A 72,089-nucleotide genomic window follows, 5' to 3' on the forward strand; every position below is an offset into this window, starting at 1 on the left:
ATGTAGATAATGAAAAAAGCTAATAATGGAAAAAGCATTATATTACTACCTGAATCTAACCCTCTCTGGATTCTGCAATCATGTGCTGGAAAGTGGAACTAAAGGTCAGCCAAATCAGTGAAAGCTGACACAGGTCATCAAACATCAAAACAAATGTTTTCCCAGTTTAGGAAGCTGTTTGTGTCTAGTTAGCTGTTATCCCCTTTCTCCTATTGTTAACACTTGTGTCACAAGCCTATAGGCAGCACATACTGGTTCAGCTGTTGAATATTTACTTGCCACATTGCTATGGCACAGGGGCTTAGCCATAGGAGATAACAATCAAAAGTCATTTGTCACAGTTCTTTGGCTTCAGTATAAATTAGCTCTGCATAACAGCATATGCCATTTTAGGAAATGTGTTTCCATGCTAATTCCCAAACCAATTAACAGTAGTGTAATGTATTGGGCTTGCCTGTTAACACCACGTGGTAATGGCTGGTAAATTGCTAGAGCCGGGAGCTAGTTAACGGCTCCCAGCATCTCAGACAACCCGTCTCCAGCACTGATATTGGTTGCCCCTAGGGGGCAATAGGTTGCTTCAAACCTATTGGCCACCGCCTAGGGGCCAAGGTATAAATAGTTCAGATCCTGCAAGCAATAAACCATGTTCTTTGCTGAACTCACTCACCTCATCTTCATTCCTGTGCAACGAACCCAGTACACAACACTGGTGATGAAGGTGGGATCCTGCTTCTCTGTCAGAGCTGAAAGTCATTAGGGGAGAGGCAGTGCACGCTTGGTGGGAAAAACAATTCCCCCCCTACAGTCGGCTAGCTAAGCCACGCTAGCAACCACATGCTCAGAGGACCAGTCCCTGAGCAATGGAGAGGCAGGATTCAAAGACGCAGAAGCCAGCTGCCAAGACCAGCAGAATGCCCAAGGTCGGAAGGCTGCGAGAGTTCGACATCAAGAAACCAGAAGGATGGCCCTCGTACCTGTCCCAGGTTGAGAACTACCTTTGGGCAAACCAGGTCGCAGAGGATAGACTAAAGGCCGCCACGCTGCTCTGTGTGTGTAGCCTAGCGACGTTCAATCTGGCCGAAAACCTGTTCGTGCCCACGCCGTTGGAATTCGACTCCTACGCCAAACTGAAGAAGCTCAGAGAACACTTCCAACCAAAGATGTTGGTGATTGCATGGCGCTACGCCTTCAAACAATGAATACAGAGAAACTGCATCTGAATACATCGTGGCCTTGAGGCAGGCCACTTGCCCATGCTGATTTTCAGATGTTGAAGAGCGACTTCGAGACCAGCTCGTCTGTGGCCTCCGCAATCGAGAGCTGCAGCAAAAACTTTTTGCCAGAGAGGTCCTGTCATTCGCAGATGCCCAGAACGAGGTCATGGTGGACAAAGCTGCTGGTGGAGCCATCCGAACGATCCAGCCCGCCAAAAGAAGATGCCAAAGTCGACAAGCTGCACAGACAGCCTGACCCACAGCACCGCAGCAGCAAGCAGCAAGAGACTAATTACAAGGCAGATTCCTTGCCTAGATGTCCAGGTTGTGGTGGCTGCCACCAACACTCAGACTGCAGGGCTGCAAGTGGGCAACGGGTTGTGGGCCAGGAACTATGGGCATGGGAATTTGTGGGTGTTGTGATTCAGGGTCAGCCTATGGGTTCGGCAGTTGGGTCAGACGACTCAGAGGAGGAGGAGGGGGGTGTTGAAGACCTTGCTGAGGGGGTTGAAGATCTTGCTGATGAGAGCCCTCAGCCAGGCCCCTCCCACTTGGTCACCACAGAGACCCAGCTGTGTGAGCCTGACAGCGTGGATGAAGATGACCCACAGCTGGCCCTGTTCAAGGACACCTGACGCAGGAGGCAGTCAATTAGGAGTAAACAGAGGAAGACAATGGGGCTCCTCGGAAGGAGGCAGAGAGAAGCCACGCCCTGAACTCTATATAAGGGGAATGTTTAGGAGGGCTGGTTTGCTGAAGGCAACCGCTTGGATTGTTCCTGTTTCTTTAAGCTCCTGTTTCTTGGTTTGTCTTGTTCCGTTTGTTTTTGTAGTAATAAATTTGGCAGGCGTAATTCCAGCCTCTTGCCTTATTGTAAAAGGGGTTGTCCCTGCCTTTTCTGCAGGGCCGGTAGCAGGCTGGTACAGAACAGTGGGTGCCTGGAAAAATTACTAAAACATCAGGCCCCCTCTCTTACGAAGTGGGGCTGGAGGGCGGGCGAGTTGTCCGGAGCCACACCAATCAGCTTAGGAAGCATTTCCCAGAATGGCCACAAAGCGAGGACTTCGTCACAAGTCCTTACCAAGGTCCACAAACCAGCAGCTAAGCCAGCCCATGCATAGACTATGATGGCTCACACAGCCCAAGCAACGAGGAGTTGACCGTAGAGGAGGGGAGCCCGGACGTGCAACATGGGTCCCCTGATGGAGAAAGCCAACCTGATGGCTACAGCTGCTGTGCTAACTCTGCTGAATAAACTGACTCTGGGGTGGGCCAACCTGGAAAGGCTAGCCAGAGAGCACCAAGCCACTCAGAATTACTTGAACTAAGAGACACTGGTCTACCCAGCTCGGCGGGCAAGCTGGTAGGCCAGGACATGCCTGGGTCCCCCAGGCATTCCACAAGGCCACGCAAACCTCCTGCTTATCTGAAAGATTTTTTTCGGTAATAATAAAGTTATAATGTTGTATGTACCTTGTATTTAATGCTGACCTACAAGATTGTAATAGACAATGGAGCTATAATGTTGTAAGTATTTTATTGTGCTGCTAAGTGGAACCTATTCACACCAGTGTTAAGTCTTTGTAAATGTATTGCTGTAATTATTTTCTATTGTTGCTATAGTGTTGTTCGTTCTAAGGGGGGTGAGGTGTAATGTATTAGGCTTGCTTGTTAACACCACGTGGTTAACGGCTGGTAGGTTGCTACAGCAGGGAGTTAGCTAACGGCTCCCAGCATCTCAGACAACCCGTCTCCAGCGCTGATATTGGTTGCCCCTAGGGCAGCAATATGTTGCTTCAAACCTATTGGCCGCCGCCTAGGGGCCAAGGTATAAATTGCTGCAGCTGCAGCCCTGTTCTCTAGTTCAGATCCTGCAAGCAATAAACCATGTTCTTTGCTGAACTCACTCACCTCGTCTTCATTCCTGCACAATGAACCCAGTACACAACAAGTAGTCCCAAATATTTCAGAATAAAAACAAAGTGAAAACAGGTCTGGTGGGTTTTTTATTTGTTGGAATCAGGATGCAAGGCTGCTCTGGGAACTATTTCTAAGGGACAGAAAGAAATAGCTTCAAGCTATTCCTTCTCCATGTTTTGGACTCCCTTGACCATTGCTAATGGTTGCATGAGCAGTTGGGAGCTATAGCCCAAAGTGTGAAATGACTGTTTTGAAGACATACTCGTGTAGGAAATGTGGCACAGAAACCTAGATATTCCCAATCAGCACAATATTTCTCAGGACCAAGATAGAGAATTTGGTTCTGCATGATGTTTCTTCTTGTCTTCAAAGACCAGTCAGTACTCCCTACTCCCCAAATCCATTTACTGGTGGAGATAAGTCTCAACTATGGTATCCTTCTGGGCTGACTTAGGGAGTTGGGGGTGGGTGGGTGGCACAGTACTGTGTTGGTTCATCTCCTTCCTCTAGGTTTCAATCAGTGTTGATTAGGAATGAGGAGTTGTCTCCTACTTTGTGGGAGTGCCCAGTGCTTGTACACCACCCAAAATCCCTCTGTGAAGGACATAGATGTTTTTGTTTTTAAATTTGACAAATAAATAAAGGAATGGAACAGGGAAGGTGGGGAAAGGGTAAGTGATGCTTCTTCTGGTCTGCAGTGATCCATGACCCACACAACCTGAAGCAATGATTTTGAGCTTAAATTAAAATGTCCCTGAATGAGCAAGTCTGCAAGGAAGGTGCTACAACTGGGGATTATCAGATGGCTATGTTTGCAGTTGCATTATCTCTAATCCATCATTTTTGAGTTTGGTTAGACCTAGCAACAGTTGCCTACTTCTTTGTTATCTGACAACTTCTTGGAAACTATCTGAAAGTTACTGTACATGTGGTACAGAATATGGCTACTAACATATTACATCTATGTTAAAAGCTCTTATCCTGATCATTGCTTTTTGGGAGACAATTTAAAGTGTTGATATTAATGTCCTAAAAGCTCAGCTCCTAGTCAAAACAGTGAGAGAGTTTGTATTAATATAAATTATAACTATCTTACTTAAGAAGTTGCCTGTTATGTATGGGGTGTGAGCAGCTCTGCAGGTTCCACCAGGTGGCGCTGTGCTGTGGCCGGATTGGCTGAAGGGTTTTTGGCAGGAGATACGGATGGATGGATTGGCCAGAATGTCACCTGGCTAGGCATATAAGGGGTCCAGGTAACCCCCTTAGTTCAGTATGCGCCTCCCACTAATAAAGAACTGACATGCGGTACTCATCTACTCATTTATTGCCATGCAGTCCACAACCCACTACACTATAGTGGCGATGAAGGTGGGATGGCTGTTTCACGCAGAGCTGAGTCACTAGCTGAAGTCACTAGCTGAAATCACTGGATTGGAGGAAAAGAATTCTTTTCTCGATTCTTGCCGAAGCAGCATCCTAGGACCGGTCTGGCCATGGCAAAAATAACTCAGATCCATGAGTTCGACATTCACCAGCCCAAGCGATGGGAATCGCACCTGGGCCAGGTCAAAGGCTACCTCCTCATTAATCGAATTACTGAGGATCGCATGAAGGCGGCGGCGCTACTGTACATCAGCGGGTCTGCCATCTATGATGCAGCCGCAGGGTTGTTTGCACCCACGCCTATTGCAACTGTTCCATACCGCAATCTCATAAGCAAGCTGAACGGGCATTTTATGCCAAAGAGGTCTGAGATGTCTTGGAGATTCCAGTTTGTCCAGCGGATCCAGAGGCCGGGCGAGTCAACAACTAATTTCATTGCCGACATGCGACAAGCCACTCATCTTTGCAAGTTTCCTGACTTAGAGGACCGCCTGCGAGATCATATCACTTTCGGGCTGAGCGACAAGCGGCTGCGGCAGAAACTGCTCGCGAAGCTGAAAATGAGCCTGCAAGAGATCTTGGACGAGGTCCAAGCGTATGAGGTGGCCAGCGGCGATGGTCAAACAACCCACCGACCCAGCAGCAGCTCCGGGGGATCAGTGCACCAGGAGAGCACTGCGTATGGCAGAACGGATGACGACAAGGCAGCGGAGATCGACACGGTAGACCGGAGGTCGACTGTCGGGCCTGGCATGCCCGACATTCGGAGGGGCCGCGGAGCGACCTGCCCGGGCCCGAAAACCACCGCCGGCGCCCGCGGAGCGCCCCGCCAGGCTCCGGAGTCAAGCGCCAGCGCCCGCGTCTTCCTAGAAGGCCGGGACAATGCTCGGCCTTCCCCTCGCCTCAGCAACCGCCCGCCCAACGTCCGGAGAAGCCAAAAAGCACCTTACCGGCTTCCAGGGACTCCCGGCGGCCTCTTCCTTGCTCTTCCTCCCTCGGTGGCGCCCGGAACGGAGAGAAGCGACCACGAGGCACCGGCTGCAGCCTCCCAGCCTGGGGCCCGCTTGCCAGCACGTCCCACAGCGCCGCGCCGCTCTTGCCGTCTCCCGGAAGCGACCAGCGAGTTGGGAGGGAGTGCGGTTGGCGTGCAAGGCCATGGAGCGGCCAGCTGACTTTCGGGAGCTGGAGGGGAGGGCGAGAGTGCCGTCGCGGATTAAAAGCCTCCGAGGCCGACCAGAGGGCCAGGGAGCAGCTCAAACGGCAGGACAAGGACGGGTGCCAGGAGGGTTCAAGGGGTGGTGGAGACTGCCGGCGAGTTAGGGAGGGGCTCGGGGCACAGCTCTCGTCGGACTGGAGAGATGGGGGGGAAATGAAATTATGCGGAGCTCTGGGGGAAAGGAGGGTGGTTTGAGCTGGGGGGTGGCTTACCGGCTGCAATGGTGGTGGGGCGGGTGCCAAAGGGTGGATACTGTAGGGGGTGGTAGTTAAGTTAGGTGTGGGCGTGGTGAAATAATTAAGGGTGTGGTGGAGGGTGTTGGCTTTACTGGCTATTTAGCAGCGTTGATTGTGCTGTAGAATCAACGCTGACTTCATTTGTCTTCGAGCAACTGTTTATGGTGCTAATAAACGTGGCTTAGGAGAACCAGCTCCCGTTCCGGTTTCATTCTTTTGGTGACTCGTCGGACGGGCCCTGAAATCGACGCAACAACAACCAACGCAACTGCGGGTAGACCAGGGAGCTCAGCAGAGACCGATGGCGTTGCAGAGAACTACCGGTGGGGCCGGTACTGACACTATTCCAGGAGCCAGAGCGACCAGTCCCAAGTGTGCCGGCTGCGCGGGGAACCACGCAAGAGTGACCTGCAGATTTCGCTTGGCTAAGTGCAGAATCTGTGGGAAAACAGGGCACATCGCTGTGGTCTGCCGGAGATGTCAGAGGAACGAGGACGCATCGTCAAAAGGTACTGGGACACCCCAAAACGTGACTTCCAATGCAGTAGTGAAGCTTAAGGCCGTTTCCCATTTGGGGGTCCATTGGTTACTCACCCCCAAAATTATGCTAGAAGTCCACTTGCAGTGCATACCCTGTAAAATGGAGCTAGACTCCGGAGCCGCTGTCTCGATAATTTCTGAGGAGACTTTTAAACAAGTGTGCAGCTGGAGCAACCGGTGGGCTACCTTAAGATGGACTAACCTAAAACTAACTAACTTCCAGCATGCTCCCGTAAAAATTAAGGGGGAGGCCACACTGTCAGTAGGGTTCAGAGGGTTCCGTGGGGACTTGGATGTGTTGGTGGTTAATGGCCCCAGGACTAGCCTAGTGGGGCTGGACTGGTTCGGGCCACTGGGCAAAGGCATCTCAGGGATCCATAGGGTCCAGGCCACGAGCCTCGAATCCATCTGCAAATGTTTGCAGACATATTCGAGGACAAGCTAGGCACATACACGGGGCCACCCATCAAGTTAAAGTTAAACCCCCACATTATGCCCATTAGAATCAAACCCCAAAGGGTTCCTTTTGCCCTTAAAAGTAAAATAGAGAGGGAGTTGGACAGGCTAGTGGACCAGGGGGTGTTAGAGCACGTGGAAGGGGGTGAATGGGAGACCCCTATAGGTACCCCACTAAAAGCTAACGGGGAGGTGAGGATCTGTGCTGACTACAAATGTACTGTGAACCGGGCCCTCAATTCGCATGCTTACCCGGTCCCGATGATCAGCCACATCCTCGCCTTTCTCCAGGGCGGCACCATCTTTGCAAAGCTAGATTTGGCGCAAGCGTATCAGCAGCTCCTGGTTGCCCCGGAGACTGCTGACACGCAAACCATAGTAACACAGAGAGGAGCTTTCAGAGTTAACCATTTGCAGTTTGGTATCTCTTCAGCACCAGGGATCTTCCAAGAAGTGATGGAGAAAACACTGAAGGGCATTCCAGGAGTATGCCCTTACTTTGATGATGTCCTCATCACTGGAAGCTCTGAGGAGGTATTAGTTGAAAGACTGCAGGCTGTTTTAAACAGATTTCGCTCTGCAGGGCTCAAACTTAAGAAAGACAAGTGCAGCATAGGGGTGACATCTACTGAGTTCCTAGGGTTCAGAATAGATGCCAAGGGGGTGCATCCTGCTGAATCCAAGGTGAGGGCAATAAAAATGGCCCCACTCCAAAGAACAAGGGGGAATTACAAGCATTCCTAGAGCTCCTAAACTTTTACCATTCATTTCTTCCACACAAAGCTGCAATAGCTGAGCCTCTGCTCAGGCTCCTAGACAAGCAAACTGTGTGGAATTGGAATAAGCAGCATGAAAAAAGTTTTAGACAACTGAAAGAACTAGTAACTAGTAACTCCACTGATCACCAAATTGGACAGGCTGCACCCGGACAGAGTGGCTGCTGAGACTGAGCGTCCCAGACCCCCTAGAGAGTTTCTCAAAAATGACTTGGTTTGGGCAAGGAACTATAGGCCGGGGCAATTTTGGATTCCGGGGGTGGTGGTTGACAGAACTGGGCCAGTGTCCTACATTATAGGGGTGGAGGGGAATCGCCAGATCTGGCATCATGTAGACCAAATCAGGAAGTGGGTTCCTGAAGGGACACAGGGGGACCAAGCACAGGAACCACAGGAAAAAACATCTGATCAACATAAGGAAGACCAGGAGCAGGGTCAAACAGAACATTGGGACCTGGGCTCATCAATTACCAATGATGATTTGGAAGACCAGCAAGGGTTGAGATGGTCTATCAGGACTCACAGACCACCGACATATCTTGCAGATTATGAGCAATCCTGAACAGGCCCAGAGCCAGCCACCGCTCGTTGATGTTGTGTTTATAATGTATCATGCGTGACAATTGTTTTTTTTATATATATGTGTCATCTTTAAGGGGGAAGGGGTGTTATGTATGGGATGTGAGGAGCTCTGCAGGTTCCACCAGGTGGCGCTGTGCTGTGGTCGGATTGGCTGAAGGGTTTTGGGTGGGAGATACGGACGGATGGATTGGCCAGAATGTCACCTGGTATATAAGGGGTCCAGGTAACCCCCTTAGTTCAGTACGCGCCTACCACTAATAAAGAGCTGACATGAGGTACTCATCTACTCATTCATTGCCATGCGGTCCACAACCCACTACACTATATTGCCCATTAATTAAAATACTGTATCTGATGGGGGTTATGCCAAGGCATAGAAGAATATGAACTGTGGAAATGAGTAGTCATTTTCCTTTCTTGCAATTGAGGATAGTTCAAATAATCAAAACATACTTACAAGATTTAAGTTCATACAGATATATCAGTACTCAATTCTGCCTCATCTTTGGAAATGGTTTCAAGTGTCCTTAATATAATGAGTTTCAGCTTACTTCAACTTTTGCCTGGAGGACTTTAGATGGCAAAATCCAGTTTGTTATAATAACCACTGGCAACATATCATTTTCTTTACCACATCAGCAATTGTTTTTCTAAATACAGACCTAATGGGTAAGAAAAAAAATTACAGTATGTGACACCAGAAGGGTGAAATTTTATAAAAGTTAACATCTTCATAATCATGATTTAGCAAACTGAAAACAGCTAAACCACAAAGAAAAACACAGCACACACATAGCCACACGTACATAATCATCTTTCCCTTTTTTATCTCACAGATTTCTGTAATAAACTGGTTGCTAAAGAAATCTGATCAAATTGTGACATAGTGTTTTGAAATTCTTCATGGAGTTCATTTGAAACTTCAGCATAACAAGTGGCCTCTTATCTGTGTACTATTCCAAGAAGAAAGGCATGTTATTTCATCATCCCAGCTGAAAAACTAGCTGGTTTTGCACGTAGACCCAGGGAGAAGAGAGAGAGAGTAAACTTGCACATATACTAGTAAACAATGGTAACCAAAACTCTTTCCTTTTCCCCCTACTGCTGTTACTGCTTGCTGGAACTGGAATGCAGGAAGAAGTATTGCCCAAATTCCTAAGAACTCACTTAAAGTCAATGTTTGACTTTTTTATTTGCTTTTGGCTGTAGCTGCAGTTTATTCTGTGGTAGCATTTACTTGTTCTGCCTCTCCCAGCTGAATATGGATGCATCTCTCACCCAGGTCATGCGGCCTTTTTTACACACTGAATTTCCATGGAGAACTTATGTGAGTGATGCTTGCTTGCTCATTCTTCATGCTGAGGCCGACCATTTTCCAAGCAGACAAATATTTCACTGAAGAGGGAAAAGGCAATGCTGCCCTTTTCGAGTTAAAAATAGTCTTGTATAATTTCGGGATATGCAAAATTAGTTGCAGGAGGAGAGGATAGCATGTTGCTTCTTCCTGTATCAGTAGATGGATCAATATTCTAAAGAGCCCAACCTATATAAAGAAAGGTTGGCGTTTTTTTGTTTTTTTAAAGACTATTACGTAGCTATAGTGGTTAGGGTCTAGTACTAAATCATCTTGGGATGTAAGGTTTTGGCTTAGTGCGGTGTGTAAATACTGCTGGTGTGGCAAACCATGTTTTATAGCTTAGTATACCGATTGTGTTGAAAGGAAGCAATTCTGCAGATATTGGGCCTGAAGTCACTGAGAGCATGGGTTCTGTGCTATAAAGATGTTCAAAGGAAGCATGGGATAGATAGATTCAAGTCTCTGTTTCATTATGGAGGCCATAATGTATGACACGGGATCCATCTCAAGGGGGCTATTTTGAGATTAAAATAAGGGGAGACCCTCAATGTATTATCTTGATCCAGAGAAAAGCTCAAGGTTAAAACATAGCAATACACAAATAAGTAAATGATTAGCATCTTCAGCTGGATTAATAAAAAGCAAGAATAAATAAGATCATTGGAATAATTATATTAGTAATGGCCAGAAGAGAAGAGTTAAGTTTGTTTGTTGAATAAACACATCTGACTATTTAGACAAAATGAGTTACACTTGTATAACTATTTCCAAAATTAATCATGTGTAATACTTTGCAATCCAGAAATAAATCATCTATGCCCTTTGCCAAACAAAAAACTCTTTTCTGAACTTTGAAGCTGAACTACATTACCAAAAAGAAAAGGCTTCATTTTTTAAATGTGAGTTTGAAAAGTTTGAGACTTTCATATTTATGTGATGAGAATTATGTCACAAAGTTAATCATTCCCAGGATATAAACATTCAGGCTAATGAAAAACGTCTTGTGCAAGCAGTCATTAGTCAGGAGCATAACATTGCATAATGCTTTCTAAAACATGTGTTATGTGATCAGAGTACAAGGCTACAAAATACAGACAAAGTGTTTATGCCATATGCTGACCTTTCCTAAGACAGAAATGGATCCATGTGACATGCTGTTCTTGCCAACTGGAACTTTAATGCCAATAATTAGACTTGATGATATGAAGGAAGACAAAATTGTCTTCTTTTCAACCTTTAAGAAGCAGCTTTCAAGATCTTACTTTCTGCTGTAATAAATGTAATCATAGCCATGTTGTCCACTGGGAACACCACTTTTTTAAAGCTGGAATCGATAAAGACTTCAAACAGTTCCTGGTATTTGTAGGAGAGAAAACACATGCTCATATAGAAACATGTGCACACACATGCACACTCACACACAATTGCTTTATTTGTCAAAGAAGTATAAAGGTCAGAGGAACAAAGACAGCCAAAAGAATGGATGGCACATCAAATCTCAGCACAGAACAATGGTGTTTGAAGTTCTTGAGCAATAACATTACCAAGAAGCTGTTACTTAATCTCCTACCAGTATTACTTAAAAGAACAATTGGGAAACCATTCAGGCAAGCATGCTATAATTATAATAAAAAGGGTTTTGCAGCATAAGATAATTTTAACTATTTGCATAAATATTTCTGGAGACAGAGCTTAATTAAGAAGCACAAAGGAAGCCATGGCTTGTAAAAGAACCACACCCATTTAAAACTATTATAGATAGCAGATGAACATGAAAACATGAACATAAAAATATCTTTACCAACTACTGGCATCCATTTTGTTCTGTGAAATCTTGAACATGGTTGTTAAATGACTAAATTCCCACTGAAACCAGTCATTTCCCAACTTGTCATATTCCAGATATATCCTAGAAGTTCCAGTTAGTTCTCATAGCGAGAGCGGCAGCTGCAATAAACTCACTAGGAGCAGAAGCAGAATATAGACTTGCATTATAAGGAAACTGCTGAACCAGGTATAGGTAGAAAATAGATTGAATACTGGAAAATCTTTGGATAATTTATAATAAATATTTCGAACTTTATTAATTTAAATTAATTAAAATTAGACTACAGAGATAGGAAAAACGAACCAAAGGCATTTCTTTTGGGAATGATGGACAAACAGTTGAGAAAAAGTTACGGAACTTTTTTTTTTTTTTGCTTTCACACACAAGCACAATTCAAAGCGCACTGAAGATGTCCCCCCCACAAATGGAGACAAAACGTTTGCAGCTAAAACATCAAGCTCAGAGATCAAGATAACAGCCCAACTACCAACCCAAGCTACTAATATTCAAACACATCTCAACTTTGTTTGTGTATACTGTAGGGTAACTGAAGCAAATTATTGTATGCATAATGATGGAAAAATGTGACACTATTCACAATGGAGAATGGATAGTGAGGATGATAGAACCTACTGAGATCTGTATTTTCTTTGATCAAAAAAAATCTGTTTATTGAACTCCCTTATAAAGTTTTTGCATATGATTTATGGTTTTGACAATTAGATAGGGTATATTATAGAAATAAGAGGGTTATGTTTTAACCATAAAGTAAGAGGTAAATTTCTAATCATACTTATCTGTTGTAAAGAAGATAGGAAGATACTCTGCATCCTTTTCTCTTCTCTATATTTCTTTTACATTTCCCCATTTCTTGCACTTTTTAACTTCTTTCCCCCTTTATTTTATATTAGTTTGTATCAGTTCTTTTTAAAATTTTAATAAAATGTATTTTTAAAAAATCTGAAAGAAATGATTAATTAATAAATAACAGTGCATTGGTCTGACAAAATTTTGAGACTAGTTTACTTGTACAGTTGAAAACAAACTTTTGGCTGAGGAGATGCTCACTGTTCTGAATGTATAATCTGTTCTCAATATACTGCTTTGCAGGTGGGTAGACACTGTTCTAGCAAAATAATGTAGACCTCACAAGCTATTTATTATTTATTTATTTATTTATTTATTTATTTATTTATTTATTTATGGGACTTCATCAATTTGCCTATTCTGCACAAAGCCAGACTTTATTACTCATATTATTCTCATTGTGTAAATGGAATAATAGGACTCCCACCCATCCTCTGCACTTTCTCCAAATTTTTAGACTGTTCCAACTGAAATTTGTAATTAGCTGAAGAAATTGATGGTCCAAATTTGCATTTTCTCCTAACAAAATAAAGCTTAATTTTCAGAGTGTATCTGTAGTTTTCTCTACATATAGCCATTTTATAATTTGTGAACTTGCGATTAATGCAGGCAAAACCAGCCAGGTTTCTTTCTGCCAGAGGCTTGCTGGAGTTAATAGAAAGTATAATTGAGTTGCAAAATTCTTGAAAAAGGAATATACACGATAAACTGATAAATAATGAATTAGAATTAAAATGTTTAGAATAGTTTATTGATTAAGCTTGTGACATTTATAAAAGAATAAAATACATAATCTGGTTCCAGGATAAAATAGATGGAAGGTAAGACAGTGATAAAATACATGTAGTATGTGGTAATGCAATTCAGTCAGCAATTGGTGAATCTCTCTTGCAATTTGTTCGAGGTATTGTGTTCTTAGTTCAACTGCCTTCCTAAAAACTTGTTAAGTAATGATATATGTAGGATATACAGGAAGAAGAATTCATTCAAAACTGTGCAAAGGATGGATGACCTAGGACATATACTGCTAAGCTTGTAAGCCGCCCTGAGTCTTCAGAGAAGGGCGGGATATAAATGGAATTAAAATAAATAAATAAATAAAAAAAATAAATATAATAGAAAGAAAAATGGAATATCAAAATAACTATAAAAACATGTAAGACAACAGCAAATGACTGCTATGTTCTAATCAGAATCTGAATGTATTCCTTTTTCTTTCCTACACTGTCATTCATGTGTGTGTGTCTCTTTCTCTCTGTGTTTGCTTGGAACATATACAGTAGTAACACAAAACAGAGGGCAGTTTGGGAACTGCCAACTTCTTGAACTTGGATAGTCAAATTGATAAGGTTCTTTCAAATCCAGCTTGCCATTTCTCATTTCTCAATGTTGCTTTTAGATAGACAATAGAAAAATAAAGCTTAGCCTTTCTCACATGATGCCACCCTCTAAAAATATCACCTACTGGCAATTAACTTTAAGGTGGAAAAAATCTCCTCCCTCCATCTGATTTTTTTTAATAAGAGAAAGAGAAGGGATGAGGGAAGAAATCAAATAAGACGCATGGCAGAGTGTCCTCCCCACATTTGGCTTTAATTTTATTTATTGCCCACAATTATCCATCTAGTCCTGGCACAACATCACTGCAAAGCTTGCCTATCAACTCAGCAGGGGGGAAAGCCCCCACCTCCACTTAATGGGATAGAGAGTTGGGATTGTACCTTTTAGACATGACTTCTTGTCCATGGCTCATCAGAATCCATTAAAAGCAACAACAGCTTCATCCACAAGCATTTCTACAAATTTCCCTTCACTTTTTAATAGAAATCTAAAGCAAGTTGTTTTTCATCAATGGGAATTACAAGCTGATACAAAAAAAAACCAACCCAGAATAATTTCTTTGTCTAGACTTAAAATTTAATGATTTTGGAAGTTATGTGACAGAAATGCTTGAACTAAAAGAATACATGTTGATGAAATGTTGATGAAGACATGGAGAAAGGAAGTTATGTAATTTCTGTTTCATCCCTAGAACAATTGAGTTTTCAGGACTATTTCACGTAGTGATATGAAGTATTGCTGCTGAATGTTTCTCTTTCTTCCAGGCTTCCCACCAACTTATGACGTTTGCCATTTCAATCTTCTTTCCCTTTTCGACCAGCTGGGAAAATAGTTTGAATAGCTACAGTTAGTAAATGGAAATACCAATACAATCCAAATGCCTTAAATGAATTAAGTGCAATTCCCCAAAATAAGCATGTTCATAAGTAACTGAAAAATATCTGGTACTTAACTGAATATCAATATTGCAAAATTTGGAGTCTTCTTCCTGGAATCATTATAATAACAAGAATCCTCCTGAGTCCTTGTGAACAATAAGGGACATTTTATCATACTTGGTAGACATGTAAAAAAGCTAAAAAAAGTTCAAATAGATACATTGATTCAAAGATACTTAAAGTAACAGTAAAATAAACAACTGAGAAGTTTTTATATTGGAATCGAGGGACAGTTTGAAAGAAATCATGGAACTTTGTTGGTAATAGCAATGAGATTATTGTATACACAAACAAAGAAAGATTTAGCATTATCCACAATGGAGGAATGGTTGGTGAAAATGATAGAACTTGCTGAGATGGCCAAATTGACCTCTTTGATAATTAGACTGGATAAATTATAGAGTCATGTTGTTTTAGAATACGAAGGCAAATTTATAATCATACTTTTAACTGTAAAGAAGGGTTAAAGTTACGTTGTATGCTTATTTTCTATTTTTCTTCTACCTTTTTCTCTTTCTTCAACTTTGGTTTCTCTTTGATTTCTTATTTTGATTTTTTTCCCCGTTATAGTAGTTTATTTCAGTTTTTATTTTCATTTTTAAAACTGCAAAAATGTACAGTGAAATAGTGATTTCGTTTGGATTCATTTTTGCTATAGAACACGTTCCATTTCCTTTGCAATATTTTTTCTGTAATTTGATGTGCAAACAATATATTTACATATTTTTGCTCATCATCACATTAGTAAGATAAATGTTGTAAACAGGAAATAAATTAAAATATGAGTGGGATATCCCATAAAAGATCTAGGATTCTTATTTTCCAATAATATCAAATACCCCTACGATGTCTCGCTATAAATCCAGTTTTCTCATAGTGAATTTCATTTCTACTTATTTGATCTTCCAATGATCCATAACAAAAACAAATATACCGAAATGGCTTAAGAGGCCACAGCATTTTTTCTTGGTAACTATGGCAAGCAATATGTAACTCACCTAGTGATTACATATTGACAAGCCCTTCTGCTTCAAAGAAAACTACAGGTTCTCTAAAGATTATGTTCCATATATCACACTGTAACAATGTAATTAGAAAAATTAGCGGTAAGTAATCCATGCTTTGGTTCCACTTGAGATAATTAATCTAAAAGAGTATGCATTATAAATGCACTATAAATAATATATTAATTGGATATTCACTTCATCAAGAGATAAAGAGTTTGGATTTTTTAAAAATGAGTATAAATCGCTTTACTTGTACAGGATCTACGAATAACATTTTTTTTTCTCCCAGCTGATTCTTTTCTCCAAAAAAGCTTAAGAAGATTGAGAAATTACTTTGCTTTGAGGTTAACATGGTGGGCACAAACAGAATCAGCACAAAAGGATTATGTACTGAATTTTCAGCTTAACAAGTGTTAAGGCAATGGACAATTTATTCCCCTTCTTTCTGGCAAATGATTAACCAACATAAATTAAAGAGAAATGAGGGAGAAACATAGGAGAAATTATTGCCTAATGTAGACATGCTGCGGTATTTCTGAATAATCTTTCTTCTGGAATTCATTACAACTTAAGATACCATATTTTATGCACACAAGTAACCAGATAAAGGGCCTGCAAATAGCAACATAATACTTCATCTTGTGAAGAAAAAATGAGAACTGTATAAATAATGGTCTTAAATCCGGATAATTTTTAAAACATAAGACATCAAAATATGACTAAATATTTCAGTTTATTAGAAATATTTTTGTATTCCTTTATAAGCGATTCTGATGAATGACATTCCTCATGCATTATTATAATTTGTTATTTTTATATACTAGATGTATTTAATCTGAGTGATGTCTATACACTTCAGTATACAGTATTTAATTGGATGCGCGACTTTATTAAACATTTCATCTTACACAATGAAAACATAATTTTAATATTTTTGGAGACTTTTTCTTTCTTTCTTAAGTTTTACCGGTAATAGATAAAATGGTAAGTCAGCATAGTGATAAGTCCACTGAAATATTTTTTATCAAAAGGTGGAATGTTAACTTTAATATTTATTTCATCAAATGATCCATTCTTATATTTATTACTGACATGCAACATACAAAATTACATATAATTTTTCCATGATAACAATGTTAGGTAATAGAATATGTAAAAAAAAAACCTGGCATACACTGCATTCATAGATGAACCCTCATTCTATTTCATTTAGTGGATAGAGTAAGTTTCCCTATAAAGGATAGGGTAAGTTAACAGCCAAAATTTGGGCATCATCTATATATGTGTAATGCTTGGAAGCTGCAAATGATATCAAAAAGCTGAAAATGAATCTAGGTAACATGTTGGTTCTACTGTTTAAGATGGAAGGGGATTGCACAGAGAATGGTGATATTATGCATGAAGATGGGAGAGTAAGAATCCTTATAAGCCCCTTTATTGCCTTGACAAAAGAAAAGATTGGCCAGTCATATGATCTTTTATTAATTTTAGCTGTCTAGAACAGGGCTCTTCAACTGGTGGTATGGGTACCACCTGTGGTACATTGGCATTTGGCAAGTGGTACGCAGCCATCCTAGAAAAGTAGCGGGGGAGGGGAACAAGCTGAACCGGCATCAGCACCACACAAGCCTGAGAGAGAGATGGCTGGAGCTGCAGGGCTGTCAGGGCTCAGCAGAAATGCCATGATCAGTGCTGCTTTCCAGCTGATCGGCGCTTCGGGGGTGTAAGGGCTCAGTGGAAGCACCAGGATCAGTGCCAGGCTTCAGCTGGAGCTCGGTGTTGATTGTGGTGCTTCTGCTAAGCCCCGAAAAAGCACCAATCAGCTGGAAAGCAGCACTGATCCCAGTGCGTCTGCTGGGACCAGAAGAAGCGCCGATCAGCTGGAAAGCGATGCTGATCCTGGTGCTTCCGCTGAGCCCTGCCAGTCCCGAAGAAGCGCCGATCATCAAGTTTTTCACACCTTGCTAGGCGACTGGTGGTACTCAGATATTGCCATCTCCTAAAAGTGGTACAATGGGTGAAAAGGTTGAAAAGCTCTGGCCCTGGGGAGGAAAGCAATGGCAAATCTAGACAGCACACTAAAAAGCAGAGACATTACCCTGCCAACAAAAGTGTGTATAGTCAAGGCTATGGTCTTCCCAGTTGCAATGTATGGCAGTGAAAGTTGGACCATAAGAAAGGGTGGGCGCTAAAGAATTGAGGCCTTTGAACTATGGTGCTGGAGAAGACTCCTGCGAGTCCCTTGGACTGCAAGGCGATCAAACCGGTCAGTCCTAGAGGAGATCAACCCTGACTGCTCTTTAGAAGTCCAGTTCCTGAAGCTAAAACTCAAATACTTCGGCCACTTAATGAGAAGGAAGGACTCACTGGAGAAGAGCCTAATGCTGGGAAAGATTGAGGGCAAGAGAAGAAGGGGACGACAGAGAATGAGATGGCTGGATAGAGTCATTGAAGCAGTAGGGATGAGCTTAAATGGACTCCAGAAGATGGTAGAGGACAGGAAGGCCTGGAGGAACATTGTCCATGGGGTCGCGATGGGTTGGACACAACTTCGCAGCTAACAACAACAAAGAAAGGGTAAGCTTTCTGAAGTGCAACATGTATTTTAGTTAATTGCATTTTTCTCTCATCATTCTTTTCAATTTTTTAAAAAAGAACAAGGAGTTACCTTAAATAAACCTTGTATGCATTCCTAAACTGTAAATTATACTACAGGTAGTCCTCAATTTACAACTACAGTGGAGCCCAAAATTTCTAATCAAGATGGCTGTTAAGTGAGTTTTTGCCCCATTTTATAATCTTTTTTGTCAGTTTTTAAGTGAATCACTGCAGTTGTTAAATAACACTGTTATTAAGTGAATCTGGCTTCCCTTCGTCCTTGCTGACAGAAAGTCGCAAAAGGTGATCACACACCACCAGGACACTGCGACCATCATAAATATGAGTCAATTGCCAAGTGTCTGAATTTTGATCGTATGACTATGGGGATGCTGCAACAGTCCTAAGTGTGAAAAATGGTAGTGTCACTTTTTTCAGTGCTGCTGTAACTTCAAATGGTCCTTAAATGAATTGTTGTAAATTGAGGATGAGAAAACAAAAATCAGTGCCGCTTCTTACCTCCTCAGCAGAAGGCAGCTGCTTCTAAAGCTGTGACAATTCCAAGCAGACAGGCTGCAGTGCTAGTTACTCCTTTTCTGGAGCCATCAGGAGTGTAGAACCCATGGCTGGCAGTGTCACTTTCTTTATAGCAATTTCAGTTTATTTGCCTTCTAATGAAGAGCTATGTTTAGTAGGCAACACAACGGCAGCAAATTGTATGAGCAACATACGTAAGGTGTAACATACGGTGGTAAAATCTATTATTTTTAAATGAATTATTAAGACTCCTATGCACGCTTAAAATGTACAGGTTTATAAGTTAAAAGGTTCTTTGTTTTGATTAGCATGTAGGGTAACGCTATCTGATTTATTGTTAAGTTTGCTTTATTAATATATTTTCAATTATGCATTTATTGTTTTAATTCTATTTTACATCCATTCTTGGATTTAGTTAGAATACCTGTCATTGCTGGGTGTGTATGTGTGATTGTGTGTATGCATGTGTGTGTGTACACATCTACAGGTTAGTCCTCGACTTATAACCACAATTGAGCCCCAAATTTATGTTGCTAAGTGAGGCATTTGTTAAGTGAATTTTGCCCCATTTTATAAGTTTTCTTGCCACAGTTGTTAAGTAAATCTGGCTTCCCCGTAGACTTTGCTTGTTAGAAGGCTGCGAAAGGTGATCACATGATTCTGGGACACAGTGACCATCGTAAGTATGAACCAGTTGTCAAGCATCCAAATTTTAATCATATGACGGTGGGGATACTGAATGGTCATAAATGTGAAAAACAGTCATAAGTCACTTTTTCATTGCCATTGTAACTTTGAATGGTCACTAAATGAACTGTTGTAAGTTGACAACTACCTGTATACACACAATAATAAACTCATGTGCCATTATACACAAAAAAGGCTAAACTCATAATCTTCGTGCTGCATACAAATAATCTCAACCAAAAAAAAAAGTCTAAGTTCAGTCTCTATTTTATTGTTAAAATCGTATGATGAAAGCATAGCACAATTAATATGCTTAATAACTCTTTACAATTATACAAGCTGTACAGTTGTTTCAAGAGTATATAAATATACTCCCGGTTGTTCTTTCATCGATTTGGGAAACGCCATAAATTTACACATTCAGATGGAATAAAAAGGTATTTCCTGATCTACTGATAAATTTATTCAATATAATCTATAGTGTCTGGTGTGCAGAATTATTTTGTTCCAACAGCAGAACACTTACATTGTTTAGTCTCTTTAGGAATGTATATATTTAATTGATAAGATATACAATTCTAAGATGTGGAATAAAGTGCTGTAGAATTCAATGACCTTGCAATTTCACAGAAAAGCCTTCAGTACATATACATTATAAATATCAACCTATGGGGTATTTATATTTACTTCCATGTCCTCATTCTGAGGCAAAAAGTAAGCTAAAAGTCCTTTTATTTCATTTGCATTTAAAAGTTTTTCCTTATTCTCCTTTGTAGCGAGGAGGTCTTTTCTCTTTAAAAGCAAGAAGACCTTCAATTCTGTCTTTTGTTGGGATAGTCTACAAAGAAGAAAATCTTTTTCAGTTCTTGTAAGTTAGTTACATTTACATTAACATATGTACATATTAATCTGGAATTAAGTCCTATTTCTAAGCAGGCACATATACAATTGAACAGTAAATGAGTAAAGTTCTGATCCAAAAAGTGAGGTACATGAGGTGTAAAGCAGATATTCGTAATTCCCCATTATCAAAACTAAACTATCAACTATTTTAGTTTGATATTGGGTGATGACATTATGATTTGCATATTACCAATATTTAAACATGGAAAATAATTTTGGGGGCGGCAGGCATTTTGGAAGGCACCAAGGACAGATAATTTTAATTTCATACCTGAGCATAACATGCTTCTTCAATTGCTAAGCCTGTTAGCAGATCTACCTAAATAACAAAAGTGGAATAAATTTATAACAGTATAGAAAATATTCTGCATACCAGTTCAAAAATGAGTTCTTATCAATAATAATAATAGTTGAGTCTATACTTCAATAGAATCTCAGGCTCAAATTTCATAAGGATGTACGGAATCTATGGCAGGTTCTAATAGCTTTCATCCTCTTTCATCCTCTAGCCCTAATCTAATTGTACTTTGGTGATAGGCCACAAAATTTTATTTAGAGTTTTGTTATACTGAAAATGTGTCCCAATTACACACAGTACTTTTAACAGAATGTCAACATACTATTCCAAGAATTTATATTCTAACTGCTACATGATGCACACTGCATTCCATTTTATGACTAATTTATATGAATAATAGTAAAGTCACTTGATATAATATTTTTAAATAACAAACTAAAATAAACAACCATATAAAACATTTATGTGTACAAAACCACAAGGGATAAGTGGGCATGATGAAATGAAATATAAGAAAAATATGAGAAATCAAGTGATCCCTAACATTTTCCCACATTTTAACCGCAATTCAATCTTAGACAAATTCTAAAACAACTAAATGTATGTAACAGGATATATTCTCCATTTACAGTTAAGGGCATTCAAAGGACCATTTGGGATTTCCATTTGACGAACTATTTCAACAAAAATTCACAAATACTTTTGCTGAGTCCATACATTTACTGTGCGCTTATATGCATCTCATATTCCTTAAGAACTATGGGATATAAAACTATCTATAAATAACATACATACTCCTATAAAGCAATACATAGATCAATATCATAGTTCAGAAAACCAAATCACAAAATACATCAGAAGATAGCTTTTGGTATCCCTTTTGAACTTTTTGCATAAAGCAGAAAAAATTAATTTAGGATCTTTGGTTGTGACAATCAGGATTTTTTTAAAAATAGAGTCACAGTGTAGAGAAAGACAAATCTATAATTTTATTTGTAACTGCTATAAAGGAGATTAGAAGTCACTTCTTTATTTTTTTTTCTTCCTTTTCAATTTTTCTGCTTTTTTCTTCTTGCACTTTAGCTTTCTCTTTTATGTTTTCCTTATTATGTTTTCTTCCTCTTAGTTTGTATTAATTTTTATTCTTGATTTTAAAACTTTTAATAAAATTATGTTAAAGAAGATAGCTTTTGGTCACGCTTTGTAAAAACAGATAAAAGGATACTGTTCACTAAAGGTCTAAAGGTACTATTCTGCATTATAATTGTGCTAGAATACATGTTTTCAGAAACCTGGTGAGGATAGAAAAAAAATATTGTCTTTATTCAAATAGAAATTTGCAAGTCCGATAAAAATATGTTGTGCTCAAAATAATAATTCGAAAATGAACTAAGAAATCATAGCTTAGCACACTTTCTAATCTAAAGTTAAGGAATAAATAAGCTGATTTGTAGGTTTAGTCTTTTCAAACTGAGGACTAAGTTGTGAGAGGAATCTTCATAATTTGTATTGTTCTATGTGCAATAGGAGGATAACATTCAAACTTTCCTGATTCTGTGAGGCTATGAGACTAAAAGTATAGTAGTCAAGGAAAAAGTATGGATAAGATTCAGCTTTCCAAACTGTGCTTGAGACAATACATCCAACTACTGTTTTGCAGATTTTGATCCATATATATCAAGTATGCAATTTCTGCATCTACTTTGCTCCTGAAAAGAAAAAGATTAAATAGTATGCACAAATAGATTTTCTTACTTCCATTCCTTGATTTATGGCCAATTTGGCAACTCTCATTGCTATGGGTCCCTAAAATTAAAAAGAAATGTAAGTTTCAACACAGAAAATAAAGTTTGTGATTTTAAAAAGGATTCAAATATCAACATTTCCTTTTGTCAGAAGTCAATTGTATTAATTGTTAGATTAAGAGGGAAAGAAATGCATGAAGACCATAACAGTTTTTAAGGGAAAGAATTAAGACCTAAATCTGTAACTTCATTTTGACAAGCTGACTTCAATAAACACAATATTGAATCTAACACTTCTTTTACATAGAATAGGCTTTGTAAAGAGCTTAAAACATATTTCATAATAGAATGAATGCTATATCAGCAATCTGGAACTAATGATAAAGGTTTTGGATTAAAAAACAGATTATGAGTCATAGTGCTTCTATAGGCACATAATCTGGCTTGGTAGCTGAGTCAGTTCTTCCTCTTAGAATAACCACCTTACAGGATTGTTGTTACAGGGAAAATAGGAGGGAGGATTAAGTATACCATGAGTTATATAAAATAAGTATGTATCTATAAAATAGATACACGTACATATATACAAAGCTGTATTTAGCAAGATCTTTTATTTATACTTCTATTTGTATTTCTATATGCGTTATTTTTTTCCTAAGAAATACAAACAATATGATACATTTTAAAAAGAAAAACACTGCATTTTTGTAAGAATTTCTAGAATATAAAATACTGTGATTTGTTGGCCAGTTTTGTGCACCTACTAGATGTATGAGAGCTAAAAAGTTGAAAAGTAAATTTGCATTTCGAAAGTGAATACCAAATACAGCACCAAGATGAGAAAGACCTGTCTCTTTAATATAGGACAACAAATGTAGAAAAGGTTTCTTGGCTGCCAATACAGGACTGCAAGTGGTCATCTATCAATTCAAACAAATGTATAAGTAGAAGGTTTCTTTCTGGCCATCACAATGTGTCAGAAAAAGCAATGGTCTTTCCATTTCCTATGTTGGTAGGTGAAGGTGAGGATTAATTTTCATAGCCACCTAATATACCCTGGAGGAAAGGTACCAGTGATGAATGTGAATCAGATAACAGCAGTTGGAGCAAACCTTTATGGCCCCCATTATCAGTGTGGACAACGCTGGGCCTTGAAAAACCAAGGATAAACTTCAGTCCCAGTGCAATGGCCAAACCAAATTAAAAGCATAAGCACCAAAAGAATAAAGCAATGTGTCAAGAACAGGAAATCAGGAGTCCAGACAGTTTAAATGAATATAGGTTTATTCTATGCCAGTGATGGCGAACCTTTTTGAGACTGAGTGCCCAAACTGCAACCCAAAACCCACTTATTTATCACAGGGTGCCAGGTAGGCGTGGCCCACTGAGTGGGCGTGGCTGAGGTGGTCATGGCAGATTGGATGGGTGTGGCCAAGGTGGGCATGGTCACCTCTATGTTGCTGGTGGGGAGGGATGTCTGTGGGTGTTGGGCAGGGATGGAGGAGATCCAGGGGGGTCTCTGGCAGGTGGGGCGGTACACAGGAGGCTCGCCCTATGGGGTGAGGCAAGGCAGGGCGGGGGTGCCATTCCCATGGGGCAAGGCAAGGGTCAGGGTGGCTGCTGCCTGACACCATCGGCTCCCACATAGAGAAGCCAGCGAGCACATGGGGACCAACAGTATCCATCAGCAGCCACAGTCTGCTGGCTGCTCGACCGGCACACTCTGGGGCTCCGCAGCCCACCACCAGCAGTTCAAAGAAGCCGCCTCTGACCTGGATGGCTGGCCAACAGCTGAGGAGGTGATGCAGTGGGTCATGCCCACGAAAAGGAGAGCATGCGAGACCAGGAGGAACGGGACGGGGGGGAGGGAAACAAGCCGTGCCGGGATGCATCCGGCCACATGGGGCCTCGTTGAGTTAGCGGGTTGCTTGAAGAGGGACGGTTGCCATCTCCGGGGCATGGCGAGGGTGCCCACAGAGAGAGCTCTGAATGCCTCCTCTGGCATGCATGCCATAGGTTCGCCACCACTGTTCTATGCTAATACGCTCTATAAGTATCTGAACTAACAGTCAAAGCAAATTGAGGGTAGATAAGAGTCAATGGAATTCAAGATGGGCTAGACTTAGATCTCTTGTGGGCAAGAAGGGACTTGAAACTGATGATGCATTTGACCCCTTCCTTAGGCTCAGCCTGGTCATCTCCTACACAGTGTTTCCAATGATGTTCAGAAATTGGAAAAATAAGACTATTCAGAATGAAAAAAATACCTGGATAAAGGACTATCTTGTTATATGGAAAATATGGAAGGCCCTCATCATAATACATACATACATATCTCTATCTCAACAATCTGATGTCACAATCATTAGAAAGTTGATATATCAGGGCTATAGCTATTAATTCAAAGAGTTTCAACATTAAGAGAGAGAAAACAAAGGAAATGCTGCAGACCAGAAGTGGTGGGGAATCAGATAATAAGGACTTTCTAGGGCTTTCATGAAATGTTTCACTTGTGGGTTATGAAAAAGAAAGGAAGTGCTGAGCAATGGGGAGAAGGAAGTGAAGGCTGCAAGATATACTTTAATGAAGAGTGAGCCAAATTTTGTTATTTCATATGCAAGACAATAGGTAAAATATGGTGGCCCCAATACTGCACAAGATTCAATTACTGCTTCTGTGTTTCCATTTAGCTCTGTAGAAAGCTGAGAAACTGAGTCACTTCCATCCTGTTTTGGAAGGACTATCAAATCTAAGCTATAAGATTGGTTGATTATATGCCATCAAGCTGTAAAGCAGAAGGAGTTAAGATGTGGATGGAAGGCTTAATTCTTCATAGAAGGGTTGTTCTTCCACATCTTAGGGAGGTATCAGTTCACCCCTGAAGGGATCCTAGACAGCTTTTTTCTAGTGTTTATTCTTATGGATTATGGAGAAGGTAGTTGTGCAGCAGGTTCAGCAGGCCCTTGATAAAGATTATCTGGATCCCTTTCAGTCAGGCTCTAGGCCTGACATGGACCAAGACCACACAGTCATGTTTTTGAATGATTTCTAGTGGAAGTAGGGCAGGGATAAGCATCTGTTCTTGCTCTTCTTGGCACCCTTCAACCATGATATCATTGTGCATGGACTGGAAGTGGAAAGCAATGCACTACACTGGTTTGCTTGCTTTTTATGGGGCTGGTATCAGCCAATGTGGGAGAGTTCCACTCTTAATCTATATAATGTGGGGTTCTATTTAATATTGTATAACAGTACAATAGCATTATTAAACACTATTATGTAGGAAGGATATTTAAAAAATATTTTTGAAAATACTTATTTATTAAATTTATATGCTGTCCCTTTCACCAATGTTACTTGGGCTGGCTTACAAAACCATAAAAAGATAAATATAGAAACAATTTAAAAAGGAATTAGAATTAGTATTTACTGGACTAAATCATACAGATAAAAGAAGTTTGCAGAAAGATCCAAGTTTACATCTTCACAAATCTATTCAATATACTGGTTGGTAGGTGTGTTGTTTCAAACGCACAAAATGGTAACAGTACCTATCTCCTTCCCCATATTAAAGAAACAGCACTAAAATTCGAGCATTAAAAATTGCACACAAAAACCTATAAATCACAGCTTTCATGAAAGCAGAATGATTGTCTAATCATTCTAGTAACTTTTAAGAAATCACAATAGAATTGAAAGATACAGATTTTCATTGAGTTATGCTTTAATATATGTAATATTAATGTTATTTTAATATTAATATGAAAAGTATTACTGGGAAGGTAAGTATTATGATTTGATAGAAGGGTGGCATACAAATTGAATAAACAAATTAACAAACAAATAATAAAGGCCCCTGCAGAAGGTAACAAAATAGATTATATACTACATAGTTCACCTAAGGAAATTTTAAAATTTACTTTGTAAAGCTGCTTGAGAGCTTGGAGATACTGACCTTTAACAAAGAAAATGCTAGGTCTACTATACTTGACAACAGAAAATATTCTTTTATCTATTGTTTCTTAAAATGTTAAAGTGGTTCTTTTTAATTTCAGATCAATAAAAATAAAAATATTTTTTTCACTATAGATAGTAATCAAATAAACAAATATTATATTATTATAGAGGATATTATGTAATATATAAAGCTTCATACTTAAATACATTCATAAGTATACACTTTCCATCAAGTTAATGGAATCTATATTTAGTATTTGGGCTATAAAGTGCTACTTCACTACTTTTTACTGATTAACAGAACGTCAAAATAATTAGGAAATGTAGAGAGAAAAGAATTTTACAAATTTCCATAGTAAGATGCCTAAGAAAAAGATGGATACTAAGCAAAAATACCAGTTAAAGTACTAAAGCTTAAATAATAACAAAACCCTCTAATATTTATAATTCAATATTTTAAGATTTGTAACACAATTATGGATAGATGAATAATATCCCTGTAATGACAACCAAGGAAGGAAGATTTGGCATTACAGTATAAGTAATTATAAGTAATGGAGGGCTTTCAATATATTTTATGGTAATAGTCATCTATTGCAACAAAATGGCAGAATAAAGAATATCACCCATTGAGACTGTACCTGAGGTAAAAATTCTGTTGCCAGGGCTAAAGCTCTTCGGTAGGCAGCATCCCCTGCTTCATTCTGTTCAACCACATGACTGATCAAGCCTATTGATTTTGCTTCTTCACCATCAAGTACACGAGCAGAAAATATTAATTCTTTTGCCAGAGACACACCAATGGTACGAGGTAGTCTCTGTGTCCCACCTATAGTTTAGGAAATGTAAGAGAAAATACAAATACTGATGCTATGGAGTAACATCATATATCAAACTGTAAAAATATGACTGATTAATAAACTTAAGAGTGATTTTACTACAAAAAAAATAAGCAGAGTAAGAGTTCAAGTACTTTAAGAAAATGTGTATGTATTTAAAGCACAACATAATACACATTATTCAGAGCCCTTTTCTTTCTCAAGGTAAGCAAACTTATCCAATTTTAACAGGTCATCTCCACTCAGCAGTTTTCCAACACAGAAAATAGGTTAAACCTATTTATAAAAATGCACCTATCTCATAAACAAAGAAATCATATATGCTTAAATTTGGCCCAACGAAGGAAGTTTTAATTTTCATTAACTAACAAATCAGTACCCTTTATTATATAGACATCAGCTGCATTAAAAAAACAGATAATCTACATTGCTGATGGATGTTAGACAATGATAACATATAAGTAGAGTATACTTCTTACCAACCAGAGAAAATAATACTCAGTCTTTAACTGAAGGACTTTCTGACTGCTAGTTCAGCCACAATGGTTAGATCCTGAACCCTCCCCAGTTATGAAGATGACACGGGCGTAATCAAGGGATTGGTCCGTGCAGTAACTTCTGCTTTTTTGAGGGAATGGTTCTGCTGTCTGTGAAGGAGGCAATTTCATGCCCCCTTCTGAGGAGGCCATTACTAGCCATTACACTATTCCAGACAATTATTTTCCAGGCTCCAAATTCCCCTTTATGGTAGAGGTTGTAGAGAAAGTTGTTGGGCAAAATTACAGAGGATCTTGGATGAAATGTATTACCTGGACACGTTTCAGTTGGGTTTTAGACTGGGGTACTCTGTGGAGACAGTGCTAGTCATGCTTGTCAATGACCTTTGGCAAAGCCGGGATGGTGCATTCGTTGGTGAATTCATTTGAGGGTCTGCTCAATTTAATTGTTTCTACCTGCCCAACATGTGATAGCAGAATGGGAACAGAATCACTTTATACAAGAGAGGGGCAGCATAAAAAATAAATAAAAATAATAAATAAATAGCAAACACTCCAGGTCTCTTCTATTAAATGTTATCATCTTGTGGAACTGAAGAAACTTGACTTTTCTATTGTGCCTCCCATCCTCTAGAATAGCAATCTTTCCCCCCTCCCAATGGAGATACAGAAAGCACTTTATGGTTCTGAAAAATATTTCAGAACTGGTTTTGGTGTTAGGTTTGTGTGTTTGTGAGGTTGATGTATTTTGGTTTTATTTGTTACGATTTGATTGTTTCAGGCTGGGCTGCTTGTGGGGTTATATACTTTTAACTGTTTTATTAATGTGTACCTGTAAGAGGCAAAGAATCTATGGGAGTGGGTGGCTATAATACATTTAAATAAGTAAATTAATAATATTACTATTGGCATATTTTGGCTAATATGCAATAATCATAATCAAAGCTATGTTTTATTATTTATTTATTTATTAGTTACATTTATATACCGCCCTATTCCCTGAGGACTCAGGGCGGTTTACAGGGAGTTAAAAATCCACCATATAAAAGTTAAAAAACCAAATTTAAAAATATTAAATTAACCCTGTATACTTAAAACCCCAATTAAAAATTTCTCCTCAGCCTGGGCCTGAGAGCTCAAAGAGCCAGGTCTTCAGGCCCCGGCGGAAAGATCGGAGGTCGGGGGCAGTCCTCAGCTCCACCGGCAGCTGGTTCCAGAGGGCAGGCGCTCCCACCGAGAAGGCCCTATCCCTGGGTGTCACCCGCCGGCAATCTCTCACCGGCGGCACCCTGAGCAGACCCTCCCTGTGGGAGCGCACTGGGCGAAGGGCGTTTGATGCCGGCAGCAGGTGTTCCCTCAAATAGCCCGGACCCAGGCCATGTAGGGCTTTATAGGTAATAACCAGCACCTTGTTTTACCCAACAAAGTTTACTATTTTGTGCAAGCTTAGATTTAGAGTCTTACAGACTACTCTATAAGCCAGGGGTGGCAAACTCGCAACGTCATGTGACATGTTGCGACATATCGCGACTTTTTTTCTACTGCCGGCAATGGGGTGGGCGTGATTTCACTATGATGCATCCGGCCCGTGGGCAGGCAGTTTGACACCCCTGCTGTAAACCAACATTTTCTTGTCTGCAAGAAAATGTCTGGAAGCCATAAAAGTGTACTCTTATATAGGATACATTGAATATGAGAAATTTTATGTATCTCTAATGATTTAAATAAGGCATATGATGAAGTTGAAAGTCTGAATTACAGAATGTTTTGCTTGAATATAGTATTGAAGGATGGCTTCTCTATGTGGTAAAAGCAGTGTATTTAAAATCAAGATATATATGAAAATAAGTAGATTGTTTAGGAAATGATTTCAATATTGACAAGGGAATAAGACAAGGATGTGAGATGTTCTTGATTAATGTAATTATGGATAATTGTATTGCAGTCAGTATGACAGCCAGTTTGGTGTAGGCAACCAACTAGAAACTGGGAGACAGTGAGTTCTAGTCCAGGGGTCCCCAACCCCCAGAACGGGACTGAGGTAGTGGCGGGTTAGCACATGTGCACGTGCAGCTCCATGTGAGTGGTGGGCTGGTGCACACGTGTGAAGTTCCATTTGTGCTAGCAGCAGGCACATATGCCCACCGCTCGTGCAAATGGAACTGTTTATGTGTGCGCTTTCACCTGCTACTTGCGTGTAACCATTCCCTCTTCCCTCCCCCTCGCTGGGTGCAAAGCTGGAACATTTGGGGATCACTCTTCTAGTCCCATTTTAAGCACAAAGCCAGCTGAGTCATTTTAGGCTAGTTACTCCCTCTAAGTCCTAGAAAAAACACAATAGCAAATCAGTTCTAAAATTCTTGCCAGGAAAACAGTAAAGACTAATTCAGGCAGTCACCAGCATTCAACACTGTCTTGATACCTACAAGAAATATCATAATTTACTGAAGTACATGCTTATGGCAGGGAGAATAAATTTTGCCCCACAGTGGAAGATATAATCCCAACAATATTTAATTGGGAACTTACGGTAAATTTGGAAAATATGAAGTAATGGCAAAATTAACAATATATATTCACAACAGAATTCTAACTAAATGTAAGCAAGAATAATTACAAGATATCATGCAGCATGTCAAATATAAACATTTACAGTTTGACTTCTCTGTGAACCTAAATGTTTATGAATATTGTAAATTAGCAGAAGCACAAAAAAGGGGGAAGTCAGAAACCAAATATCCTTTTTTTTCTTTTTTTCAGTTGTTGTGCTTATTTTTTCCCTCAACATGAATCAACAGTAAATAATATTACAGTGGAGACCTTAATATTAAGTAATCAGCTTAAGACAGAAACCTTTACTGTATAACAAATATTTTAATATAAAGTGCAGCTACTTTTTATTGTTATATTCAGCTTTGGATGTAAAAGCTAAATTAGTCTCTTATTAATACTCATATTTTAAATCATAATTAATACTGATATAATACCTTATTTTTTATCTTTAATGGTCTAGGTTACCTAAATATTACAGTGCCAATAATCTATAATCAGCACTGCACAAATAACCATGATATTGAAATAATCTATTACAGATGATTCAAAGGAACCAAAAAAAGTTTTCCTGTTTTCTCACCCGATTCCTAAAAATTCTAATTAATGCATATCAAAAAATTGTTCTCAAAGTGGTAACCAATTTAGGTAGTATAAATATTTGACATGATTTATCTGTGGGGTTTCTAGCATAAATAACATGTGAGTCTTCAACCATATTTTCCAGCTGCCTACAATTAAAATATCTAAGTCTCTTTTTGCTCTTTTATGCTCTTTATTATTTATATAAAAGTGTCCCAAAGGGCTAACATCTTTGTAGGAAAAAGAAACCATTTTCATTTATCTTATGTTGCAAGAAAGAAAAATCTATAACAGAAAATATTCAGATAGATCTGAAATTGGTTGATTTATCATTTTTTTAAATTTCAAAATGAGTCACTGAAACATGGCCTGCAATTGAAATGAATCCTATTAAGTGTTACATAAAAATGAATCCCTCAGAGCAGGATAATTTCTTTTAAAAAAATCTAGTTAAAATGTTTTCATGTGCATTTAATTTTTAGATTTCAAATACACCAAACAGTGCATGCTCGGAATACTTTCAAACTGTGGGAATAGGTAACATGGTCATTTGGAGAATTTCTGATGTAGCTGAGAATTCTGAATTAAATTAAAATCACTATGAGTTGACAAAATGTAATAAGGTTTGGGAAAACATCTTTGTAATATTTCAAGAAGTTATTCTTGAGGCCATAAAAGTCAATCAGAACAACAGTATTAATAGATTATTATATTAATAAGAAAATAAAGCATCATTCACTGTCACAAAGCTTCTATTGTACATCAGTTCTGGAATTGCTATTAATCATAATAACTACCCATATACTAATACAGGTTTGTCTAATCCAATTTCTAGGCCTCAAGAAAAGTAGTTCACTTGGCAGAATGTTTCCTGCAACATAGTATTTCGCTGTAAAAATTTCCTGCTTTACCAATTTCCCCACCTACCCCCTTTTTTAATCTGAGCCCAATTACATTCTAGCTGATTATTTATTTAATTTAATTTAATTTAATTTATTAATATTTCTATACCGCCCTTCTCCCGAGGGACTCAGGGCGGTGTACAGGGCAAGAATAAAACATGAAGTTACAAAAATTAAAAAGTTATTAAATACATGCCCATAAAAAAGCAATAAATACATTAATAAAACCCCCGATAAAATAGTAATAAAAACCCCAGCAATCCCACCCTCAGGCCAGGCCGGCTTGTTCGAACAGGTATGTTTTCAGATCACGGCGAAAGGAGCGAAGATCCGGCGCCGTCCGGAGCTCAACCGGTAACTGGTTCCATAGCTCCGGGGCGCCCACAGAGAAAGATCTCCCCCTGGGGGCCACCAATCAACATTCTCTGACCGGTGGCACCCTGAGGAGTCCCTCTCTGTGGGAACGGACAGGGCGAAGGGAAGTTGACGCCGGCAGCAGGTGTTCCCTAAGGTCCATGCCTTCATGTAGGCAAAATATTTCTCAAGATCCATTTCCTAACATGGCAGACATCTTGTTCTGTGGAAGCTTAAAAAGTAGTAGATACATAAAGAGGAAGCATTAAAATAATGGTTTCAGATCTAAACTAAAAGAAATTAATTATAATTCAAAAATATAATAACAAAAATGCAAATGTTACTATACTAATATTAAAAATGGGCAAAAAAGCCCTTTATTATAAATCTACGATAGGCTCTGGCTTAAAACTCCTCACATCTCTCACTCTGGAAATAAAAATGTAGAAAAGGAAGCTTCACAACTGTTGAAATAGGGGGGGGGGGAGAAACAAGTTTGTTAAAAACCAGATAAATGCAAAAGCTGTAAGAACTCCACATGACAGAATGGGTACATTTTAAAATATTTTCTCCCAGAAGAAAGACAGTAGGTTGCTGGATGTAAAAATAATTAAGTTTACTGTTTCCTGTCCACAGACATGCCAAATCATTTTCCTCTTTAAATTTAGCAGTTGCAAAGGAAGAACTGGTTAAATCATTATTTTACTTCCTACTTATTTCATTTCCACAGCTAGAATCAGCTAGCAACGAGAAGATCTCCTAACTACATTCTTGTATGTAAAATTAACAAAGAGATCAACTGCTCTGCATATCCAAAAGCAAATTAATTTTTAAAAGTTATTTCAGATAAGTTGTCTGTATTTTAAGTATGTGATATTAATGAATGTAATGTATTTATCATATTTTTTCCTTTTCTTCTAAGGCCTTAATTCTGATTCCATATGAAATAAAAATAAGTTCAGTATTTCCAAATCCTTATAAAATTTAAGAGCTTGAGCTATCATAGTTTTAAGGTCTCCATATAGATCCCAGATATACAAGGATCCAGATTCCTCAATCTACCGGTACTTTCTCATCCATTTATAGTTTAACTCAAGTTTCACTATTCATTCCAACTTCACTATTGCTTCTCATATAAATAGGAAAACATCTCACACTCATATAGCTCTTTCTAGCCCAACAAAATGTGAGGTGGCTCTCAGGGATTTCAAGTGAATTTATATGCTTGTCCAGGTTTTCTCCCTATTATCTGAAGTACAGCTGAGGGGGAGGGAGGTGACTTCTTCATTTTACAAGACATGTTGTTAAAGTAATATTATGTCCCAGTTGTTAAAGCAAACTGTGAAAGTTTGTGTATGCATCACTTGCTATTTATATCAGCAATTTTGTTCACGCAGTTGGAGGAAACTAAAAAGAGGCAACTGTTTAGGCTTCAAAATCAAAGTCATACCATTTCCCTTGTAGAATTTTCTAATTTCCTATTTTTAAGACAATATTGTAAGACATTAAAAACCCTCAGCAATCATCATCCAATTTACCATACAGGAAATTAGGGATGCGCCAAACATTTTGTGATTTAATATTCTAATTCTGGAACTAACAAGTATTCTGGAAGTGTTCTGGCCCCCAAGCTACCATTCCAACTACACAATGGATCATCCTGGTGCCTAAACAGCCTATTTCAAATTCAGATCACTTCCAGAATATAGAAAATTGTTAAAGTGGTCAATTTCAGAATCAGAATATTCTGTGAAAGCTTTCTTGCTAAAAACTAATAACCTAAGCTTGCATCATTCAAACCAAATGTAAAATGTATACATTGATTTTCTCTAATTCAGAACAAGTCTCCACACACTCTCTCCAAAGCAGGTAGGTAGCATTTATGTGATGACATCATTGTGCATGTATTATCATTTTGGCATCATACTGGTTTGCTGAGAACACTGCTACTTTGCAGTACTAGGTTATTGTTCAGAATAAAAAGTTAAGGAAGATTATCACATGTCTGGAACAACTTGTGATCAAAATTCCAGGTTCCATTGTGGTTTTAAGTCAAGGACTACCTGAGTCCACAATACTATATTTTGTGTCTTATGTATAAACTAAAGAAACAGTAGCATCAACAAAACCACATATTTAAATTAAAACATACTACAATACAAAACATAAAGTGTGATGCACTTTGGCCTGCAGAAAAAACAACAGAGAAAGGGGTAGATCATTTTTCCTCTTATATGAGTTGTCAGGAATTGACCTGCAAAATGGATAATCATCACCTCTAAAAATCTGTTCTTCCGAATACATGCTTCATGCTCAATAATGACTAAAGAAAATCTGTTTTAAATGCATGGTTATGCTAACTCAGCTGTAACTCAAAGTATGTTATGTTGATGTTGATTTCTGTTGTACTTTGAAGGCTTTCACTCAATAGCTGTATTTTTCAGTTGTAGCAATACATATATTAAAAGCTTCAAAATCAAGAATCCACCAATATTGCTTAGGTTTACTAAACATCATCAGTTGGTGTTTACCACCCACTTCCTCCCCTTCTCTAACTCTACTGATCTGCACCGAAACTTGGGGTAAGGATTTTGGTAAGTTTTGCCGGGGTATAGAAAGGATAATATAAACAGATTCTGTTTCTCATATTTATCAAATTCCACACAAATAAGCTAATACCCTGAACCAGCAAGACTGGTAATTAAAGTCACCTGATATTATATTACTTATTCCAAGTACAACTAAGAATTCTAGGCAGCTTCTCGATATGTCTTAGAAAAGTATTTTCACATGCTATATAATGCAAAGAAGCTTTTTAAAAAAACCAGATAATAGAACATTTGAGGAACTACTGCTAGATTTATTAAATCAGTTACAATGAAATTCATGTGAATCAAATTCTATTTTAGGGACAGCAAGCAGGAAACACATACAAGCCACATTATTCTTCTTAATTTACAGACACAGAATTAATTCACCTCTATTTGCATTTGAGATACATTGTGTAATTATTTGGAAATAAGATTGGCTGTTCAAACATCTGCTTTCTATACTATAATTACCATTTCTCTTGAGGGTATTTATTTTTGTAAGCATAAAACAAACATTTTCAAATAATATAAAAAGCAAATAAAAGTAAGTTTTCATACAAACTAGCAATGATGAGAAATAATTTGATTACAACATCAAGACTTTAGATTAATGATGAACTCAAATAGAGCCAGATTTACAATAATTACTCAGATTCTGTATATAGAAATCCTTTAATTTTGTAAGTGCCTCTTTGTATCGTTCAAGAAATATGTCAATCCTCTTAAGTTCACAGGTCCAAAAAAGATACAGTGTTACAGTGGGGGAAAAATTATTTGGTCCCCTGATTTTGTATGTTTGCCCACTGACAAAGAAATGATCAATCTATAATTTTAATGGTAGGTTTATTTTAACAGTGAGAGATAAAATAACAGAAAATTCATAAAAACTCATTTCAAAAAAGTTATAAATTGATCTGCATTTTAATGAGTGAAATAAGAATCTGACCTCTTTGCAAAACATGACTTAGTACTTGGTGGCAAAACCCTTCTTGGCAATCACAGAGATTAGACATTTCCTGTAGTTGGCCACCAGCTTTGCACACATCTCAGGTTTAGAGGCCTAGGTCTGGCAGCTCGAACCTTCAACTCCCTCCACAGATTTTCTATGGAATTAAGGTCTAGAGACTGACTAAGCCACTCCAGGACCTTAATGTGCTTCTTCTTGAGCCACTCCTTTGTTGCCTTGGCTGTGTGTTTTGGGTTATTGCCATGCTGGAATACCCATCCATGACCCATTTTCAATGCCATGGCTGAGGGAAGGAGGCTCTCACCCAAGATTTGATGGTACATGGCCCTGTCCATCGTCCCTTTTATGCAGTGAAGTTGTCCTGTCCCCTTAGAAGAAAAACACCTCCAAAGCATAATGTTTCCACCTCCACATTTGACGGTGGGGATGGTGTTCTTGGGGTCATAGGTAGCATTCCTCTTCTTCCAAACACAGCGAGTTGAGTTGATGCCAAAGAGCTCGATTTTTGTTTCACTTGACCACAACACTTTCACCCAGTTCTCCTCTGAAACATTCAGATGTTCACTGGCAAACTTCAGACAAGTTTGAGCAGGGAGACCTTGCAGGCGCTGCAGGATTCCAGTCCTTCATGGTGTAGTGTGTTACCAATTGTTTTCTTGGTGACTATGGTCCCAGCTGCCTTGAGATCATTGACAAGGTCCTCCCATGTAGTTCTGGGCTGATTCCTCACCGTTCTCATGATCATTGAAATTCCACGAGGTGAGATCTTGCATGGAACCCCAGACCAAGGGAGATTGACCATTATTTTGTGTCTCTTCCATTTGTGAATAATCACACCAACTGTTGTCACCTTCTCCCCAAGCTGCTTGGCGATAGTCTTGTAGCCCATCCAACCTTATGTAGTTCTGCAATCTTGTCCCTGAGATCCTTGGACAGCTCTTTGGTCTTGGCCATGGTGGAGAATTTGGAATCTGATTGATTGCTTCTGTGGACAGGTGTCTTCTAAACAGGTAACAAGCTGTGATTAGGAGCACTCTTAAAGGGAGTGCTCCTAATCTGAGCTCTGTACCTGTATAAAAGACACCTGGGAGTCAGAAATCTTGCTGATTGATAGGGGATCAAATACTTATTTTACTCATTAAAATGCAAATCAATTTATAACTTTTTTGACATGTGTTTTTCTGATTTGTTGGTTGTTATTCTGCCTCTCATTATTAAAATAAATCTACCATTAAAATTATAGGTTGTTCATTTCTTTATCAGTGGGCAAACATATAAGATCAGCAGGGGATCAAATAATTTTTCCCACACTGTAAATCACCACATGCTTTGTTTTGCAATTCAATGGCTAATATGCATCTTTATAAATTTTTACCATGCGGTAATAAATGAGTTTGTGTATCTTGCTATTATCATTGGGGATGTATATTCCTCCATAGTTCACCCTTGAGACATGTCATAAACAAAGTATCTACTAGAGAATGAAATGGCAACCTCATTCCAACATTTTGCCATGAATTTACTGATAGACATTCTGGTGAAAACAGTCATCTCTTTTGTTTGTACAAATTTTTCTCCTTTTGTTAGCTTTAGGTACAGATTAGCATTTTAACTATACAAACCAACTATTTTTACATTATTCACATTCATCAAGCTTTGAAATATTTAACATTAGACAAATGATAAACAGATATAGTAAATATTGAAAGAGAAAATATTCAGCTACCTATCGTGAAGAAAAGTGACGTATGGTTGATAAACAGTCAGATTTTTTTTCTCTTCATGTCCCCATTTCAGACCTTAGTCACTGAAGTAGGAAATAGTTCATATTTATAGTTTCTTCATGAAGCCAAGATAAAACAATATAGAATAAGTCTGTTTCTCCTTTCTTCTAACTCTTATGTTCTTAAGGAGATAGGATCTTCAATGTTCATCAGCCAAATCTAAGCATCATCTGGCCAGTAACAATTATATCTACAGGTAGTCCTCAACTTACAACCATTTCTTTATTGACTGTTCAACGTTAGAACAGCACTGGAAAAAGTGACTTATGATCAGTCCTCACATTTATGACCATAGCATCATAGCTACGATCACATGATCAAAATTCAGGCACTTGGCAACTGACGTGTATTTATAACTATTGCAGCAGTTCCGGGGTCATGTGATCAGTTTTTGCCATCTTTCCAGCTGGCTTCTGACAAGTCAATGGGGGCAGATGGATTTGCTTAAGGACTGTGTGATTCACCTAATTGCAATGATTCACTTAGCAACTGTTACAAAAAAAGTCATAAAATCGGGCAAGACTCACTTACCAACTGCCTTCCTTAGCAATGAAAATTCTGGTCCCAACTGTGGTTTTAAGTCAAGGGCTACAAAGGAAGAAAATTAAAGAAGTGCAACTTCTCCTTCCCCTTTGAATAAATTGGGGGCTTTTGCTGCACTGAAGAAAACTAAGTAGCAGGCCAAGTACCAAGGAGTGCATTTCTATGCTGTTCCCTCATGCTAAAAATCTTCACAAGCTAAAATGAGCAACATGCATATCCACACATTGCTCGTACAATAGCACTAGAGGGCAAAATGCCATACAGCCTAAGAGTAGGTAGATATCCTCACCAGCCCAACCTGGCTTCATTTTCCATTCTCCATGACTACTCATTTTAGATCTTATAAATTTAGATCTTAAATAAATATAAGACACTCACAACATTATGACAGTTACCAAACAATAGATATGGAAAAACTGTATTCAGAGTCAATTTAATGAAGTGGTTGATATACTGGCCTAGAAACCAGGAGACTGTGAGTTCTAGACCTCCCTTAGGAATAAAACACAATTGGGTGATATTGGGCCAGTCACTCTGGTTCAGCCCAACCAATCTCACAGGGCTATTGCTGTGGTGAAAATAGGAGGCAGGACTATATTAAGTACATTCACGACCTGGAATGCAGAATGAAAATATTGTTGTTCAAAACTGGCCAGCCTCTGGACAACATACAAGAGATGGAGCATAACAAAAAAATTCATAAAGAACGGTTACATAATTATGAAAAAAAAATTCCATACCTGCACCAGGAATGATCGCTAATTTTGTTTCAACTAAACCCATTTTTGCAGAAGTAGCTAAAAAAAAACAAAGTTGGTTTTTTAAAAAGCCTACAAATTACTTAGAAAAAATAAAAGGAACTTAGTAAAATAAGCTGTAACTTCACTGTAACAGTTTTGGATAAAAGTGAAAACATTGAAAAGAGCAGAATGTCAATGGCTATGTTTCACTTCAGCACTAAGCCATAGCACTTAGTAACCAAAAACAAATCCCACTGTGCCTTAGGTTGTATGGGAAACTTTCTCTCAGTAGGCTCTGTAGCCCTTCATTTTTCAGAAAAAGCATGCAGGATGTAGGAAATCAACCTTTGCAAAGATCCATTTCTGTTCTCAGTAAAATGCCAGTATGAGTCATGATTTTCTAATGTTTTCATATCCAGAAAAACAAAATTATTTGTACAGCAATTGTTCTGCATACAATATACAGCTATTTAGAATACTCTTCTATATGTATCAGTTTTTCAATATATTGATCTCCAGCTGAATTAGGCAAATTGTAGTAAATTGGACAGTACAATGATTAAATATTTTAATTGGGATATATTGCTATTGCTTTTGAAGTTATTGTTTATATTTTTATTTTTTAATTGCTGTAAACCAACTTAGTTGCTTATACAAAGAAAAAAGCAAGGTATAAATGTATTAATATATTAAAAACACTGCTTCTAAAAGGAGCAGGAAGTTACAAGAAGTTTTAGTTCTTCCTCCCTTCCTATGAACTTCCTCATTTAGAGCAAGGCTACAGAACAATATCCATGATACAATTATCTTGCCTAGATTTAGTGTTTGGTTTTATGAGTAAAAGCCTTGAAAAGCCTGCATAGACAAAGGCTGAGTACCTTTTTCCAACATTGGTTTTATTAATGTTGTAATTTTACGTATATGAATGAGACAAGTAAGAGGTGAGGAATCCATTCCAGTTTTTGGGAAACCATCTCTGGCCCTCCATCCAATATTCCTAGCTGGAGGATCTTTCCAAGATAGCTGACATGCTAAAAACCCTTCACCTACTCTCGTAAAGTGGAAATTATTGTCTTCATGTGAACACTTCCATTAACCTGTTCCTTTTTCTTTATCCTCTTTTGTGCTTATTAGCAAAAACCCTTTCATGACACAAATCACAAAATTGTTATATTACATTTACCTTGGATCCAAAAATTAAGATACATATTAAAACTAATGTAAGTATTATAACAATTATCACAGATGAGATGTTCAAAATTTTATTAAAATAACATTAAGAAATTGTTTTCTCTACACTTGAACTAAAAAAGTTTAGAGAATGCTTTAATTTTTTAGGACTAAATCTTACCTGCCACTCTTATATCACATGCTAGAGCCAATTCTAGGCCACCACCTAATGCAATGCCATCTATTGCAGCTATAGTTGGTACTGGAAGATTAGCTAAAAGGAAAAATTAACAAAAATACTTTCAGCCAGTTGTCAATATTTCTACGATAAAATTAATTTTACAAAATTTCTATTTATAAATGTATGTGCCACCCATCTTGTCTAAAGGCAACTCTATGGATAATAGCATTTTTTTGTTTCTTTCCAATATTAATTGCAAAATAAATTCTGACTACAGAGATATTTGGCATATTAACAGCAATAAAAAGAACAAGATATCAAAATTAATTGTAATAAGGAGCAATTATGATAAAACAGCAAATCCTGATTTGTATATATGCAAATCAAAATAGATATGTTGTTCTATCCATGAAACTAACACATATAGAAGTTATTTACTTTATTACTTTAATTTATATTCCACTCCATTTCCAAACAGCTAAGGCTACAGACTCGCCCTTTTGTTCAAGTAGGAGCTATAAGATGAAAAGGATCAGATGAAAATTGTGTTATTAACAGACATCTGGAAAACACACAAGCAGGGCATGAAAATAACAACCCTATTCATTGCTTGTCACCAGCATTCACACACCTTACCAGTGAATATGTAAATTTTACTTAGTTGCTTGTTTCAATATAAGTTAACTGACTCAGTCCTAATGGGAAGTTATTGCTGAAGGACAAGAAATTCTTTAAAAACAGCCATTCCAATTTTAGGTAACAATAGGTACATATTCAAGCATACCTACAATATTAATTCTTAACCACATTATCAAAAACTTTTTATGAATTTTTGGAAACACTCCTTCTAATTTAATTTCCCTCTCTACAAAAGAATATTTAGCAACTGGCATGTTCAGTGATGGATCCATGTAGCTGCTAGATTGAGGGCAGATTCCATCCTCCCCTGCCCTCTGGTCTCTACCCATCCATCTTTTTGCTTATCACACTGATGTAATATTCTCACTGTTTCCTTTTTCACTGTTTATTTTTCTGTTCTATTATTTTACTTCTGTTTACACTCTTTTCATTTTTCTTTCTTATTATTGTAAGTCACCAAGAGTAGCCCCACAGCAAGATAGGAGGCAAATAAATTTAACAAATAAATAAAATAGATAAAAACAGAACTGACAGTTTGAGATGTAATTATAAAATAATTGTAAGCTCTTTGAATTATTTACAATATTCTGATACTGTTGAAAAAAGAAGCGCCTTAGGCTCTACTCCTTCTGACTATCTCCCTCAATCCAGTTTAATTCGTTATCAACAGAAATGAACACATTTGTTTTAACATTCAGTCAATTGAAGTTTCTGATGAAAGTTTTGTAGGAAACATTTTGATTTTTTTTTCTGTTTTGACCCTATTGAAATTGTTTGAGAGTTTAACTTACTTGCCAACTAAGTTTATCTAACTGTCTATATATTTAGAGGGGTTATTTACACTCAATTCAGTATTAAGTGTATCTAACAGCAGAAAAAGGTAAAATAAAATTAATGTTCTTTAGTGACAATTATATTATATATCTCTTTGTCATGTTGATGATAATTAGTCTTAATTTGTTACAGAGTTATGAAAATTTAAACAGGCTTTTTTGATCACTGAGAATTTACTTACTACTACTACTACTCATGATTGATTAGCTATCAGCAATATTTCAATGAGACTTGTACTTACCCATTTCATTAATAGTGGATCTGGCCTTTGAGACAAAAGAGCTTACTTCACTAGCATGCATTTTAGCTCTTTCTTTAAGGTCAGCACCTGCAAATGACATTTTCTGGTCATATTTAAATACCATCATAGTTTCTGTTTGAATCAAACCATCTTCCCCAACCTAAATATCCTTCAAATGCATGAACCTCAGCATTTTCATGAATGGGTAGGAATTCTAGGCAATATAGTGAAATAAACCAAAATGGCATAATCCATTCATACTTTCAGGAAAAGCAACATGGAACAAATGTAAATGTAAATCTATTTCTTGACAAGATGTGGAAACTCAGTCACCTCTTTACAAACATTTGGATATTAAGCAAAAAAAATATACAATTTACAAAATATTTAAAACGTACTTCATTGCATGTTTTATATGTATATTTCATAAAAAACATAGAAATAAACCAGTCCTTATTTCATAAAGGGCAAAACAAGAAAAGGAGAAAGTTAATAAAACAAATCAAGGTAATTTTCAGATGGGTGCAACTGTTCATGTAAAAAGGGATTTGTTTATTCATGATAACAAAACTAGCTCTAATTCTTGGTGTTATACAGTAAACAGGACCCTATCTTTTGAATGTTATGACAGAATGAATAATTTTACAAACAAAATAAGGAAAATGAAAATAAGGAACACGTCTTCTTTAACAATCCAACAAATGATTTATAAAAGTCATACATTTTATCCAACACCAGAAAAATAATTGTTTCAAATTTCATGCTTAAATCTCTACTGAGACAAAGCACTCCATTAGAGTGCTTAGGAGGCTTTACTTTATACAGTCAATTTAACAAGAGAAGAAATTTGCTAAGTCTACAGCCAGTTATTTAAATTTAAATTAAAAACAAGTTTTCTATGTAAAAGCTATATAAAGTTTTATGATTGTAGCCCACATGCATGCGTATCCATAATTAAATGTGACTGAAACATTTCATATAATTATCCCACTCATATATTAAAAGTCCACGATGACAAAAATTAATGATGCAATAGCCATTTTTACTTCTGCCAAGATTAAAAAAATAACAAGTAAAAAAAAATCTGAGTCAGAGCTAGATTAAAAAGTGCCACTTGTACATTTTCAGAGATACCTTCCGCCGTGACCTGAAGACTTGGTTGTTTCAACAAGTGGGTCTGGACTGACTACGTATTTTAATTAGGTTTTTACTGGGTTTTAAATTGTCATGTTATCATTGTATCTACTAGTTTAATTCTTTTTAAATTTTCATTCTGTTTGTTCTTTTTAAAAATTTTATTGTTGTGAGCCGCCCTGAGTCCTTAGGGAGAAGGGCGGCATATAAATTTAAGTAAATAAATAAATATCAGGCATTTGGAGTAGGACATAAGAATAACTATGGTATTTTCTACTGATATATAATTTATATGCTCCCCTAATTCAAGAAATGAAAAATATTCAGTTTATCTTGTCTATTTCAATGATTACTATATTAGTCTTCATTTAACTAGCTGTAATTTATTTTCATTGGATTTGAAATTGAGGAATGCAATTATGGAAAGATTATAATTAGAAGGATTATTAGATGGAAGAACATTTGAATGAGGGTGAAGGTTCTTCATTCTCCGAGCCTGTGGGTTGGTTTCTAAATGTTACATTACCAGCCTAGGTAATATCTTCAGCGGCGTTTAGGGAACGTCTGTGTCAGTGCTGACACACAGACATCCCCTAAACACCGCTGAAGATGTTAGCTAGCCTGGTAACGAAACATTCAGAAACCAACCCACAGGCTCGGAGAAAGAACCTTTGACCTCATCTTACACCAAAGCTACAGATATACGCCACTATTGCAAACGTCTGAATGTTTGCAGTTACGTGATCATATCTAACAGCTCTATTAAGACATAAAATAAGGCTTACATAATCTAAAGAAATTATTCTCTGAAAAAGGTGCAAGTTATTCACACGTTTTCTTACAAAATCAATTTCAGAATAATTTTGCAAATAGCTATGTAATTTCTGCCTCTAATTAAGTCATCTTGGACTTTTAATATATGAGTGGGATAATTATATGAAATGTTTCAGTCACAATAGCAGAGTATATACCTTTTTTATATTCTCATCTAGGTATCTAGCAATCAAAGCTTAAGTATCAGAAAATTTAAACTGACAAAGCACTAAGTCAGTGGCATCAGAAGAGAAAATAACGTTACAATATGTTCTGGTTATTCTCAGCCTACACAACTCAGCAGACCTCTGCTAAAATTATGGCAACAGAAATAAGAGTCTCTTCAAAACTATTGCTTTGGCCACTAGTTACACTTACAATAAAATATGTACTGCCATTACAATTGCTGTTTAGCTAAAATGGATAAAAATTAATAATGGTGAGCTGCATGAATATGCAATTACTGTAGCACTGTACTTTAAACAATACTGAATTATCTGAGTATAAGGCTCAAGTTAAATTTTGAAACTTTAAAGAAAAAGTGAGAGAAGATGCCATACCATGGTAGCAACATAAAATAACGAACTGAGTATTTAAACATATAGTTTTGCTTCATTCCCAATGAGGAGTAAACAGTAATATTTTACTGGCTGCTATATACTAGATCCTCTACTTCAAAAATATTTCTTCAATATAAATCTAACACTGTAAAATGATTAGTAAGAGAGGAGGCTAACCCTTTTCTGTAGCTCTTTATTGCACCCATATACTATTACAACTCTTCTGTCTGTAATCTTTTTAAACCAAGATATCTAAAGTGACTAACTTGCAGAATGCAGGGACCCATTATTCCCCAAAGGAATGAAAATTTGGGAAAGTTGTGGCTGCTTCAGCGCTGCCAGTTACTACTGCTTCAGTAATGCCATCACACTGCTATAGTCATGTGATCTTCATTTCCAACTTTCTCTAACAGCTTCCTAGCCAATCACACAATCCTTTGTGAGGCAAGACGGGGTACGGCAGGGAAGGAAAGAGATTTCCAATGCTCATTGCCAGCTTCCTACAAGGAAATTCAGTGGGGAAGCTGACAGAATCTCAAAAGTCACTTCTCCTCCCACTGCGTTTTTGCTGTCCATGGTCATTCTGTTATCTGTTTAAGTAAGGAAATATCTCTGAAACAGTGATCCAGTGAGTCACAGGTTGCCTAAGTTTCTTTACTGGTTTGAGTGTGTTGCTTCTTGTTGATCAGAAGATGCTCCAAAGATGCAGCTGAAGAGTCAGACAAAACACCCCTAACAAATTTTTAGAAAGCTACAATATACACTACATTTCTAACTTTAGACAATGCAAACAGATACAAAATTCACTGTATTTGTCCTTTGTGATAGATCTTGTTTCAATGCTTAATTTCAGATACTATATTGGATTGTCATAATCTATCAGAACTACTGATCTCCAAGTTATACGTGGTTGCACTTCCCCAGGCAGACCAGATATGCAATTGGGGGAGAGGCATATCTTCTGGAGTCACAACTGTTCTGTTTGCTTTGACCTGTTGCTTGAAGAGGTGAATGTTGTAGCTAGAAGGGTCTTTTTGCAGCTTTCAGTTGTGTTCCAGTTGCGCCCAATCCTAGATCAGGAGGTTTCTATGCTCAATCACTCAGGCCCTAATTAATTCCTATTGAGGAATATTTAAGAGGCTTCAGTTCAAAACAGAAGGCAGTCCATGGATCACAATGGCAATTGGGATTGGGAACTCTTATCACTCTTATAAAATGTGAAGTCACATGATTGCCTCATTTAACAATGACAATTATGGAAGTAATATTTGCTGTCCTTAAAAGAATGGCAATTTTAAATGTTTATGTTTTAACTATAAGCCATCCAGAGTCATGAATGTGATGAGAGGCTATATAAAGCATTGGGTCATTAAATCAGGACCTCACTTGATTGCAATTTCCTGCCAGCTTCCCCACTGACTTTGCTTTTAGGAAGCAATCAGGGAATGCTGGTCATTGCGATCGTGTGACTGTGGCTCATTGAGATGTCCCGACCTTCGCTCTTTCCGCCGGGATCTGAAAACCTATTTATTTGAACAGGCCGGCCTGGTTTAAGGGTTTGGGGTTTTTTAATTATTTATTGTTAGGGCTTCATTAATTTAATTTACTTTTAACTTTTGTAACTTTTGTAGTGCTTTTATTGCCCTGTACACCGCCCTGAGTCCTTCGGGAGAAGGGTGGTATAGAAATTCAATTATAAATAAATAAATAAATAAATGTCATAATCACAAGCCAGGTGCAAGCATATGGATCACATGACTTCAGGGACATGGCAAGGGCTGTAATTCCGAGCATATATCTTAAGTCCTCCTCATTCAGCTTTGTTGTAACTTGTAATTGCTGAACAAATGGTCATCATCTGAGGACTACCTGCATAGATATCGATATTTAGACACACATACATATATACACACAGTCAGGAAAGCTCTCTATATCTTAATATATATTATGGAACGTTTTAAAAAATATTACTTAGATATAGAACTTATCTATATTTAGTTCCCAAATAAAGGATTCTGAGTTATTTCTGCTGAGTATAATAAATATGGATTTCCAGATGGATAGTAAAAATAAAGTTTTCATACCAGCACAAAATACCCCAGGAACTTCACTTCGGAATATAACTGTCCGTACTTTTTTGTCTGTTTTCAAAGCGTCCATAACTTTTGATATCTACAGAGAAAAGGTGTGAACAGTATCAACACTAATTTTCAGTTTTTCACATTAATAATTAGCTAAAGGTTCATTTACTTACCATTTTAATAAGATTTTTATTAAGTGCATTTTTTGCATGTGCTCTGTTTATTCCAAGTACAACAATTCCTGTATGCAGGACAAAAAAAAATTACAAGACTCAGTTAAGCGTTCCAAAAAATTTTATGCTATATTTTTAAGACTTCTTTGTCTTTTGGGAAAAATACAGGAATTTATATGAATCATTATTGCTGTGCATTTATCTGAGTTTCTTGCCACAGTCATTAAATGAATCACTACAATGGTTAAGTTAGTAACACAGCTGTTAAGTGAATCTGGCTTTCCCATTGATTTTTCTTGTCAGAAGGTTACAAAAGATGATCATATGCCCCTGGGACACTGCAACCATCATAAATATGAGTTGCCAGTTGCCAAGAGTCAGAATTTTGATCACATGACCATGGGGAATTGGGGATGCTGAAATGGTCGTAAGTGTGAAAGCAGTCACAAGTCACTTTTGCAGTGCTATTATAACTTCAAACTGTCACTAAATGAACTCTTGTAAGTTGAGGACTACCAGTACTATAAAACTACTTTGCAAAACTGTAAAAGAAAAACAGTACAAAATGGCAAAAAAATTACAAACCAATAGTTGTGCCTACTTTCTTCAGACAAAAATACAATTGCAGATTTGTTATATACTGTACTTATGAAATAAATTATACTCAAATTACTTAAGAAAGTAAACATCTCTTAGAAGAAAACTATACTTTATGCACCTCAAAGTCTCTCACCAGCTGCATGACTAGTTGAAAATTTAATCTAGAACTCTCTATTCACTATAAATAATACATTAGAAATCAGAATAGATGTGTTTCATGTCCCAATCTTCCATTTTTATTAAAGACAGGAAGTGAATTAAAGCAAACAAAAAAATAGAGATGAATTTTCTCACAAAGCATGATTTTTAATGCTTTTCCTCTCAAAGTGCACTTTTCTCATTTTACTAATCTAAAATAGTCATATATATTGATCTCTGAATATATTGTAAAATTCAAAAGTATGATATTCAAAGGATAATCTGTACATCACTCCAGAAATCAGTATAACTGTATCAGCGTGTCCAATCCGCTCAGTTTAAAATGCAAAGACTTTATTGTGCTTTTAGTTTTAAGGTCTGGGCAGAAATTCTTGATACATTTATAAATTTAAGATTTCAAAATGATTTTGAGTATTTATCGGTGTATATTTTTCCCAAGAAGTCCTGCATTCTCAAATACGCAGAACATAAGAATTCAAATAAGAATATTTATTTATGTATGTATGTATGTATGTATGTATGTATGGGATTTATATCCCGCCCTATCTCCCGAAGGACTCAGGGCGGCTAACAACAAAACATATAATAAGTACAGAAATTAAGACAAAAATAAAATTAAAATCATCTGTGCAATAAATTAAAATTAAAAACTAAAAATAAATTAAAAATTGTAAATATAATTAATTAAAATGCCTGTCAGTCTAGGTCAGCCTGGTGGAACAGGAGTGTTTTGAGGCCGCGGCGAAAGGATTGGAGATTTTGGGCCATCCGAAGCTCAGGGGGGAGCTGATTCCATAGGACTGACGCTCCCACAGAGAAGGCCCTCCCCTTGGGGGTCGCCAGCTGACATTGCCTAGCTGACGGTACCCTGAGGAGGCCTTCTCTGCGTCAGCGTACTGGGCGATGGGAATTCGTTCCCGGCAGCAGATGGTCCTGCAAGTATCCCGGGCCTAAGCCATGTAGGGCTTTAAAGGTAAGTACCAGCACCTTAAATCTCACCCGGAGGGCAACCGGTAGCCAATGCAGCTCACGCAGGAGGGGGTGTAATATGGGAGTATCGGGGTGCTCCCATCACTACCCGTGCAGCTGCACTCTGCACCAGCTGAAGCCTCCGGGTGGTCTTCAAGGGCAGCCCCATGTAGAGAGCATTACAGTAGTCTATACGGGGAGGTAACGAGCGCGTGGGTGACTGTGCGTAGGGCATCTCGGTCCAGAAAGGGGCGCAATTGGTATATGAGGCGAATCTGGGCAAATGCCCCCCTAGCCACGACTCCAATATGATCTTCAAAAGTCTTCAATATAGACTGTATTTTGTTTTTTTTAGAAATATGAACGTGTATCAGCAGCAGCCAGAAGACAGGCCACCTTCAGATAAAACACAGGGCTTTCAAAGCCTGCACATCGGACATGCTGAGCTTACAACCTACGCACCCATCCTCCGTATTCCCTAGTCTCCTAAACTAGCGTAGGCTTTCGCGAAACCAGCGGGTGTTCACAGGCAACATCAGTGAAGTCGAGAACGAGCTGCGCATGCGCTTTATGCTCGAGGCAGCTCGCGCGACCCGCCCCCGCCAACGGGAGAATTGAAAGGGTCAGGCAGCTTCATCATTTCAAGGCAACCTCGGCTCTTTTCTGACTCATGGACTTCAACTCCCAGAATTCCTGAGTCAGCGTAGCTGACTCAGGAATTCTGGGAGTTGAAGTCCATGAGTCAGAAAAGAGCCGAGGTTGCCTACCCCTGGGATAGGTAATTGGAGACGGACGCGTCCCGTAGACGAGTCTCCGCTGCTGACAAGCAAAAAGGGACAGCCAAGCCTTACCTGCTGGGCAGAACTGGGGAAGGAGGGAGAGAGGGACAGATGGCTTTGGAGACGGGAAATGGAGCTTCAGGTTACGGGCCGACCGACAGGTTAAAAAAAAAAAAAAGACGCGCCCGCGCCTTCCACGCCGGCTCTTGCCGTTACCTTCATGCTCGTCGTCCAAATATCGAACCCGCAGTTCCTCCTCCAAGCCTTTGGCTTCGGAGCTGTATCTTCTCCCGGCCGCGAGCAGGCCTGAACAGCTGCTCGGGCTCAGGCGGCCCAGGGAGGAGGAGGCCGGGGCTAAACCCCCTCGATGGTGAGAGAGCCTAAGAGCTATCCGGGCTGCCGCGGTAGCCGCCATGTTGCCTGTCCGAGAGCACGCAAACGCCGAGCCCGGCGGCACCCCCGAGCCCGTCTCCAGCGCGGTCACGTGACCGCCCCTTGAGCGCGGCCGGCCAAATGAGCGGGCCCAGCCTCGCCAAGGGGCCTGGAGCGGCACGTGACTCTCCCGAGTCCAACTTGGGAGTCCAGCTCTCCTCTCGGTGGCCGGTTTTAGTCGATCGAGTCTCCGGCCAATGAACGGAAAGCGATCCTCTTGCCCCTCGGGGAGGGTTGCGTCTCCCCAGCCCTGGCTTTTATACCCCTTCGCCCTTCCCTGAGGACTAAAGCAGGGGTCTTCAAACTTGGCCCTTTTATGACTTGTGGACTTCAACTCCCAGAATTCCTCAGCCAGCTTTGCTGACTGAGGAATTCTGGGAGTTGAAGTCCACAAGTCATAAAAGGGCCAATTCGAAGACCCCTGGACTAAAGAAAGGCCCTAACTTTACGTGCCTTACGTATTGCCAGGCTACCAGTCAAGTTTTCCTGTTACTTTAAAAAGCTTCCCACCGGATGGAAAAGGGAGGATGGAAATATTTCCCAACGAAAAGAATAGCGTTTTCCTTCAATTTTTAAATGGAGGTGTGACTTTTACTGTTTGGTGCCTCGACTCTTTTAGGGGGCTGTGGTGCTGATATATAAGTAAGATCAGTAATCGTCGGGATTTTCACCGATTTTATTTTCTAGTTTCAGTATACAATTAATAAAACATTGTTACGTATTAGTTATCTAGAATGTAATTAAAACTTTTTGTTGTTGTTAGCTGCGAAGTCGTGTCCGACCCATCGCGACCCCATGGACAACATTCCTCCGGGCCTTCCTGTCCTCTACCATCTTCTGGAGTCCATTTAAGCTCACGCCTACTGCTTCAGTGACTCCATCCAGCCACCTCATTCTCTGTCGTCCTCTTCTTCTCTTGCCCTCAGTCTTTCCCAGCATTAGGCTCATCTCCAGTGAGTGCTTCCTTCTCAGGTGTAAAATCATTTAATGGTGACCAAAAACACAGGAATGGTAGCGTGGAATATATGCTTTGTATGTTTCTGTATATTCAGCAACATAATAGAGCAATTCAGCAATATAATTTCAGCGGTCTATATTCATGCAAAAATTTCATGATGCAAGCCAATTGTATGTTTTGATTAAATAAGCAAATGCACATAATTTTTTTTCCTATATGCATATATTTCCCAATGGCTTGCTAAAAACCAAAACTGATCTGTGTACCGTAGCTAAGCATGATGTGTCCCCCCCCATTTCCAAATTTTACTGTGGTATTTTTCAATAAAAATTCTGCCAAGGACCTTCTCAGAGTGCTTAAGCAAATAGTAATGTAGTTTTTTGCATTTGTTCTTGCTACCTTCTTATAGCACTCTACCAATCTGCATTTCTGCAGTCTTTGCAGACCAGTTAAAAACGGGTCTTCAAACTTGGCCCTTTTATGACTTGTGGACTTCAACTCCCAGAATTTCTCAGGCAGTTTGCCTGGCTGAGGAATTCTGGGAGTTGAAGTCCACAAGTCATAAAGGCCATGTTTGAAGAGCCCTGAGTTAAAACATTGCATATTTATTCCATAAGTCCTTCGGGAATAGGGCGGTATATAAAATAAATAAATAAATAAATAAATAAATAAATAAATAAATAAATAAATAATACATATTCCCCCAGTTAAATGTGAAGGCCCATGGATTGTGAGGATCCCTGAGGGCTGAGTACCCGAGCCCGGGATGTCTTTGTATGTGGCCTCCCAGGGCCTCCCCCATCCCTAAGGTACCATGCGCTCAATACTAGCACTTTCATTTAACATCTGCATCAGGAAGTTGTTGAGGTTGTCTTGCTTAATGGCTGTCACCGCTTGTGACTAGTGGTCAGGTTCCATTACATTAAGTGACACCAGACATGCCATATCATCCTGTGTGGAAGGAGATACAGTGGTTATCAGCTGCTTTCTTAAGTACACCCCATTTCTTTATTTCTAATTTAGATTTAGAAAGTCTCCCATTTGAATCAGACTCTGGGCACCGTACAGATTAAAAACAGATAAATACCTAAAACAAACAAAAATGCATAAATGTAAACAGAACTATTTTAGCAAAATAGGTACTGCACCCCACGTAGGCATGTACCATCCTATTGGTTTAATCACTTGCTTTATAAAGCCCACTCTGCTGGCACATAACTCAAGGCAGTGTGCATGATCAATAGACAGTAGTAAATCAGCAAAGATCACACGATAGGCTAAAGTATAAAAGTGTAACCAAAACAGCTTACAAAAATATGTGCCAGGGAAATATCATTTCCAACTCAATGCCGGATTAAAATACCAAAATTTTAATGTCTTTCAAAAAGCAGGCAGGGGTAGGGTAAATCACATTTCAGGAGAAATGGTGTTCCATGCATTTCTGTTCTGCTATTTAACTTTGGCTGAATCCTGGTAAAACTAAGGGGCTTTGGATATGTGGAGTTTGAGATCTGGACTTTAACATTTGGTTTTGGATTGGGTTGCATTGCCCCCAGATAGATCTGGTGCACAATTCAGGGCTTCTTCTGGACTTGTGACTCCTAATCAGAGAGGCGGCAATTGTGGCTAGGAGAGCCTTTGTGCAACTTCATGTTATACACCAGTAGCACCCTTTCCTGGAATGGGAGTCCTTGTGCTCAGTACTCTAGCCCTGGTCATCTTATTTATTTATTTATCTATTTTATTAAACTTATATACCGCCCTTCTCCCGTAGGACTCAGGGCGGTTCACAAGGTTTTTTAAAACAATACAACAAGTTACAAAAATTAAAAACAATTAAAATAATTACACTAACCTTGAAATAAAAACCCAATTACAATTAAAAATACAATTAAAACCCCAGTTAATACTCTCAGTCTAGGCCAGAAAGCTCGAAGAGGTCTTCAAGTCCCGGCGGAATGAGCGAAGGTCGGGGCAGTCCTAAGCTCTACAGGCAGCTGGTTCCAAAGGGCCGGCGCACCCACAGAGAAGGCCCTCCCCCTGGGTATTGTCTGTCGGCAATCTTTTACCGGTGTTCTGAACCAGCCCTCTTCTCGCACCCCTAATCAAAAGAAGAGTCTGGAAAGCGTCCAAGACCAAAAGGCTTCTGCCAAGTTTTAATTACACTGTTACAAGAATACAAGAGCTTGACTTCTCAAACGGAAAAGTTGCTTTCAGCAACCAGCCCCTCCCCAAACACTTCTTTTATAGAGAGCTCAGGGCGTGGTCTCCCTGTGCCTCCTCCCGAGGAGTCCCATAGCCTTTCTTTGTTTGTCCCTGCTCGTCTGCCTCCTGCGTCGGGCGTCCTTGAACAGGGCCAGCTGTGGGTCATCATCCTCCGCACTCTCGGGCTCACACAGCTGAGAAGAGGTTCCCGGCTGAGGACTCTGCAAAGTCTCCAAATCATCATCAGCCGGTTCGTTTCCCTCCTCCCCCACATCTGAGTCCTCCGATACATCGGACCCGGCTGTCGGACCCACAGGCTGGCCCTGAGTCACAACACTATCCCGCACCGCAGGGCCCTTCCCCCGGGTCTGCCGATCCGGATGCGGTCGGGATGGGAACTGTTCGTGAAACGCAGTCACCAACGTAGGGGCATGAACGGCGGTCGCGTCTTCCCATGTGAAGTCCTCCGGCCCGTACCCTTTCCACTCGATCAGGTACTGGAAGCGACCTTTCAGCCAGCGGGAATCCCTGATGCTGGCGACCTCGTACTCGGGGGTGCTGTCGCCATCACGAGGTCCTGATGGGGGAGGTTCCGCTTGGCGAAGTGGACAAGCCGGTTGTTCGGGGACCAACAAGGACCGATGGAAGACGGGGTGCACGCGCAGGGAACGTGGCAGAGTTAAACGATAGGCGACCGGGTTGATGACGGCCTCGACTGGGAACGGTCCAAGGTAACGGTGGTCCAGCTTCCTCGCCGGCCGAGTGGATGGTAGGTTCCTGGTGGACAGCCAGACCCGATCCCCCACCGATAATGGAGGCGTATCCCTTCTCGACCGATCGGCGAACCTCTTGTAGTCGGCCTTGGCCTTCTCCAGCTGCCGTCGCACCAACCGATGGATCGCCTGTAACTCCGCCATGAATTCGTTCGCTGCCGGCTCCGGTGAGTCCACGGGAGAAAGGGGGAAAAACCGAGGGTGATAACCCACATTGGCCAAGAACGGTGTCATCTGCGTGGAGGTGTGCTGCGAGTTGTTAAAGGCAAACTCGGCTATGGCCAAATAGTCCACCCAATTGTCCTGCTGCAGGTTAACGTAGCAGCGCAGATACTGCTCCAAAATGCCGATGACCTTCTCGGTACCCCCGTCGGTCTGAGGATGATGCGCGGACGAGAGGCAAACCTTAATGTCCAACGCCCGCATCAACTCCTGCCAGAAGCGGGCTGTAAACTGGGCCCCCCTATCGGAGACGACTCTATCGGGAAGGCCGTGCAGCCGGAACACCTGTTGGATGAACATGCGACTAGTGGCGCGAGCTGACGGTAAGCCGCGACAGGGGATGAAGTGCGCCATCTTGGTCAACATGTCCACCACCACAAACACTGTCGTGAAGCCGGAGGATGGGGGTAGATCCGTCAGAAAGTCCATGGACACAGCCCCCCAGGGTCTCTTGGGCGTTGGCAAAGGCTGCAGTAAACCAGGCGGGGCCCCTGTCGCTGACTTGGCCTGCCTGCATGGGACGCAGGAGGTGACATAAGACTGGACATCGTGTCGGACTCGGGGCCACCAGAATGTACGGGAGACCAGGTTCAGAGTCTTGAACAGGCCAAAATGCCCCGCAGCCGGGTTATCATGACATTGGCTGAGGACGAGTCCCCTGAGTGGCCCTCCTGGAACATAGAGCCGGTCACGATAATACAGGAGTCCATCCGTGACCGACCAAGGCGAATCTGGCCCCACCTCTTCCTTCCGCTGAGCCACCCACGCCTCCTGCTGCTGCGCCTCCCGGATCCGAGCCCGTATATCCACCGGCTCCCGCACCGCAGCAAAAGACTCGACGGGGATCACGGTCCTGGGCGGAAGCTTGTCTTCCACTCGGGTGTACTCGGGCTTCCTGGACAGAGCATCCGCTCTCTGGTTGTGCCCGCTTGGTATGTACCGCACCCGGAAGTCAAACCTCGCAAAGAAGAGGGACCACCGGATCTGGCGTTGGTTCAAATTCCGAGCGGTCTGCAGGCTTTCCAGATTCTTGTGGTCCGTCCGGACCTCGATTTGATGCCGCGCCCCCTCCAGATGATGCCTCCAAGCCTCGAACGCCGCCTTGATGGCCAGCAGCTCCTTCTCCCAGATGGTATAGTTGCGCTCCGAGGGATTCAATTTCCGTGAGTGATACGCGCAAGGGAAAAGGGTACCGTTGGGCGTCGCTGCCTGGAGTAACACGGCCCCAATGGCAATGTCGGAGGCGTCCGCCTCCACGACAAACGGCCGTTGCGGGTCAGGATGCTTCAAGATGGGCTCCTTCATGAAGGCGTCCTTCAAAGCTTGGAACGCCTGTTGTTCGGGGGCGTTCCACTGGAACCGAGTCTTCTTCTGCAGGAGCCGGGTGAGGGGGGCTGTCAAGGCAGCAAAGCCAGGGATGAATGTCCGATAGTAGTTGGCAAATCCAAGAAGTCGCTGAATATCCTTCACGCGACGCGGGGGTTGCCAACTCTGCAACGACTCAACTTTACTCGGTTCCATGGCGATGCCCTCAGGAGAAATGCGGTGACCCAAGAAATCAATGGTCACCTGGTAGAACTGGCACTTCTCCAACTTGGCAAACAGCCGATGTTTCCGGAGGCGCTGCAGGACCTGACGGAGATGCTGATGATGCGCTTCACGCGACGGGGAGTAAATCAGGATGTCGTCCAGGTAAATCACAACAAACTGGTCCAACAGATCCCGAAAGATGTCATTCATAAAATGCTGAAACACAGCGGGGGCGTTGGTCAGGCCAAACGGCATCACCGTGTACTCGAAATGTCCATAGCGAGTACCAAACGCCGTCTTCCACTCATCACCCGGCCGAACCCTGACGAGGTTGTAAGCTCCACGCAGGTCCAGTTTCGTGAAGATCTTAGCCTCCCGGAGTCGGTCCAAGAGCTCGGGGATGAGGGGCAGCGGGTAGCGGTTACGCACCGTGATAGCGTTGAGTTTCCGGTAGTCACAGCAAAGCCGTAACTCGCCCGACTTCTTTTTGACGAAGAGCACGGGCGCAGACACTGGCGAGGACGAGGGCCGGATGAAACCACGAGCCAAGTTCTTTGTCAGGAAGTCCCGCAATGCAGCCAACTCGGGCTCCGACATGGAGTACAAACGCCCCACTGGGAGAGGCGCATCAGGGACTAGGTCAATGGAGCAGTCGTAGGGCCTGTGCGGGGGTAATTGGTCCGCCTCTGACTCGCTGAACACGTCAGCAAAGTCGGACAGTTCGGGAGGCAAGGAAACCCCTGGGGAACCCTCCACCTGGCCGGCACAGATATGGCGGGTGTGGTCCACGCACTGCAAACTTGGGAAGGTGACCAAGTTCTGAGACCAATAGATCTGTGGATCATGCGCCCGGAGCCACGCCAGTCCCAAGACCACGGGGAAGTGCAGATCCGAAGTGACGTAGAACTGAATGGCCTCCACATGGGTACTGATGGCCATACACACGGGTTGCGTGGCGGCCGTGATAGGCCCGGACAGGAGCACTCGACCATCGATGGTCTCCACAAGCATGGGCGGATCCACTGGACACTGGGGAACAGCCCATTTGGCCACAAAGGCCGAATCCATAAAGTTAGTGGTAGCCCCAGAGTCAATTAAGGCATGGACCGGAATCCCCTCTGGCTTGCCAGGAAGGATCAGTCGTGCCTCCAAAATCAAATGCCGTGGAGGTTCACAGGCACCGTCGGAACAACGTCGCTCGGTGTGGATGTTGTGGGTCGCCCGATCTTTCACACCGTCTAGATCGGGCTCGGGCCGTTTCCCGATAGCAAAGCAGGGGACTTTCTCGGGGCAGGCTTGGTCACTGACGCCCGCTGACGCTTCTTCGGGCAAGAAGCAGCCAAATGTCCAGGGTCCCCACAGTAAAAACACAACCCCTCCGATCGTCGTCTGTCCATTTCCGTCACCGATAGACGGGACCTGGCGGCACCCAGCTCCATTGGCTCCTCCCTCTGGACTGGGGGCTCACGCACAACAGGGGCGGCAGGGGTCTGTGGGGTGGCACGGCGACTCTTACGCTGCTGCAGCCGGGCATCGATCCGCAGACAAAGATGGATCAGCCCATTCAGGTCTGAGGGAATGTCCACGCGGGCCAGCTCATCCAACATCTCCTCTGACAAGCCATCCTGAAAGGCATCCACGAGCGCAGCCTCATTCCAGGCGGAATCCTGGCTAAGCAGCCGGAAATCGCTGATATAGGCCTGTAGAGGGCGCTGACCCTGCCTCAAAGCTTTCAGGCGTCGGGTGGCCGTCTGCGCCTTAATCGGGTCCTCGTACATGAGGCGCATATGGTCACAAAACCCCCCAAAGTTATCCAACAAAGGGCTAGGCTGTGCCAACAGAGGCGTGCCCCAACGAGCTGCATCTCCCGACAGAAGGCTCAATACGAATCCCACCTTATCTCGGTCAGTGGGGAAATCAGCTGCTCTCACGCTGATATAAAGCTGGCATTGTCCCAGGAAGGCAGGAAACAGTTCTGGTTTACCAGCAAATTTATCCGGCATAGCTATCTGACATTTCCTCCTGGGTGGGGGGGCAGCATGTACCTGAGCCTGCAGTTGTGCCACCTGAGTGGCCAGCAAGGTGAGTTGCTGGTTGAGCTGGGCATTCTCGGCAAGAAGCTGCTCCATCGTAGTATTAAGGGGTGGGTGGCTGAAAGCAAACTGTTCTGAACCAGCCCTCTTCTCGCACCCCTAATCAAAAGAAGAGTCTGGAAAGCGTCCAAGACCAAAAGGCTTCTGCCAAGTTTTAATTACACTGTTACAAGAATACAAGAGCTTGACTTCTCAAACGGAAAAGTTGCTTTCAGCAACCAGCCCCTCCCCAAACACTTCTTTTATAGAGAGCTCAGGGCGTGGTCTCCCTGTGCCTCCTCCCGAGGAGTCCCATAGCCTTTCTTTGTTTGTCCCTGCTCGTCTGCCTCCTGCGTCGGGCGTCCTTGAACAGGGCCAGCTGTGGGTCATCATCCTCCGCACTCTCGGGCTCACACAGCTGAGAAGAGGTTCCCGGCTGAGGACTCTGCAAAGTCTCCAAATCATCATCAGCCGGTTCGTTTCCCTCCTCCCCCACATCTGAGTCCTCCGATACATCGGACCCGGCTGTCGGACCCACAGGCTGGCCCTGAGTCACAACACCCGGCAGTACCCTGAGGAGACCCACCCTGTGTGAGCGCACAGGATGAAGGGAGCTTGATGCCAGCAGCAGGTGTTCCCTCAGACCCCAGCACCTTGAATATCACCCGGAGGGCAACCGGAAGCCAATGCAGCTCGCGGAGTAAAGGTGTTACATGGGAGTATCGGGAAACCCCCATCACAACCTGCACGGCTGCATTCTGCACCAGTTGAAGCCTCCGAGTGGTCCTCAAGGGCAGCCCCATGTAGAGAGCGTTGCAGTAGTCCAATCGGGACGTCACGAGCGCATGAGTGACTGTGCGCAGGGCATCTCGGTCCAGGTAGGGCCGCAACTGGCGTACCAGGTGAACCTGGGCAAAGGCCCCCTTGGTCACGGCTCCTATATATTCTTATGTTTAGAATGCAAGTAATCCCCGATTTTACGAACACAATCGACCCCAAAATTTCTGGGGGTTAAGTGAACTTTGCCCCATTTTGTGACCTTCCAGAGTTGTTAAATGAATCACTGAAGTTGTTAAGTTAGTATCATTGTTAAGTGAATCTGGCTTCCCCATTGACTTTGCTTGTCAACCAGTCGCAAAAGGTGATCGCATGCCACCAGGACCCTGTGACCATCATAAATATAGTCAATTGCCAAGTGTCTGAATTTTGATCACATGACCATGGGGATGCTACAACGGTTGTGTGAAAAATGGTCATTAGTCGCTTTCTTCAGTGCCGTTGTAACTTTGAATAGTCACTGAACTGTTGTAAGTCACGGACTACCTCTATTGCAGTGTGCTGTACGTGGGCCTACCCTTGAAGAGTATTGGGAAGCTACAGCCTGAGCAGAATGCAGCCTCACGAATAGTTCTTGGAGTCCCTAGGGTGGCCTGTGCTACACCTTTATTCTGCAAGCTGTATTAGTTGTCAGTTTTTTTCCAATTTAAGGTGTTGGTTATCATCTTTAAAGCCCTCCATGGCATGAGTCCAGGTTATCTGAGGAACTATCTCACCCTGAGGGGATTAGCGCCCCCTACCTGCGCCAGCAGAAGGGGCATGCTACTGATCCCATCAGTCAAGGAAGACCGGCTGGCAGGTCCAGGAGAAGAACTTTATCTGCCATGGCTCCAGCCCTCTGAAACCTCATGCCCATCAAGCTGAGAACCACATCCATTTCTTGGCTTTCCGAAAGACCTTGAAGACCTAGTCTGCCACCTGTCTTGGGGCCCCAATATAAATATAAAATTAATACAGCTTGTTTCTTTTTCAGGCATGTTTTATTGCCTTTAGAAGAGCACTCAGTGCTGTTTTTAATCTCTTTAAATGTTTCTTTTATTTTCATTTCCTCCTCCCCTCCCTTTTTTTTAAACAATGCTATGACACTAACATTCTCCTAATTGTAATCAATCATTCATAAATAAGCAGCACCGTGGCAGTCTCACTTTGGCACGCTGCCCTTTTAGTATATTTCAGAGGCAACTGTTTCCTCAAATTGTCCTTCCACATGTTGATTAGAATATTTTCTTTTCTCTCTTAAACTCACCACAGTCAGAAAGTTCCTGTGTGCACGCTTTCTATATAAAGCGACTGTTAGTTGCTGTCAGATTTCTTGGTATCTTGCCATTGATAGCTGGCAAAATACTGTGAACGGTTTTATAAACCAAATTATTTGCAGCACATGCATCTCCAGGCATAGGTTGTTCACCCCGTACGTGTAATATTTAGGCGATTTAAGACGTGAATACAGCCAGTCCTTAACTTACAGCCATAACGGAGCCTGCCATTACATTTTGTGATGCCACCATGTAACTGGACCCATATATTTATTTTCCAGTGGTTGTAAAGCAAATGTTGCAGTCATTAAGCAAACTTATTGTTTGCTATAGACCATTTTTGCTGAAAACTAGAAGTAAATATAGTTTTACAGGCAAAAACGTATAAAATGTCATGTGGCTGTGGGATACTGCAAATAGCAGTAAATGTGGCTGGTTGAGAAACATCTGATATGCATTCATATGACTGGGAGGACACAGCCCTCAGAACTTTGGAACCAGGTTAGTAGATGCCTTTGGTTGTAATTTGGAACATTTGCCAAGCAACCAGTCATAAGTCGAGGAGTACCTGTAGCAGTAGGAGTGAGGGAACTCCCAAGCGGGAAGCTATAGGAAAGGGTTTCATTTGCTATTATGCTTTATGGCTATTCTACAGATATTTGCTATTTTTTAATCTTTAACCAAAGTTTTATTACATTAAAATGTAATAAAATAGTAAAGCGTTAACAACTGATATATTAGTAGCACTGGAAAAAAATAAAAATATGAAAAATCTAAATGCCACCGTCCTGGTGAAAACAGATAGTTAAATTCAAAACTAAACTGTGCAAATGCCTATGAGAAGATAAATGCTTTAGTCTGCCACCAAATCACCAAGAGAGGTCATTTTTCATGTGGGCCCCACTATGAGTTTGAGTTTCCTTGAAGCTGTTTGCCCAGATTTATTTATTGGAGATGTCACTTGACTGTACTGACCCTCTCGTAATCTAAGATCTGTTTTGAAGTAACTGAATTTTCTGCATATCCCATGAAAAGTGCATTGTAATAATCTGATAGAAAGTTACTTGAACAGATGTAACTGATCTCATTCTGTGTCCTGATATCACTGCAGATGCTGTCTACCTAATAAGATGAAAAGCAAAGGCAGAGTTGATGAGAACTGCTTTTACAATGGTGGTCTTTTCCAATGATTTATATGTACATGAAGGAGAAAACAAGGCTTTAGTACACTTTGGTGTTACTAAGATTGCCCTTTGGAAATAGCCAAGTATGACTACCTGTAAAACAATTATCCTAATTTGAAATATTCATATTATTTTTGATTTAGTGGAGAAAAATAATAGTGACAACATAATGGACCACATCAAGTATAATTACAAAAACCATCTTTTATTGTTACACAAATATAGCATACTGTATGATCTGAATTAACAGAAGTGTGGGTGTGAAAAGTATATTTTAGAAAAATAAAAAATGTGTAAAAGAAAAAATTCAAGGAAATTTGACTGTTTGAAGGTTCTCTTCCATACCCTTCTCTTAAAATTCTAATGTTGACAAAGTGAACAAATAGTATATTGAATCATTTTATCTTTCAAATGTGATATAATAATTTTTTGGCTAACAATTCTTTCCCCTCCCCTCCTCCCATTTCTCATTGCGCGAAGAATTTATTATTTGTGAATCTGAATACATTCCAAATGCTAGGAATATAGCCAAAGAAAACATATGACAAGCAGTAGTCTTTCTAATATTGAAAATGAGTGACTGCCAATAGGATGGCAATATTGTTGAAATGTAGACAATTCAGAGGATTGTTTGTTAGAATAGGATATGCAATCTTAAGATCAGCTAAATAGTATTAATTTCATCTATTTCATCTTCTAGTCAAAATAAGTTATTGGATTAGGAATCCAGTAAATTCTTTCAAGGCTTCTAACAAATGTTGAATTTTGAGACAGCAAAGACACTAGAGGAAATAATTCAAAATAATAAATCTTTGAAAAATATGCCAATGAGAATTCAAGAGTTCTACAAATTACAAAAAAAAACATTTCAGCAAAGTTAAGATAGACCAAGACTATATTATTAGAGGTCCAATTTATTACCCTTCCAGACTTTTCTAGGTATTTTTAAAACATGATAATCTCATAGGCTAATTAGTCAATTTTTATTTAAAACTTTTACATAAAGTCAAAATGAACCTAAAATCAGCTTCCTCCAAGAACATGCAGTCACTCGGTGACCCACTTAACAACCTCTAACAACCTGACTAACTCCAGGTTCAATTGCAGTCAAGTACTACCTGTATTAGGATGTTAAAATAAACAGGAGGAACTCAACCCTAGTGTATAGACATGTTTTTCACTTTCTGTATAAGTGGACCCAGAGGGAATAAAATAATATTTGAAAACTCAGGTCTTGATTATAAAAGACGTGGTGAGTGCCAATTTAAAGAACCTTTTCTCATAACTCTTCCATCACAATTACTGAAACTTTGTTTCCACCGGCGATAGAAATGCTTGTGACTAACTCTTATGGTCAAATTAGCTGAAAACTACAAAAAAATACATAGTTAGTTCCCAAGTCATACTTATCAATATAAGCATGCCTGGGCAACTTCTTTTTGTGTTTGCGTCATGTCCCCAATTCATGAGTGAGATAGGATACTATGGCCAAGCAGTCTCTTTATAGTTCCTTCAACATTTTTCAAAGGGTATAAAATCTATTAGGCTTTGTTATCTATTTATATGGAGGGAAGTTGATTAAAGTAATGATTTGAAATGGAGGCAACAATGACCAGATAGAGATTTCATTATTTGACTAAACAGTGAGGAAAGAATTCTTATAACACCTCTACTCCGCGAGCTGCATTGGCTCCCGGTTGCCCTCCGGGTGAGATTCAAGGTGCTGGTGATGACCTATAAAGCCCTAAATGGCTTGGGTCCGGGATATCTGAGGGAACACCTGCTGCCGGCATCAAGTTCCCTTCGTCCAGTGCACTCCCACAGGGAGGGTCTTCTCAGGGTGCCACCGGTAAGAGATTGCCGGCGGACGACACCCAGGGATAGGGCCTTCTCAGTGGGTGCGCCTGCCCTTTGGAACCAGCTGCCAGTGGAGCTGAGGACTGCCCCCGACCTCCGTTCATTCCGCCGGGGCCTGAAGACCTGGCTCTTCGAGCTCTCTGGCCCAGGCTGAGAATTCTAATTTTAGCTTTAATCTTAATTTTAACTGGGGTTTTATTTATGCAGGGACGAATATAATTTTTTTAATCTGTTTTTAACTTTTGTATCTTTGTTTTTAATCACCCTGTAAACCGCCCTGAGTCCTTCGGGAAAGGGCGGTATATAAATGTAATAAAATAAATAAAATAAATAAATAAATCTATTCTATAGCATTCTTATTCATCCCTTTTTTAGTTTTTAGTCTTGCAGAAACATTTGTGCAATGTAAAAGACAAATAATTTTGCTATGAGATTTTGGGGGATACATATACTTCCTGCTCTATGTAATTGATTTAATGTTTCTGCGAAAGTTGGAAAATTACAGTATTTTAAAATTTCATTTCTAAGATATTGACAGCATTGTAATCATGAAACAAATGTCACTCACTGTTCACAAATTCTGCCATACAAATTTGCCTCATCTTATGTTCCTTCCCACTTCCCATGCTACGAATGGTTGGGTTTTTAGTTTGATAGGATTTGCTCCAAATACTGTTTTCAGAGCTGCAAAAAATGTTGTTGTGAGAATAGACCAGCTATATCTAGCCATTCCCTTGTGCAGTTTTTCCCATGAATTTTTGTTTATTTAAGTTTCAGCCTGATGTTATAGTTAATCAGCTATGCTGAGAGAAATTCTTTTGATTTCATTACATTTTTGTTGTCATTTATCCCCAGTATAATGTTAGTTCCCATAACCTTTAAGTGCCAGAATTAGTCAAACACCAGAACAGAAGAATTCCCACTGCACTAGTGGAAGTTGGGGGAACATGCTAGGCATAAAGCAAACAACAGAGTACTTTGAGCATGCAATGTATGTTTCCTATTACTGGAAAGAAAGCTGGGGGTAGAAATGACAGCTGGCAAACTTGCCAAAGTATTCTCCAAGATTTATGTATCAGTTTAAACTAGAATAAACATACCAGATCAGCATTCCACAATCTACTGTGTTGGGACTGCAATTCCCAGGATCCTAATTGGTTTGGTGAAGGCGATGCTAGACAGATAACGGAGTGTTTGTGTCTGTCTGCATCTCTCTCCCCCCCCCTCTCTCTCTCTCTCTGTGTGTGTGTGTGTGTGTGTGTGTGTGTGTCTGTTTTTGTGTATCCAAAGGGGAAAGGAGAAATGTGGGGAACGTTTGAAAAACAGAAACAAATCCTTGCATTCAGTTATCATAGTTTTTGATGATTCTGCTGGCAACCAAAAATCATTCTCAACCGAGAATTTCTCTTCCTTAGATACGGTATTGTATGTTATTATTTTTAATCACTAACATTTAATCATTAACATTAGTAAAAGTTACAATTTTGTGTCACTTTTCGATATTTACAGCAGTTGTTACTCCATACAGTGACAGTCCTGCTAAAATTCATTTTTTAAAAATTTTCTCTGTTTAACTATGCCTTACTCAAAACATTTTGTTGCCACAGGCTGAAAAGCCATTGAAGTCCCATTCCTCCAGGGATAATCAAGTTATGCTGTCAACGTATTGTAGAAAATGCTGGTGAAAATCCAGTAATAATTAAGAAATTAAAATTATCTGTCATATCATGGCATCTAAAATCAGCACATCAGATTTCTATCTAACATTAGGGAAAAAACTATCTCTGGCCTTAAATATCTGACGGTAGAGATTAATGTTTCAATTGTATAAGTATAGCTATGTCTAAATAGGAAGTTGTATCTAGAACTGCATACATTTTCCTATATTTTGTGAAGGCCAGAATATACATGGTACCAAAGAATATTCTTGTTAGGTATAGAAGATTATCACATGTGAAATAAAAATAAAAATTAACTTGAAAGGTTTTGTACAAATTACAAAGAAAATAGTTTTTTGCCAAAAAAACCTCAACAGTCATTCAGGTAGCAACAGTCATTCAAGTAGTTGCCACCCAAGCAAAGTAGATTTAATACGCATAAACTATTATTTATTTAAAATAATATACACAAACTGTCTCTCAGTCAGCTTTTTTAGTATTCTTGTATTTATGATAATTTATTTGATGCCTGTCAGATTCTTTCCAGAAGTAGACAACTATGGTCCCTTTATGACCTATGGACTTCAACTCCCAAAATTCCTGAGCCATCCATGCTAGCTCAGGAATTTTGGAAATTGAAATCCACAGGTCATAATGGGACCATAGTTGCCCACTCCTGTCTGGTATTGATGCTTGTCTATTAAAAAATTATGTTTCCAAAACTACTTGGCAAACAGCCAGACGATAAAAGCAATATTCATTTCTCCGTAGCAGAATCTAATTAAGGCTTTATCCTGGTAGGCTCTAGAGAATTCACAAAAGTGAAATCTCATTTCTGACTTAAAATCTTTTTTATTATTCCAACTCTGCATTCTTCTTTTATTACTCAGTAGTAGTATTACTGCCCAATAAATATGATAGAGAATAACTAGTAGTTATGTTTTATGATCTTTTTCTTAATAGCGGACTCTTGAATTTTTCCATCTGAGCAATGAAGAAACTATCAAGATTCATGCAAGTATTTAGTTTTTAATTATAAAGTTTAGACTTACACAGAATTGCATTTTTACCTTCAGACGTAGTAGAAATCCTCAACAAGAAGAATTTATTAATTTTTTTTAGTCCTGTATTGACTCTAGATGTATAAGAAACCTCATATGGTACATGAGGGTGCCCCCCTCTATGGAAAAAGCTCAGTCTTAGTTGTTATCTGATACAGAGGAGCAAAAACACAGGAGCAGCATCTCCTCTTTACAAATAGAAAATGTAATTTGGAATAGAATTTGTACTGATTATATGTGAGCCTACTGCATAGTTCATATATATTATGTGGTGAAGGAGTGACACCTGTCTGTATGCTGGGAAGGAAGGAAGGAAGGAAGGAAGGAAGGAAGGAAGGAAGGAAAGGAAAGGAAAGGAAAGGAAAGGAAAGGAAAGGAAAGGAAAGGAAAGGAAAGGAAAGGAAAGGAAAGGAAAGGAAAGGAAAGGAAAGGAAAGGAAAGGAAGAAAGGATCAGCTCTTCTTTTTTCAGAATGTCCATAATAATTCTTACATATATTCCAATGTTATATGTGTGCATTCTCCTTGTGAGGATTTCCTTATTTTGCAATGATTTAGATTAAGTATAGATATTTGCAGTACTTTGATTAAAATATTTATTACTTCATATATTGCAATTATACAGAATGACCCAGAAAATAATGATTGATTGTATCAACACTTCAGAGAAACATAACTAATACTTTTCTTGGGGGGTGGTAATCTTTTCACTTGGCAATTTAGAAAAATGACATCAGAAGATGTACAGGTAGTCCTTCACTTACAACAGTTCATTTAGTGACCATTCAAAGTTAAAACGGCACTAAAAAAAGTGATTTTTGACCGTTTTTTACAGTAACGACCATTGCAGGATCCCCATGGTCACATAATCAAAACTTAGATGCTTGGCAACTGACTCATACTTATGATGGTTGCATTGTCCTGGGGTCACATGATCACCTTTTGCTTCCATCTGACAAGCAAACTCAATGGGGAAACCCAATTCACTTAACAGCTATGTTACTAACTTAACCATTGCAGTGATTTAATGACTGCGGCAAGAAACTCACCTAATTGTGGGGCAAAACTCAACTAGAGTGATTCACTTAACAGCTGTGGCAAGAAAGGTTGTAAAATGGGGCAAAATTCATTTAACACCTATCTCACTTAGCAACAGAAACTATGGGCTCAATTGTGGTCGTACGTTGAGGACTACCTGTATAGTTTTAGGTACATGTAATTGTATTTACCTTATTAGATACAAATTGCCAACATGTGTATGGTCAAACAAAACTGAGATGGCAGGATTGAATGCGACTAAATATTTTCTTCTTGCTCTGTCCTATATTAATTCAGCACAATTGTAATTGTAATTGTATTACTGAATTTATTGTAATTCAATTGTTCAGTTGCTGTAATGCCTCACAATAAATAATATAGAAAACTGCCTTTCAACAAGAAAATTGAAGTTATGCTGTAATTTGAGGCCAAATTTTCAGGATTGTGTTAATTGTTCAAAAGAAGATGTTTCAAAATAGACAGATGACAAAAATATCCAATGGCAAATCTGATATCAAGTCAGATAATAGGTTATCTAGCTCAGCATATCCTACCCTACTCTTCCTTATTTGATGTTCTTTGGATGTTCAGGAGCTACAATTCCTGAATAATACTACATGTAATTAAAAGTAAAAATAAAGAAAAAGTTAGATTGATTAGATTCAGTAAATATACTCAACCCAACCCCTCGACCCAAAAATTCTGGATTGAAATTGATGACATCATTAAATGAAATAAACAGAATCCTAAAAGCAAAATAAAGCAAGATGTTTATCTGCTGATACAACAAAGAAAGGCAACAAGAGGTGAGAGAGAGAGAAATTTTTATCTAACCAAATGCTGGGCAAGACACAGGGAAACATCAAGAGAAAATATCGGGCAAAGATAGGCTTGGTGAAAAAGAACGTTACTGTCAGAATCCATTTATATCATATTCATAAATGGAATGTTTCAAACATATCCCATGGATTCTGTCATCTCCCGAAGAGAAGAGGATAGATGTGTATTGAACCGGCAATAGGCATTTCAAAGGAAAGGAGAAGCCTTTTGAACTGGGGAAACAAAAGGGGGGGTTAGCATCTGGGTTTTGTCAGCAATAAACAAAAGGGTCCTAACTTCCTCTTTCCCACGAGATGGATGATACGAGAGGAAGGATGGGGGGGGACTGACCAAATGGGGATTAAGGGGGGTTAAACCGGGAACTCTTTATAAGGGTTTACATCGTGGAAATATTAAGCCCTGTCTCATTTCCTACAACCGAGCACGTCATAGTAAAGATTTCTTTTGGACTAAAATCCTGACTCCAAGAGTTTTTGTCTTCCTAAGACGTGGTTTGGGGTGGGTCCTGACATTAGACAGGGCTTGCAACGAAAGTCAACCTGGGAAGAAGAACCTTACCGGGGGACTTTGCAAATAAATATGATGTCTGACGATGAAGCAAGAAGGGAAGAAAGCCCCACGGAGAAGGAGCCTTCCCCCCAGCCGAACTCCCAGAAACATTGGGAAACTGAGGCATCATATTCCTCCTGGGAAGAAACGGCGGAGCAGCACGAACAAAAACCCCGGTGGTCGATGGGCGTTGGAAGGAAAAGTGAGTGGAAAAAGGCTTCGAGAGAAGTGACCCTGAGACGGAGCGACCACCAACCGGAATGGAAACAAGAGATGGAGAACTCCCCGCACGCCAGTGAGGAAGAGCGGATTCTGGAAAAAGCTATTGACTTGATGAAAACAACCCTGAGCTCACTAAGGGAGGAGAGAGCTGGAAACCACAACACCTGGGGTCGCAACTGGAGGGGTAACGGAAGGGACCCAACACCTGAAACCCCAGGGCTGTCCAATGGAACAGGAGCCGCTGACTCAGCGGTACCCACCCCCCCCAGACCCACAGATGGGGATCGAGATGAGGAGCGATACACTCCGCGGCGCAGACAACGATCCAGCCAAAGATTCCCACCCCTGGAAGCAAAATTCAAGGGGGAGCCATCACGACTGGGATTTTTCCTAACCCAAGTCCTCAGCTACATGGAAGAGTACGGACGGGACATCCCCAGTGACAAAACACGCATCCGAATTGTGCAATCTGCCCTGGACGGGACGGCCGCAGACTGGGTGGTGAACCTGCATGACTCCAACGCCCCAGAACTCAACGACTTCAACCGGTTCATGTCATCCTTGAGGCGACGATTTGAGGACCCTTTGGCTGACCGGAAGGCCCGGGAGAGAATCAAGACGGTGAGGCAGGGCAGGAGAACAGTGGCCGAATATACCCAAGAATTCCGAGCCATCGCCAGCAAGCTGAACTGGCCAGAAGACATCCTCCTCAGCCATTTCAAAGACGGTCTAAACTACGACCTGTATGACGCTTGCCTGCCTCGGGGAGACCCCTACCATCTCGATGACTGGTATGTCCTGGCAGAGGAAGTGGAAATAGACCTATTGAAAAGACAACGCAGAGGAAAATCATGGGGCCGCCCGCCACTCGAGCAAACACGTGAGGGGGAAAACCCACCGGCCACGGCTAAAAAATCAAAGAGATGTTTCAATTGCGGGAGAGAGGGCCACCGTGCTGCAGAATGTCGTTCGAAAGCCCCTCCACGCAAAACAGAGGCACCATCTTCCAAAAAGCTGGGGAAGTCTCAAGGCAACCCAAAAGAATCTTCCATGAAGGGGACAGAGGCTGTAGAGTCCACAATTTCTGCCAAAACCTGGGATTGGACTCCGGCCTACACTGCAGGGGCGGTGGACACCTCGGAAGACAGCTCAGAGGGAGAACTTTTGGTAAGTGGACCTCTTCCACCCATACTTAAGACAGTAACAATATTAGCTTCCTCTGCACCAAAAGCCAATGAAATAAAAGCTTTGATAGACTCTGGCTGCATCCGCTGCCTCATCAGCCCAACACTGGTGGAGGAACTGAGCATCCCAGTGAGGAGGCTAAAACAACCAATCTCCTTCAGTCAATTAGACGGGTCTATAGCAGGGGGGGGACCAGCTACCCTAGCCACTCTACCACTCCACATGTCCCTGGGGTCCCATGAGGAAGACATAACATTTATAGTGGCCCCAGGCATGGCATGCCCAATGATTTTAGGACTGGAATGGCTGAAGAAATGGAACCCCGGGATAAACTGGAGGACTGCAGAACTCAACTTCCCAAAAGGGGAACAGGAAAACGTAAAACCCCCAAACACCCCCCCAACCCAGAGGGAGGAAAAAGCAGCAGTGGGGGAAGAGAAGGGGCTAACAGAGATACCGGAGGAATACAGGGACCTGGCTGAGGTTTTCAGTGAGGAAAGAGCAGATGAGCTCCCCCCCCACCGCCCCACAGACTGCACCATAGAATTCAAACCTGGGGCAAAACTCCCAAAACCCAGGATGTATGCCATGAGCCCAAGGGAAATGGCAGAAATGGAAAGATTCATAAAGAAAAACTTAGAAAGAGGATTTATTGAGCCCGCCAAACCCAAAGTAGCCGCCCCGGTCCTGTTCAGGGAGAAGAAGGATGGTTCCTTTCGTTTGGTTGTAGATTACCGGAACCTAAATACAATTAGTGAATGTAATCTATACCCCCTTCCCCTAATGAAGGATATGCTATCCCACCTATCGAAAGGAAAGATTTTTACCAAACTAGACCTGAGGGAAGCATACTACCGTATTAGGATTAAGGAAGGAGACGAATGGAAAACTGCATTCAACTGCCCAATGGGGTGCTATCAATTCAAAGTATTGCCATTTGGACTGCAAGGGGCCCCCGCAGTCTTTATGCAATTAATTAATGACGTACTGAGAGAGCACCTATATAAGGGGGTCCTGGTTTACCTCGATGACATCCTTATCTTCACAGAAACCAAAGAGGAACATATCAAACTAGTCAGAGCAGTCCTGAAGAAATTGCGAGCTGCCCATTTATATGCTAAATTATCGAAGTGTGAATTTCATAAGGAAAGAATCGACTACCTGGGATATCGCATATCCCCAGAGGGCATCGAAATGGACCCAGAGAAGGTCAGGGCAGTACTAGAGTGGGCACCCCCCCGCACACGGAAGCAATTGCAAAGTTTCCTGGGGTTTGCAAATTTCTACCGCCAATTCATCCCTGCATTTGGCCAAATAGCCATGCCCCTCACAAATTTGTTGAAAACGAAGGGGGGGTCACCCGTGAAGCCCAGCCAGCCTCTGAAATGGTCAATGGAATGTCAAGCAGCATTTGAGAGGATAAAGAGACTCTTTTCTGCGGAACCTGTACTTAAACACCCAGATCCCAACAAACCTTTTGTAATACAGGCAGATGCGAGCGACGTAGCAGTCGGAGCCGTATTACTACAAGAAAATGATGAGGGGGCATTGCAACCTTGCGCATATACATCCAGGAAACTTACAGAAACTGAACAACGATGGCCAATATGGGAGAAGGAAGCATTCTCATTAAGGTGGTCATTATTAACTTGGCGTCAATTTTTGGAAGGAAATAAAATACCTTTCCAAGTCTGGACTGACCACAAAAATTTAGAAGCACTAAAAACGCCCAGGAAGCTCACTCCTAAGCAAGCCCGCTGGTCCCAACACTTTCACCGATTCAATTTCACTCTCAAACACTTACCGGGGGGAAAGAACTTCCTGGCAGATGCATTATCCCGCATGCCCCAATATAACAGCACAAGAGTTACTGACTTTAAACCACTTGTACCGGAACAACAACTGGCAGCACCAGTCACCACCAGGGCACAAGAAAAAATGAAACCGAAGGTAGATAGCCAAACTGGAATAGAATTCAGGAAATCTTTGGAAAGTGATGAATGGTTCCAGAAAAATAAACATGTGTGCACAATTAAAGATGGACTGCCGTGGGTGGGGGAGAAGCTATATATACCTGCCACACAGAGAATCAATTTCATGCAACTGTGCCATGATACAAAATCAGCAGGACACTTTGGCTTTGTAAAAACCTTACACTTAACTAAAAGGCAATTTTGGTGGCCATCTATGAAAAAGGACATAGAAAGCTATGTGGGTAGCTGTCAAATTTGCGCAATGGCCAAGAGGTTACAAGGGAAATCGCCAGGACTGTTACAACCAGTGGCGAATCCCTCAGCCCCATGGAAAGAAATAGCCATGGATTTTATTGTGGAACTACCAGAAAGCAACGGAAACACCGTTATCTGGACTGTTACTGATCTGTTCTCTAAGCAAGTCCATTTCATACCTTGCCCAAAAATTCCTACTGCAAAAACATTAGCAAAACTTTTTGTACAACATATTTACAGATTGCATGGAGCACCACTACGCATCATATCTGACAGGGGGGTGCAATTTACCTCAGCATTCTGGAAGGAATTTTTATCTCTGTTAGGAACCACCCAAGGACTGACATCTAGTCATCACCCTCAGGGTAATGGTCAAGCTGAAAGGGCTAACTCTGTACTTGAACAATATTTAAGATGTTATGTACATTTTCAGCAGAACAATTGGACAGACCTGCTGCCTTTCGCAGAAGTGGCATATAACAACGCAATTCACTCCAGCACAGGTTACACTCCTTTTCAAGTAGCCACAGGCCAGAGCTTCAACCCCATACCTGACCTAACCCCAAAAGAACCGGTAATTCCAGAACTAAAGGAATGGATTGCTCAGTTACAATACACCTGGCCTATTGTCAGAAAAGCATTAACAGAGGCTAGATTAGCACACAAGACACAGGCAGACAAGAAAAGATCTGATCCCACACCGTTCAAGGTGGGAGAGATGGTATATCTGTCTACAAAATACCTTAAGTCTCTCCAACCCTGTAAAAAACTAGGACCAAAATACATTGGACCTTTTCCAATTAAAAGAATCATAAACCCAGTAACAGTTGAATTAGAACTACCTAAAAATCTTAGACGAATACACCCAATCTTTCACTGCAGTCTAATAAAGAGAGAACAACAATCTCCCCTA

At 40.4% G+C, this 72,089-nt stretch overlaps 1 protein-coding gene across 3 annotated transcripts; it reads right to left on the minus strand.

The window, feature by feature from the left end:
- Positions 1-19,737: 19,737 nt before the first annotated feature.
- On the minus strand, positions 19,738-49,527 carry AUH (AU RNA binding methylglutaconyl-CoA hydratase). Of its 3 annotated transcripts, none has more exons than XM_083356247.1 (10): positions 49,288-49,527; positions 46,565-46,632; positions 46,395-46,482; positions 41,804-41,890; positions 40,090-40,182; positions 38,739-38,795; positions 27,031-27,218; positions 22,443-22,493; positions 20,661-20,708; positions 19,738-20,324 (listed from the first exon to the last, which is right to left on the minus strand). In XM_083356247.1, the coding sequence occupies exons 1-10, from the start codon at positions 49,484-49,486 to the stop codon at positions 20,247-20,249; spliced, it is 957 nt and encodes a 318-aa protein (XP_083212373.1). In that variant the 5' UTR covers positions 49,487-49,527; the 3' UTR covers positions 19,738-20,246. The 3 variants fall into 3 exon arrangements, with proteins under 3 accessions (XP_083212373.1, XP_083212375.1, XP_083212374.1); XM_083356249.1 differs by lacking the exon at positions 49,288-49,527 and adding an exon at positions 48,755-48,845; XM_083356248.1 differs by lacking the exon at positions 38,739-38,795.
- Between the last annotated feature and the right edge of the window lie 22,562 nt (positions 49,528-72,089).

The sequence above is a fragment of the Vipera ursinii genome (genome assembly GCF_947247035.1).
Source record: "Vipera ursinii genome assembly, chromosome: 2".
NCBI classification, from domain to species: domain Eukaryota; kingdom Metazoa; phylum Chordata; class Lepidosauria; order Squamata; family Viperidae; genus Vipera; species Vipera ursinii.

Coding starts and splice junctions, on each gene's coding strand:
- AUH (XM_083356247.1), bottom strand. CDS start 49,486: ATGGCGGCTACCGCGGCAGCCCGGATAGCTCTTAGGCTCTCTCACCAT. Junction 46,633..49,287: donor TTTGGACGACGAGCATGAAG/GTAACGGCAAGA, acceptor TCCTGCATACAG/GAATTGTTGTACTTGGAATA. Junction 40,183..41,803: donor ATCCACTATTAATGAAATGG/GTAAGTACAAGT, acceptor TTTTCCTTTTAG/CTAATCTTCCAGTACCAACT.